A 52,766-nucleotide genomic window follows, 5' to 3' on the forward strand; every position below is an offset into this window, starting at 1 on the left:
TGAGATTCAAATGTCCAGGCTCCAGGACTCTCCCATGACTGTTAGACACTGCCTGCCCGTGACGTGATCACGGCAGCTGAACCAGCCCCGAGCGCCAGCCCCTCACCAGCGAACACCTGAGGGAAGGGGGCAGGGGCTGCCCCGCAGGAGAGCCGGTGGGCACTCCATCAGCACCTCTTCAAAATCCACCTGGGAGGAGACGTGACCCCATCTACAAGTTTTCAATCAATAAAACCCAGGAGCACATGGTGAAAAGTGAAGAAACTCAAGTGCCTGAACTCCTGAGAGGAAACCACTGTTCAGAAAGAAAATCTTGTCACAAAAGACAGGCAGGGGAAACCATTGGTCATGAGGCATTTTCACCCAAATTACCCCCTTTCAACTAGCCTTTCTTATATTATGATCCCCTCCCGCCCCCTCACTCTTAGAACTGCCTTTTAGTAGAGGCTGCTTCTCATTTATGCATTAAGATTGTTCCATAATAAAATACAGGTGTACGACCGCGCCAGGGTCAATAGACTGTGAATCCATCCATTTTTCCAAATGCAATGGCATTTCAAGACCTCCTAGAGACTGGCAAGAAGACAGATGTAAGGCCCACAGGAGAATCCAGTATTAGAGAGTGGGTCACTTTAGCAGAAGCTTGACTTTAAAATCAGCCCCTCATACACACATGCACACTCACGGCTTTCTTGTACTTTTACTGGAGTCATAAGTTACTGTCCTGAACTTTTCATTGGAACAGAAAAGTCTCATGATGATTTAAATGGCATCTCTCAATGGGAAGGCAAGCCTACAACTGAGTATTTTTGTGGGTACAGTGACAGTGAGGAAGAAAAACTGCAAGGGGTGCGGCTGAAAGGAACAAAACCCAGGACTTTAAACCCTGGAGATCTGACACCTGAGAGAAAAAATCGGGGGAGCTTCTTCGAAGAACAGCGGGTTTTATTCAGATGGATGGGTCAAGAAGGGCTTATTCCCAAGTCCCCCCACCTCTACTCTGACACCATCTGATACAGGGCAACACAATCCTGTGGCCAATCCCCTAGCGTCAGAGTCAAGCTCTGCAGGCTGAGGGGCACACTCCCAACAAGACTGTCTTCACTTCAGACACCAGCCACACTTCAGCGGTCCCCAGGCCACCCACACTTCTGACCGACTGGTGTCAAACCTGAAAGGTTCCCATGGTTTCTTAGTCTGGGCTGTTATAACAAAACCACCATAAGCGGGGTGGCTCAAACAACAAACATTTATTTCTCACAGCTGTGAAGGCTGGAAGTCCAAGATCCAGGTGCTGGCAGATTTGGTAACTGGTGAGGTCTTCTGGCTGTGCCCTCACATGGCAGAAGGGACAAGGGAGCTCTGTGGGGTCTTTTATAAGGGCACTAATCCCGAGGGCTCCACCCTCGTGACCTGATCCCCTCCAATACCATCACATTGAGGGTTAGGTTTCAACATGTGAATTTGGGGGCTGCACAAACATCCAGTCTACAGCACGTGACATCCTTCAAGCTTCAGTGATTCACTAGAACTCACAGAGCTCAGAAAAGTGCTACACTTACGATTACAGTTTTCTTGTAAAGGATACAAATCAAGACCAAATGAAGCCAAATGAAGAGACACGTAGAGTGAAGCCTCAGAGAGACCCAAAGGCAGAGGTCCCCCCCCCCGCCACCCATGGAATCAGGGTACATCACCCTCCTGGCACATCACTGTGTTCAGCAGAGCTTTAGTGAACAGAAGGGTTGGTTTGTTTGTTTCATTACAAAAGCATGACGGACTGAATCGCTCTCCAGCCCCTCTTGTATCCTGGAGGTCAGTCTGGCTCCAAGTCCCAATCTCTAAACACATGGTTGGTCTTTCTGAGGACAGGTCCCATCCTCGGTCATCTCAGCTCCTAGCATGAAGCCAGGTGTGATCCAAGGCGCTCATGAATAACAAAGGCGCTCCTCTTGCTGGGGCAATGCGAAGGATTTAGAATCTGCCCTCTGGAAACCAAAGGCCAGTAAAATTCTTTATTACAGCAGTCCCCCTTATCCATGGTTTTGGTGACCCGTGGTCAGTGGTCTGAAAATATTAAAAGACTCCAGAAATAGCCCATTGGTAAGCTTTAAATCATGGGCAGTTCTGAGCAGCATGATGAAATCTCACACTTTCCCACGCCGTCCCACCTGGGTAGGTACATCATCCACTTGTCCAACGTATCCACGCTGTATAGCTACCCACCCATTAGTCACCTAGTAGCCTTCACGAGTATCATCAGATTGGTTATTTTCCTTTTTCTTTTTAGGATTTTATTTACTTATTTTTAGAGAGTGGGAGAGGAAGGGAGAGAGGGAGAGAAACACTGATGTATGAGAGATACATTGATCAGTTGCCTCTCATGCACCCCCAAGCCGGGACCTGACCTGCAATGCAGGCATGTGCCCTGACTGGGAATCGAACCGGCAGCCCTTCGGTTCACAGGCCAGTGCTCAATCCACTGAGCCACACCAGCCAGTGCAGTTATCAGGTATTTTCAGAGAGCATGTTCACATAACTCTCATTACAGTATATTGTTATAACTGTTCTATTATTAGTTATTATTGCTCACTTCCTACTGTGCCTAATTTTATAAATTCAACTTTATCTTAAGTATGTATGTATGTATAGGAAGAAACATAGTATTCATAAAGTTTGGTACTATTCTTGGTTTCAAGCATCCACTGGGCGTGTTGGAACGTATTCCCCACAGACAAGGGGGGATGACCTGATAAAACAATCTCAAACCCACACCTCCGGCAGCCCCTACCCAATGTAAACAATGATGAAATCCACCGAATAAGGCTCATCTCTGGCCTGGGCTGTGTTTTGTTTCATTTTAAAACTTTTTACTATGGCACTTTTCAAAAAACAGTAGAAAGAATATTTCACTAAATTCTCATAACCCATCACTGTTTCACGGACTACTGCCTGCTTGTGGCTCACCTTTTCATTCATACCCCACCCCCCCTCCCTACACCCATCTTTGGAGTATCCGAAAGCAAAGCTCGGAGGGACAGCGATCAGTTCTTGATAAAGAATCCTCACCCATGGCCAGTCTCAAATGTGCTATAGGTCTGCCGAAATCTCAACCCCCGGGTGCAGCTGGGTGGGGCCTGGGTGCCCAGGGGCCCCTGGGCACCTCCTTCACTCACCCCAGCATGACAGGTTAAGTAACACTGGCTACATAACCTGAGATGCAAGAAAGAACACCAAAGGCTGTTTTACTACATTCCAAGCATCTAAGGCAAGTCAGGCAGCTTTGGTTCTTGTATTTCTCACAGGCTTCAAAAGGTCCATGTGTACAGCCCTGATTATCTCCTAAAGAATAACTCTAAAATAAGTCAGCTTAAGAAATAACAGCTCAAATACTTCCAATTTAATTAAAATCAGTGGGAGACAGAATAAGGGAAGAGATAACATATCAGTTATAGATCCCAGATCCATTTCAGAGTCAAACAGGAAAAACGAGCCAACCAGTCTTGAATAACAAAAAAAACTCAACCCTGACCTTTGCTTTACCACACGAGAGTAACTGAGACAGTCCTTGATACACAGGTCTGGGGTTGGCATTTTTGCGTTTGTGTTTCTAGGAATTTCTGACATTTCCCCAGGGTACCAGGGGGCATGCGGGAGGCATCTCCTCCATGATGGGTTGGCAAGAGTGGGGAGCAAGTCATCCATACCTCCCCATTTGACTTATTCTACAAAGCAAGAAGTCAGTCCAATGCAAAGGTTCCCCCAACCCTAGGACTCCAGGGTTAGGCAGCAACCCGAGGCAAGAGAATGTAAGGTTCGAGACAGCAAGACTGTGCGCCTCAGTTTACATCTCCAAAGCACCTTGTACAGGGCTTGGGTTATCTCCTTGCCTCTCTCATAAACAGAGGGACTCATGCTTCCCTATCCTGAGCTGTAGATCGCCAGGGAAGGGCCCTCTCTTGTTGCTTCATTTCTGCAGAAGAGAGAGCCACAGTAGGACCCCTGGTTTCATCTTTGTCATTCTCCTCTAAGCCCAGCTGTTTCCCAAGTAGGACTTGGCTTCAGACAAGGCTCTTGTTTCAGAAGGTCAATGAAGATGCTTTTGGCCATCTCCAAAAGCAGAGAAGAGTCACCAGAGAACTTCTCTTCCCACTACTGAGGGAAGATGTTTAAAAACCACACTTCAGCTACTGCAGAGATGTCCTCCTGACACACATGATCTCTCTCCCAAGGAAAATCCCCATCAGGAGATGACACAGATCAACACATCTGTCAGGAATACAAAGCGCTCTGGGCCACACTGTCCTGGAATTCCAGCACAAAGCCAGGGATGCTTTAAATAAGGTCTGGAGTCCCCACTTCCCGAACGGTGGCTGCTTTTTCATACCACAAGGAGCCTGGCCTGAGCTCTTCTTTTGGGCAAACCCAAGGCAGGACTCATTTCACTACAAGAGGTGGAATTTCTTCCACTTACATCCTGACCCCAGGATCCAGCAAGCTCGGGAAACTCCAGCTGGAGTTTCACTCCCACCCCTTAGTGGACCACGGTTATTTTCACTGCACAGAAACACTGCAGGAAAAATAGTCCCTTGTGCTAGAGTCTTAGAGCTTGCTCCCTCGCCAGTCCTTGAAGTCTTCCTGACCCCTCGTCTGGTCAATCCCCACGTCCAGAATTGGCTCAGACGAAGAAGGCAGACAAAAGTGCTAGGGCCAGCGCCAGGCCTCAGTCTCATACGGGAGCCAGCAGTGGGTCTGCAGCCTGTGGTCACACCGAACAGGAATGTTGCTGTCCCCATGGGATCTTCCAGGAGGTCCTTTTGGCTGTATGCAGTCACTCCAGCAGGTGACCTCGTATGGTCCCTGAGGCAGCCGCATACAACCTGTCTCATGATGCCAGGGTTCAGATACGGGACTGAGCTGTCTGCTCAGCTGTGCTGGTCACAGCGGCATCCACTCCAGCCAGTCCGGTCTCCCACAGTCCTGGGGAGAGGCAGCTATCACTCTAGGGAGTTACCAATAAGGCAAAACACTCTAACAGGAAAAAACCACCACACTTCTGGCACTCCAGGTCAGGATCCCTTGCCCAGCAGAGTTCCTTGCCTCAAAGCCTAGGCTATGGGAAGAAGCCTCCAGCAAGGTTCCGTGGCTGCGGCAAAAGCCCGTCTCCTGAGATGCCTTTCACGATACTTGGGAGTGAGAGAGGTTTCCGTTCACCTGGGACCTCTGTCACTTTAGCCTTGAATCAGAAATTCAGCACAGGCTGACTCAGACCATGATTTAAAGCCTGAGACAGAATAAGGGTCCTGTTGGATTGAATATTTTAAAATTCCCACTGGGGTGATGAGGACAGAAGGGAGGGGAGGCTATTTTCCAGGGAAGGAAGAGGACTGACCTCTTTGGGAAACTCTAGTCTAGATGGGAACCTGCCTTGCGTGGTTTCCCTCAAACACAGAAAATAACCAGGAATCTGAGCATTCACCCCAAATCCTCACATGTGGGTACTGGCACAGAGAGAGCGTGAATAATATTGAAATTCAACAGCCTCCAATTTTTAAAAAAAAATCTATAGCAGCAGCTCTGGCTTGGTAGCTCAGTTGGTTAGTGTCATCCAGACACATCAAGGTTGAGGGTTTGATCCCCAGCCAGGGCACATATAGGAATCAACAAATGAATGCATGAATAAATGGAACAACAAATCCATAGCAGTGGTTTTCAACCAGTGTGCTGCAGGATTTTAGTAATTAGCTTATATGTGCCATGAAATGAAAAAGGTTGAAAACTGCTGACCTATAGAGGTGACTAGCCCTGCAGAGAGTAATGAAAACACCAAGATCAGAAGAAAGCATAGGGGCATACAGCAAATGGCCCAAGAAAGGACCTGCAGTGACCAGAGACTGTCTCCAAGAGGAAAGGGACACTAATGGCTTTACACGCAAAGCCTTACCCAGCCACCCAGCAACCTAGGGACCTACCAGAACAAGGAGAGAGGACTCTCCTGCTTTGACGGACAACAGGAGGTAGGAACGCTTCCTTGCCCACAATACAATCACCCCCACCCCTTTCCCTAGAAAATGCCTCCCTTGTCCCATCTGCCCACCTTCTCACCCTCCACCAACTTCCCTCCCACCCTGCCAACCCCTGGGGACTGTCAGAGAGGAACTCCAAGACAGTCCCCTGCAGCATTTTCACTACAGTCCTGGGGACTCCACAGGCAGTCGGCCAGAGTGTCCGTGCCCTGCCTACTTGCCAGAGCAGACGGAGAGCGTGGCACCTGCGGAGAACACCCAGAAGGCTGGGTACAGAGCTTCAGTAAAGTCCTCCCTGTACTTATACATCACATGGACCTTGTCAGCAGCGACAGCAAAGAAAATGACGAAGCCGTGGTCGCAGTTGAGCAGCACACCAACACGTGTGGCCTTGGTGGTGGGCAGGGTTTTCTCCACATTGTTGTGCCAGGCAGAGATCTTGGTGTTGAACCACTCCACGCACCAGGAGGCACTGTTGCGGCCGAGCCGGCTCTCGGGACCCTGACGCGCCATGCTGCCATAGCAGATGCCCATCCCACAGAAGTTGTTCTTCTGCAGCTCCACCTCCCAGTAGTGGATCCCTTTCTTGTAGCAGTGCAGGCCCAGCACCTGAGAACAGTATGTGAACCTCTGGGGATGTGGCCGGTAGTTCTGGTGGGTGTCAGCCACTGAAGCTACAGTGTAATTCTCCGACAGAGCCACCTTGCTGTAGGCAGTGTTGTAGTCCAGGATGACTTTAACAGCATCTAAAAAAGCATTACACTGAGATGTCAATTCAAGGTGCCCAAGGTGCTCTTACTTTTAAACCTTTCCTCAACTGGTGTATTTTTTCATTTGTTTTATCCATCCCCCCAATCCGTGCATCTACCCATCTATCCATCTACTTATCTATGTATCCACACATGCATCCGCCCGTACATCTATCGATCCATCCGTCAGTCCATCCTTCCTCCATGCACCTATCCATCCATTCATGCATCCATCCATGTAGCCACCCATCCACCCACTCATCCACCCACCCACCCATAACTAAGGCCTAACTGAGAACACAAAATTTCAGAGGGAGCAAGAGGGGTAAGATCCAGAGCTCTAGCCAAGGAAATGACCTTGGAGAAACAAACAGGAAAGGAAGGAGAGAGCGGGTATAGATTCAAGTGAGATGACAATGAGAGGGTCAGAGTCCCCTTCTGAAGCATCTCTTCTCAGTGGTGCAGAAGATGTTGGGTGGGACAGGAAGAAGAGGAAAGCTATGGCATGTGGGAAGGTTCTGGAATGGCAGGGAGTCAACAGGAAAACCAGAGTGAGAGAGCTGGCAGCGAGACCAGTGGTGTTTCGGCAATAGCTACTGGCTGCAGGTGCTACTCACATTCCAGAAGCTCGGGTCTGGACTTGGCTAAGAAGTTCTCCAGCACCTTGGCCTTGAGAGACACCGAGTTTGGCTGCACAGCGGTGGGTTTGGCTGCAGCTGGGGGAGGAAACAGAGAGCCATTTTCAGAACACACTCGGGGTGGACACCCTGCCACCCCTGGCCCACAATTACTCACCCTCCAAGCCAGGTTGTTTTAAATCCACTAACTGTTCCGGGGCTCCAAAGGTGGGAAGCTTGCTGGATGGGATGCCAGTGGTGGCTGGAATGAGGAAGGAGGACATGTGTTAGGAATATGACATGGGGTGACCTACCTAAGGGCCTCTACTCACTCCCTTCCAAGCTGATTTTCAGAAGTCACTTCTATAGACACACACCTGGACAGCCAGCCAGGGCAACGCAGGTGAGTCCAGACAGGGCTACGCTCATCTCACTCATTATATTCATTTATACTCGCCCTCCCCTCCAACCTCAGGCCTGCCTGCTATGACAGAACACAATCCTAGAGCTGAGGCCGCAGCACAGAACCCTGATGAGCCAGGTCAGCTTTCACTGCCAGCATTTAGTAGCACTGCGCTCAGGCAGTCCCAAGAAACAAACAGGACAGAAATGCACAACTTACGAGTTTTCTTGGGTTTCTTTTCGTCTTCTGAAAAAAAAAAAAATTCCTGAATTAAGATATTGCAAATCACAACACAATGACACTTTCAAAAGACCATAATAACAATCATTTGCATGAATGTGACCCATACCAATAAAGCCAAGATGCCTTAACTTGGAAAAGATAAGGGGTCAACAGGCAAATAACTACAGGGACGAAACCCCCAGCAGTGCTTGGTGGGACGGGGGAGGGACTGACTAATAAGGAACATGATGGAATTCTCTGGAGCAATGCTTTATCTTTATGTGGGTAATGGTAACACATATGGGCGCATTTGTCAAAATTTATCTCACTGGCCCTGGCTGGTGTGGCTCAGTGGATTGAGCGCCAGCCTGTGAACTGAAAGATCACTGATTTGATTCCCAGTCAGGGCACATGCCTGGATTGCAGGCCTGGTCCCCAGCTGGGGAAGTGGGAGAGGCAACTGATCGATACATCTCTCACAAAGAACTGTTTCTCTCCCTCTCTTTTTCCCCTCCCTTCCCCTCTCTCTAATAATAATAAAATCTTTATTAAAAAATGTATCTAACTGGCCCTGACCAGTATGTCTTAGTTGGTTGTCCATCATTCTGCAAAGCAAAAGGTCACAGGTTCAATTCCTAGTCAAAGAACGTGCCTGGGTTGCAGGTTTGGTTCCTGGTCAGGGCATGTACCACAGGCAACCAATCGATGTTTCTCTCTCACACTGAGGTTTCTCTCCCATTCTTTCTCCCTCCCTTCCCCCTCTGTAAAAATGACTGTAGAAAAACCTTTCTTAAAAATTTATCTAACTGTACATTTAAGATCTGTGCATTTTACTGGAGGAAATTATATCTCCATAAGAGGGAAAATGAAAAAAAAAAATAGAAACAATGTGCTGACCAAGTATTACGATAGCCTTTAAGAGCTGTCTGGAGCATGTGCCTATGGAAACTGATTTAGCCAAAACAGTGGTTCTCAAAGTGTTGTCCCTAAACCAGCAGCATCATTTGGATTATTAGTGTCTTTGTAACTGGTTCCTTAAGAGAGCTCATTTATGACTAAAACGTTAACCATTTCCTATGCATTCCCAATGAAATATGTTTTTACTGTGCTGTTTTATTTTTTTGGTTGTAAAGAAGTTGTGTATTAAAATATAATCATGTTCTGTTAAAAAAAACAACAACCACAAACAAACAGCAACATCAGCATCGCCCCTAAGAAATGCAAATTCTCGGGCCCCTCCCCAGGTTTCCTTCGGCCCCACAGGCTCCCTCATCCCCCCCTTCAGATTCACACCCCTCAGGAGTTGTCTTCACTCCCCACCCCATTTCCTCACCTTCTGCTCCTCTGCGGCCCACTCCCCTTGGCCCATTGGCCCAGCATCTTGGGAGGACCCAAGGCTGCGATGCCAGCCTAGGTCCCAGGACCCCTCCCTGGTTACCACAATTCTTAGGAGCCCCATCTACACGGTGACTAGCCGACCCCTCCTTGCCTACTCCCCCCCCTCAGCCCGACAGCGGGCACCCACAGTTTGCCCGTGCCGAGAGCGGACTTTGTGATCTGGGGCACCGACGAGGAAACGTGAGGAGAACGACTAGAGGAGGATACAGGCTAACAGTACTTTTTCACCTCCTTTCACTTCCCTTTTCACACCAAGGGCCCTTCCACGTGTTCCAGCTTAGCTGAGGGCTCCCTCCCCACCCTGCACCAGGCATCGCAACCCCCCACTGCACTCCCTGCAGGGATGGACACCGAACAGTTGCCTGCCAAAGGCAACCTAAATGCTAAAAATGAACTAACAGCCGACAAACCAGAAGTTCTCTCGTCCCCCAACCGCCCAGTGGTGTGGGCATCACTCCACAGTTCATACTGGCTTTCCAGGGGAAGAGAAGAGCCAACAGTTCCGTGGCATATTTAAGGCCTTGAGAGAGCTATTCATGTGCCATGTGACCCTCACTCAGCCCAATAACCCTGTGACATCGGTGTCATTACAGTAACAATTTGACAGATGAGGGAACTAAACATCATTCTTTCCTCAGCATCTGTCTCCATAGCACGCGCCTTCTCAGCGAAAGTGATACTGCTCTTGATTTGGGGAGGGGAGGGATTGAAAAAAATCATACTCTTTCTATGTATAAAAGTACAGTATATAAACATATGTACCGTTTATGTGTGGTATTAAAATTTCACCTGTGAAGACGATTAGGAGAAATGTTTTTTAAACGGCCAGGGTAATGGGAGAGGAGGGCAATCACGTGGAAAAGGCTGGGCAGCCCTGTGAGAGCAGAGACACAGGACAGCTGAGCGAGGTTTAGCCTCTGCTCCTCTGGGGCCTCTGCCAGTCTCCTCCAGGGCGCTCCGCCCAAATGCAAGGGGGCTCCTCCCAAGCGCCAGAACTTGAGTATCAGTACATGTTTCCCAAGACAAACCAGCTTTGGTAACCCTGCTGTTCCAGGAAGCTCGAATATCTAATGATCCTGTTCCAGACAGCTCGACTATCTAACCCTGCTGTTCAGGAAGCTCGAATATCTAATGATCCTGTGCCAGGCAGCCCCACGATCTAACCCTGCTGTTCCAGGCAGCTCCACTATCTAATACTCAGGGCCAGATCTCACAGGCGCCCCAGAGTAGCTCCTGCCACAGCCCCCTCAGCTCTCACTCGGGCCCTGCAGTGGCGTGGGAGGGGCTGTGCCCATCTGGAGGGAGCAGCAACAGCTGCAAGTGTCGTGGCCAGAGCTCTGGGCAGTCCAGCCATGCTGCTGCCAAAGAGACGTGGGGTTACTTACTCAGGACCTTCTTCCCAGGGCGTGAGGGCTTTGCTGTGGGTGCCATGACATTCTCTGCAGCGTCCCCTGTGCCAGAGAACAAGGGGTTTGTTTATGTGGCTGCTCCGAATCATACCAGGAGCCAGCTCTGCCATACGCAGGTGGGTGGTAGGTTTACAAAGACAGCCACATGCACGTCCCATCCAGTCTCACCATCCCATCATCTATAAGAGCTAGAAACCAGATCACAGGAGGTCCAACATGGGGTGTTCCCTCTTTTCTTGGCTCAGATGTAGCTGAGGTCAAGTCTTTTTTCTACCAGCACCCAGATCCATGGCCTCTTAACCCTCTCTGAGCTCCAGTTTCTTCCAGCGCCCAGTAGGGATGAGGCCCTTGCTCACAGGGATGAGACAGAGGCCTGGGAGTTCCGTCCCTCTGGGTTTTCTTTCACCCCTCACTCCCCAGATCGGGGATCGCTGAGGTAGCAGCGTAGCTAATTCAACAGCTTTACCCTCCCACATGGGGCTGAGCCACACCTGAGTTGGAGGCCCTTCTGCAGAGCTTCCCGGCTTGCCAAGCTGAAATTCAAGCCCACCCCCTGGGTTACACGGCACAGATTCGCTCTGAGCCAGGCTCTGGGCCAGGCGCTGGGGAGAGAGTGGCGGATGAAAACCAGACCCAGCCCTGCCCTCACAGAGATCATAATCTGGTAAGAAGACCTTCGGGAATGGCACGAATAAGTAAAACAACAGGTGTGCAAAGGATCCCAAAGGACATTGAGGATCCCAGGGCCTAGTCTGAGGAGCGGGAACGGTGACAGGGAGGTCTCCTGAGAAACGTAACGTTTTGACTAATCTTCAAAGGGTGCGAGGAGTTAACTGGTGAAGATGGTGGATTCTGAGCCTTCCTGGCCGTGGACAGGGCATGTGCAAAGGCCCAGTGGCAGGAAGCTTAGCCTATTTGAAGAACTGAACACAGAGAGATGCGCCAAAGGAGGGGGCACTTCAGGGCTGGGGAGACAGGGCCTGAACAGGCGGGGGCTTGTAGGCCAGGGCCAAGAGTCTAGTCTGCGATCTAAAAGCAACGGTGATCCCCTGAAGGATAGGGAAAAGGTTCCAGGACATCGTATTTGCATCCTGAAAGCTCTTGTTGACTACAACAGGAATGGATGCAAACTGTCTACTTAAGAAGTCACCACCAGCTGGTGGCAACGGAAGTCAGGCAGGTGGTGGCTGGTAGTGAGGCAGGTTAGGAAACATTTGGATCCAGGGAGATAAAAAAGAGGGTGTCAAGGATGAATTCCAGGCTTCTCTAACCCCAAAACTAGCCATTCCTCCACCAATTACACTGACAACCCAGAGTCCTTTCAAAACCCATCTAAGTCAGCCTCGAGATCACATGAAGCCCCCAAAAATGTTTTAGGAAAAATGGCTACCATCTCAAGATACAAAGCAGAGACTCCCCAGTACCTCTTAATGGAGGGCCAATATGTCAGGACCCCTGAAACTAACCTCCAGTGCTCGGGATGCAGGCTCTCCCTTGCACTCCAAAATGCTAAGGGGACCCATCCAGATTCAGGGGTGCCAGTGGGGGACCGTGGGGGGTGGGCTGCTAATGGTTACCTGAGTCAGTGGGCTCCTTGTCCTGGGGCTGCCTGATGCACCGCTTCAGCTCGTTTTTGATTTCTGTGGTGGTGTTGCAGATGCTTTTGATTAGCTCGTGGTTCATCTCCACCTTCGGGACGTAGACTGACTTTGTTGAGATTGCTTGCAGTCTTGCCGCTTTCTAGAACAAGCCAGGGGGTTAGTGCAGGCTGCTCCAGGAAGCCAGCCTCACAAATCCCAGGAGGAGCTTCCTGGAGGTGGGAAGACCAATCAGCCTTCTCAGAGTACAGGCCAGAGGCCACGGGGGGTTATAGTGCCACTTTAAAACAGCAATCTGGAACTGGAAGGACCCTCAGAGATTGCTCCCCTGACAGATGGGGAAACTAAAGTCTAGAAATGACAAGTGATCTACCAGGAACTCTACCAATTAGTGGCAGGAACAAAGTTAGGACCGCCATGGGGAATGACCTTTCCGCTCCCCCAGCTGTGGCTGAAGAAGTACAGGAGACTCAGAACCAGCTCCATCCCTGGAGAACCAACTCTGAACACATGGTCCGGATATGGACAGGGAAGTCTTAAAGGTGCAGCAGACTCAGCTAGGGCCACATCCAATGAAAACGAAGGGTCTTAAGGAAAGTCCTGAACTTTGAGGCACAAATCAGGTCACACAGACATAGACTCAGAATCTTTCTCAGAGAGCACAAGGCAGCTACTCCAACAAACAGCAATGAGCATGTGAGAAGGAACTTAATGTCATCCAGCCTAAGATGGACCAGTCACTCCTGTACCCCTCGCCAGGACCTGAACAAGGAATATGGGCCTTCGAGGGACACAGTACGTCACCCAATCAGCGGGCTCACTGGAATACCCACTGCATGCCAGGCACTCTGCTAGACACTGGACATGCCAAGGTGGTTGGTAATAAGGGATGAGCCACACCCAAAGGGAACTGACAGCCCAAACAGACATGGAAACAAATACACTTGCCCTGGCTGGTGTGGCTCAGTGGATTGAGTGCCAGCCTGTGAACCGAGAGGTCACCAATTTGATTCCTGGTCAGGGCACATGCCGGGGTTGCAAGCCAGGTCCCCAGATGGGAGTGTGTGAGAGGCAACCAATCTATGTATCTCTTGCACATAGATGTTTCTCTCCCTCTCCTTCTCCCTCCCTTCCCCCCCCCCCAAAAAATAAATAAAATCTTTAAAAAAAAAACACAAAAACCCCACCTCCAGAAACTCAAACTCGTCCCCCTTCGTCAGGGCAAGTTCAATCTCCTCTTTCACGGACTGGATCTCAATCTTCTTCTTAAGGAGGATCTGGTAAATAGTGTCGAACTTGCTGCTGACCCTCTTCTCCTCTTCCTTTATCTTTCGTGTGGCGCTGGCCTCTGAGGCATCAATGAGAGCCTTCATTTCCAAGTATTCTTGTCTCAGCTGTTCCATCTTCCTTTGTGCAGCCTCCTAAGGAGCCAAGATAAAAGGGATTCCATCAGACGGGCCAGAAGCGAAGCCTGGGGGACCAAGCACTGGCAAGATGTGGAGCGCACAGGGCACGGCCACTTTGGAGACCAACTCGGCACTACCTAGCGAACCGGAAGGTGACCCAACAACTCAACTCGAGGAATACATTTCAGAAAATTCTCAGACACCTGCCCCAGAGATGCACGCAAGAGCGCTCACAAGCAGCATTGTCTGAATTAGCAAAACCCTGGAAACAGGAGAGCAAACACACAGACTGCATATTCATAGGATGGCATATTAAACAGGGATGAAAATTAATCAACTGGGGCGATGCATGGATAAATTCCATGAGGGAAAAAACAGCCTGTAGAAGAAGACACACAGTATTGACATTCTTTATATAAAGCTTAGAAAAAAAGGAATGGTAGTATTTAAGGGGTGCACGCATATGTAATAGAAGTATAAAGAAATCCATGGAAATAAATAAATTCAGGAAAGTAGCTCCTTTTGGAAGAAAAAAAAAAAAGGAGATATAAGAAGGGAGGGGAGTAGAGGAAGGGCTTTATCTGCATTGGTGATATTTTCTTTCTTAAGCTAGGAAGCAGTTCTTGGGTAATTTTTCTTAAAGAAAGGGTATGAAGCTGCTCTAGGACATTTCTAGACAGTATCATTCTCGGGAAATGCACTGTCCAATATGGGAAGGCACATACATAGCCACTTGCTATATGTAGCTACCGAGCACCTGAGGTGCGGCTGGTCCCAATTCAGATGAGCCGTAAGTGCCGCGTCACCCACCCGCACATCCTGCTGCCGGCCTCTCACATCCTCCAGCGCTCTCGACGCACCATTGATCTGACCGTATATGACTGTCAGTTTATGTTTCAGCTTGGCCTGCAGAGAAAAGAAACCAGGGTGAGAGAGACCTCCGCCCAGCCCCAACCAGCATCCAACACCTGGGAACACCCCCAAATCTATTCCACAGGTGTTTCCGCCACCTCAACTCTTGCCTGCTTATAGCTTTTTAAAGCACTCTCGTGTTCCCCGCCTCCCTTCATGCTTTTAAGAAGACAGTACCACATAGAAGTTACAAGTACAGGATTTGGAGCCAGACAGACCAGGGTTCCAGTCCCAATTCCCAGCTGTCCAGTGGTCGCTCACCTCCGTCTCGTTGGCCACCAAAGAGGGACAACTGTTCCCACCTCACAGAGCTGGTAGGATTAACCGAAACAAAAGAAGTCCTCAGCACAGAGCCTGGGTCTCAGTCAGCTTTTTATGAGCTTTTTTCATAGCACCCATTTTACAGGGGATAAAACCGAGGCAAGGGGGACTGCAAGGTGGCCAGGCTCACAGAGAGACAGAACAAGCTGGGACAGCTGTTCCAGTAATGGCAGGTGAGGTCACTCAAACCAACCTCTCACTGCAAACAACCAGGAAAGCAGAAAAAATATTGAGGGGGAGAGAAGGGGGAGAAAGGGGATTCTGCTGGAAGACAACAGAGAGCTAACAAAGCAGGGAAGGATCACAGAGCCAAAATCCAGGAGAAGGAAACCCAAAGAGACAGGCCTGGGTTCTGGAGTTGTTTTCCCAGTGCCATCTGCCAGTTCCAATGACAGCTGGGAGAGCCTCTGTCAGCGCAGGGAGGCAGCGGGGCAAAAATCAGAGTCCAAGGCTCACTTGGTAAACCCCACAGGCAGGGACCTCCAAGGGCCATACCCAAGGAATTAAGAATAAACCACCAGGCCCTGGCTGGTGTGGCTTAGTGGACTGAGCATCATCCCACAAACCAAAAGGTCCCTGGTTCGATTCCCGGTCCGGGCACATGCCTGGGTTGAGGGCTATATCCCCAGTTGGGGGTGCGTGAGATGCGGATAATTAATGTATTTCTTTTCCTCTCTTTCCCCCTCCCTTCCTCTTTCTCTAAAAATACATCTTTAAAAAAATAAAAATTAAAAAAAGAATGAACCAGCAATAGACCAGCCCACCAGTCCACCGTCAGCTCATTCCCTGAAACTGAATTAAAGTGATCCAGAATTGCTAGACCCCTAGCCACCTCCAGAAACAAAGGTAAATTACGCATGAAAGAAGACAGTATCATCCAAGGCCTCTCAGTAGTTCTATAAATTTTCATCATCAATTATCTGAGTCTCTTACCTCCCTGCTCAGGTAAAATGTTGGGGCACAGAAATAAGAAGGAAAATAACCACCACCACCCTAATAATGGCAACTAGTGTTTATTATATGCTAGATACAAGCCAGGCGTTGCTCTGGTGCTTTGCTTATATTAACTTATCTAAAGCTAAGAACAAAGCCATGAGGTCGGAGTTACCCACCCTCTATAGACAAGGACCTTGAAGCCCAGAGTAATTAAGTGATTTGACCTGGGTTATGCCACTACTAACTGATGTTACAAGATCCTGGTGTTACAATTACAGACTTGTGGCCAAACTGAGCACACTGGGAGTTTCTAGAAAGAAAGATTTTACTTCCCCTAACTAGCTGGCTCAACACAGGCTGGCCCTCCCTTCCTCTTTCCTGCCTCTCCCACTCCACAAGAGATATTTAGGGCTGAACCTGACCTTGAATCAACACAGTGACAGTCACGTGTAAGAGCAGAGGCAGAGTCCGAGGCCACACTAACTTGACCCCGAGAGCCCAAGTCACTGACAGTGTTTCAGATTCGAACTCTGTGCCAATGCCCTTTGACCTGGTCTCTAAGAGTGGCCAACACAAAGTGGGCCAAAGGCTGAAGGCCAGGCCCACGCAGCAGGTCTCAGAGCTAGAAGAAACCTCCAAACACTGGGTGGGAGGGTTACCAATTGTCTTGCCTCTGAGAGCCACACTTAGTAGTGAACTCCCAAACTCTATATTTTAAAAGATTTCTATCCACCATTAATCAAACACAATGACAGTCCCCTGAGGGTGGAAGAGGGCCCACACAACTCCAGACAAAAGGGGAGTGGTCCAAAGATTTTAACAGCCACAACAATTCCCTAATCAAGGGTAGAAAACTTTTTGAAGTTCTGAGGATCCCTTCACAGACTGGGGACTTGCATCCTCCACGTGAGAGGTACCAGAATCCTGGGTCCGCCCCACACCAGTGATGGAGACAAGTCAGCCGCCCAAGGGGACTGTCCAGCTGGGGCTGGCTCTGCCACCAGCGTGAGCAGCAGCAGGGCTAGAAAAGGAGACTGGTTAAAGGACTCAGCCAGGACAATGGAGAAAGGGGGAAGATGGTGGAGGAAGGCCTGTTACAAGAATTAAGAAGTGAAACGTGTATGGCACACAAATAAACCGAGTGCAGACTCTAGCGCTGGGCCCTGGAGGCTGAGAGGGCTGTGGCTCTGTGACAGGCTAAGAAGGGCCCTCCTGCCCCTACTTGCCTTCCGCCTCCATGGATACAAACTTCTGGAAGGGCCTTTCGGCAGGAGCCAGGCTGCCTGTCTTCAGGGGCAGGCCCAGACACTCTCCCGAGACAAAGATCTGGGCAGCCTGACACCCCCTGCCCAGCTCGCTCTCCCCTTCGCTGGGTTGGGTAGCAGAAATATAAAACACTGTTTATAGGTGGCCTCATTTAATCCTCCCGATAACCTTTTGAGGTAAGTACTATCATTATCCCCTTTTAGGATTTCCCAGCTAGGAAGCTGAGCCAGAATTCAAAAGCAGCTCTCTACACCCAGCTCTGGCTGGAGCCCCTGTCGACCAGCCAGTATGTCCACCCTAGGGGCCTGTCTGCCTACCAAGCACTTCGCGCACAGCAACACTCTCCCCCACCGTTGCAGGCGGGGAAGGAATGCTACTAATCCCACTGTACAGATGAGGCTCAGACAACTGCAGTGACTTGCCCTATAAACCACGGGTGATACTGGGCAGAGCAGGGCTCGTAGCTCCAAAACCTAGGCAGGTTCTTTCCTATGACAGGTGAAGAAGACCCAGGTGGCTGGGCCTCAGACTGTTGCCCTCAGACGTCAGCTTTCAGGCTGTGCCTGGAGGTCTGGCTTCTGAGGCTCAGGCAAGAAGTCCAGAGGATCGGAGCTCAGCTTGGGAGAAGCAGGCCATCTGGGGGAGGGGCAGCGGCCAGAAAAAAACAAGGCCTGAACCCAGGTCCTGGCGCCACTAACAACCCTCTCCCCCCAGGCCCCAGGTCTGCTTTGACAACACGAGGACAGTCCAGTCCTGTTCTCCGTGATAGTACTGCGATAATTAAAGGGCATCAGAGCACACTTTGGAGCTTAGGCTGAAAAAACAAAAGGTAGTTTGATTACATCTTTTCCTCCTCTGCCTTAAGTCCACAGATGGAAGGTTACGATTCTGCAAACCACTAAAATCATCACAGTCCTGGAGGGCCCCCCTGGACTCAGCCTGGCCCCACCTCCTCACTTTACTGATGAGGACTCAGACCAAAGGGCTAAATGCCCTGCTCACAGACACGAGGGTGGGTACTATAGTGCAAGTGTGCTGGCTCTCCCTGCAGGTCATTTCCAAGAATCCCTAGGACTCAGCCAGCCCTCTCTCTCTCGCAGGGATCCTCCCTAGTCACTGGAACTCTCCAGCTCTCCAATGGCTCTTGCTCACATGACTTCAGACCTCCAGGAGCATCCCATGCTCTGGACTGTGTAGACTCCGTTATGAGGCTGGTTCCTGGGGAGAAGCGGCAAATTGTGGAGTCAAATCCGTGGGCCCCAATGCCTGCCTGGCCACTTACTGTGTTACTCAGGCTAAATCACCTTCTCTGGAGCTGCATCTCCTCAACTGAAAAATGGAATTAATTATACGCACCTCCGGGTGCTGCCAGGATTTAATGAGGGAAGAGAGGTAACCTCCAGGGTTCATATTTGACGTTCAAAACCCTCTATTAACACCATCAGACGAGAACTAGGCTTCAGGCAAGCAACATCACCTGTATCTTCTGCCCCTGATCTCAGGTCCAGCAAGGCCCATCTCCCCCTCCCCAGGTGATCCAGAGTCAGCCCAGATGCCCACGGTGGCGCCCTGTGCACAACCCAGCAGGCCCAGGCTGCCCCTCTGCGCTTTCCGCAGCCACCCCTTACCTCCAGGTCTGCGCTGGCCTGACTCAAGGGCACAGGCGAGCAGGTCTTGTGCTCCACCAGGCAGACATGGCAAATGCACTCGCTGTGTTCAGGGCAGAAGAAGTCGCGAAGCCGGTTGTGCTGGGGACACTTGCGATGCAACAAGTCGTGGACTGGAGACTGCAGCGGGTGGTCCTTGAAGGCGGGGCTGTCGAGGTGTGGCCGTAGGTGCTCCTGGCAGAAAGAGGCCATGCACACGAGGCACGTCTTGACGGCCGCCGCTTTCAGGCAGTGGTCGCAGGCCACCTGGCTGGGAGACTTGGGGGCCTCGGCGCGGTCGGGCGGCGTCCAGCCGTCGGGCACTGTTGCGCGGGCCAGTTCGGCCTGCAAGAACTGCTCCACCACGGCGCACAACACCGTGTTCTTGTGGAGCTGCGGCCGCACCTGGAACGCTCTGCGGCATTGCGGACACTGGTACGGCGGGCCCTGGACGGCCCACGTCTCGTCTAGGCACGATCCACAGAAGTTGTGGCCGCACGGAGTGGTGACCGGCACCTTGAAGGGCTCCAGGCAGATGGAGCACGTCAGCTCTTCGGCCAAGGACAGCTCCGCCATGGCGCTCCTCGGGGCACCTAACTGGTGGCGCTCGGACCTGTAGCGCTGCACGATCTCCCCGAGGCCGCCAAGGAAACGAAACTGAACAGCAGCGGGGCAGTCCCCGCGGCCTTTCAGGAAGTCACGTGGGGCGCGGGGGCGGGGCCGGGGCGCGGGGTGCCGCAGGGGAGCCCGGGTCGCTGCGGTCAGACTCAGGGATTAGCGCGGCACGCGACTTCAGTTTATTCCCACGGCCACCGCGGGGTTCTTACCGCCGCTCCGCGGATGAAGAAGCGGACACGTCGCGGGGAGAGCCCCAGATCCCGGGAGCTAGAGCCGAGAGCTAGTTGGGCTTCTGCACAAACGCGCCTGCTGCGCGTTCTGTTCCTCGGGAACTGCTCTGGACCCGCGCTGTCTTCAGCGCTCGGCGAGCGAGGGGCCATTATCAAGACAGGGCTTTAAAAAATAACTGTAGGAACAATTACACGACTGCCCCATTTCCTTTTGTTGTTGTTGTTTTCTATTTTTAATTCTTACTTCCTCTTCCCTAGTCCTGCGCTTTGCATTTCTGCACTCTTCCCTCACGTATGCTTAAACTGCGGGATTTCTCTCCATACCACCGATATAACACTTTTTTTTTTATTTTTTTTTTATTTTCCGGTTCTACTTCACTGGAGTTTGAAGACATCCCAGTTTAACAAAGGTTTCCCTCTCATACATATACTCAGACAAAAATAGTGTTTCAACTTAAACATTTTTCTCAAAATTGTTTATTCAGATTTACCTCCATCCTTCTAGCTCTGTTCGGGTGGGTGTTACAGGAGGAGAGAGAGGATGGGCAGCAAAGAGAAAGACAGTTTTTAGAGAGGGTTTAGCTGGAGTTTGCCCAGGGGACAAGGTGAGCTGCAAAAATGAAAAAAAGATAAAGGTCGTAGACTACTGCTAAAAGTAACAGCTACCACTTGTAGGGCACCTTCTGTGCGCTAGATAAGTCACATCTTATCTCTTACCATTCTTACAACCTCTTCTAGTCTAGTGTAGGGTATACACCCTACAACAGTGGTCCCCAACCTTTTTGGCACAGGGGACCAGTTTTGTGGGAAACAATTTTTCCATGGTTCGTAGCAGGCCACGGACCAGTACCGGGTCCATTGTTTGCCTAGGGAGGGGAAAGAAAGAAGATGAGGTGAGTAGGACTTAAGATTTATACATAGTATCTCATTTAATTCTCATAACAAACGTTTGAGGCAGGTATAATTATGTAGTCACAGCTGAGAAAACTGAGGCTTGGAGACACTAAAGAACTTGCCTAAGACAATGGATATTGGCATCCGGGGAATAAACACTGCAAAATCCCTTATGACCAAGCTTTTGTGGGGTGAGGTGGGCTGGGGATTCATGCCAGAATGTTTGTGGAATTGTTTTTCCAGGATAAGTTTGGAAGGGCTGGTTAGACAGTAAAAATGACTAGGAGGGGCATCCTTCATGTTTTTCACATTCCATGAAGTAGATGTTTACTAAGACCTAGTAGGCTGAATTCATTCCTTTGTGGTTAAAGCATATGCTTTTATTATTTCAACCTTTTAAAATCTATGGAGGCGTGTTTTATTACCTGAGTGTGGTCTCTTGTTGATTACTGCTTGCATGACATCTTTTTCATCCTTTTACTTTCAACCTGTTTGTGGCCTTGAATCTAAAGTGTGGCTCTTACAGACAGCATGTATAGACAGTCAGATCATGTTTTTTATAAATTCTACAAATCTCTGCCTTTTGATGGGAGCATTTGATTACATTAAAATACTGATAAGGTAGGATTTACATCAGCTATTGGCTATATATTTTTGTCTTACACCTTTTCTGTTCTTCTCTGTCTCTATTGCTGCCTTCTTACTACTTTTATTCCCGTGTTATTTCTTTACATACTTTCTCCTGCCCACCCTCTCTCGCCTCTCCTTCAGGATCTCCCATTATGTGTATGTGGACATGCTCATTTGTGTCCCACAGGTCTCTGAGGCTCTGTTCATTTTTCTTTATTCTTTTCCTTTTCCGTTTCACAGACTGGATCATCTCAGTTGATCTCTAGCCAGATTCACCAACTCTTTCTCCTGCCTACTCAAATCTGCTGTTGAGCCCCTCTAGTGAATTTTTTTGTTTTAGTTATTGTATGCTTCAACTGCAGAATCTACATTGGTTCTTTATTTTAAAAAATGTCTATCTCCTTACTGATATTCTCTATTTAGAGAGACATCATTCTCATATTTTCCTTTATTTCTTCAGAGATGATTTCCTAAGGTTCTTTGACCATTTTTAAGATAGCTAAGTTAAAGTTTTTGTCTATACGTCCAATACCTGTACTTCCTCAAGGATAATTTCTGTTGATTTTTTTTCCTCATATGGGCCATTCCTTCTTGTTTCTTTGTATATATAATTTTTTGTTCAAAACCTGATATTTAAAATAACATAATGTGGCATTGTGGATGCCCAATCCCCACTCCCCAGGGTTTGTTGTGGCTGTTTGTCATTCTTATTTGCTTAGTGACTTTTCTGACTTAATTCCATGAAGTCTGTATTCTTTGTCATATGTGGCTACTAGAGGTTCTGCTCCATTAGCCTTGTGATCAGTTAGCCAATGACTGGGCAGAGATTTCCTTAAATGAGTTTACCAGTGTTTCCAAAGATCAGAGTTGTTTGCAGATTATTGGTTTTCAAGACTGCCGTGGAGCTGGGGTTGCAGCGATGGAAACAGAGCAAGTGAAAACACCGCAGAGTTTGCTCAGCCACTGTTTTCGAATAAGCATTCCCTGAATTGTTGCCAGCTCTTTGCTAATTTCCACGGTTCTGAAAAAGTCTGCTCTGACCATTTTTTGTTAGTTTCTTTCATGGAGGCAAAATGTTCAGAGGTCCTTGCTCTACCATTTTTGCTCTTTTTTTCCAAGATGAACTTTTATAATACCATGTTATTAAATCTGTAAAATTAACAACCAAAAAAGACATTAATAAATTTCCTGGTGAAAACTGAAAACTTCATCAACCCGAGGTATTCCTTTTGTTTCCTGTAATCATTTTTTAAAATTTAGTTTTAAATTATAGTTGACATACATGTTATATTAGTTCCAGGTGTACGGCACAGTGTTTAGATATTTATATAACTTATGAAGCAATCAGCACAGTAAGTCTAGAATACGTCTGTCACCAGCCATAGTTATTATAATACTATTGACTGTATTCCCTTCTGTGCATTACCCCCCTATGACTAATTTTATAACTGGCAATTTGTGTTTCTTTATCTTCTTCACCTTTCTCCCCATCCCACTAACCCTTCCCATCTGGCAACCATCAGTTTGTTTGCTGTATCTATGAATCTGTTTCTGTTTTGTTCTGTTTGTTTGTTTTATTGTTTTTGAGATTCCAACGCGTTACTCTTTTACTGTCAGTAGAATCTGTAATAATAAGGCTTTTTCATCCTTGATGAAAGTAATTTGCATTTTCTTTCTCTTTCTCCTGGTTAATCCACCTAATAGGTTATTAATTTTATTAATTTTTTTCAAAGAGCCAGCTTTTGGCTTTAATCTTCTCTGTCATTTGTCTGCTTTTTTCATTGATTTCTTCTATTATTTGTTACTTCCTTCTATTTACTTTTGGTTTAATTTGCTCTTTTTCAAACTTATGAAGTTGGAATAATAGATTATTATTAAACTTCCTTCTTTTCTGGTATAGGTATTTAAAACTATAAATTTAAGCACTGCTTTACTTATATTCCACAAGTTTTGATTTGTGTGTTTTCATTATCATTTCAGTTATTTTCTAATTTCCTTTGTAATTTCTTCTTTAATACATTAGATGCTTGTAAGGATATAGCTTAATTTCCACATATCTGGAGGTTTCCCGGATATCTTACCGTTATTGATGTCTAGTTTAATTCCATTTTAGTTTACTCTCTAAGATGCTTGTTTTTTGAAATATGTTGAGGCTTATTTTATGACTCAGTATTCAGTCTTAGTGACCACTCCTAGTGCATTTGAAAAAAATGGTCTGTGTTGAAATTGTTGAATATATGTCAAAGGGTACATTAAGGTTTGGAATTTCTTTATCCTTGTCAATTTGTTGTCTAGTTGTTCTACCAGCTTCTGACAGAAGATACTAATTTCTTCAATATGATAATTAACTTTGTATGTGTCCCTTTCTTTCTTCTTTGTTATTATGTAGTTTTATGGGTTGAATTGTTGTACTCCCCACCCCCCAAGATATATGATTAAGTCCTAACCCCCAGTATCTGAATGTAACCTATTCAGAAATACAGTCTTAGCAGATGCAATCAATTAAGAAGAGGTATTAGGGTAGTCCCTAATTCAGTATCACTTAGGAAAATGCCATGTGAAGACAAACACACATGCAGAGAGGACATCATGTGACAATGAAGGCAGAGATTAAAATGCTGTAACTGCAGGCCATACCAAAGATGGCTAGCCAATCTTATATAGCTCGGAGGGGACAAGAAGGGGGTCCGTCATATGGAGTCCAGAGGGAACATGGCACTTCCAGCACCTTGGTTTCAGACTTCTACCCACCAGAACTGTGAGAGAATACATTTTTGGTGTGTTTGGTTTTTGGGGTTTTTTTTTACCCCTGGTTTGTGGTATTTTGTCGCAGCAATCCTAGGAAACTAATACAGGTACATACACCTTAAGGGTTTTATATAGTTTTAAATATTTAATCCCTTTATAATTCTGAAAAGCCCCGCTTTATATCTCATAATAATTTTTCTCTTGAAATCTACTTAAAGCAATATAGTCACACTAGGTTTCCTGTCTTACTCTTGTGTAGTATCCTTCTATGCTGTTGCTTTCCACTTCTCTGTGTCTTTCTGTATAAAGTCTGTCTCTTATAGACTGCATGTAGTTGGGTCTTGCTTTGTTATCCCATCTGACAATCTCAGCCTTTTAATTAGAGTGGTTAGTTCTTTTGTATTTAATGTATTTACTGATTTTACGTCAACCAAATTGCTATTTGTTTTTCAGTTGTCTCTTTGATTTTTGTTCCTACGTTCCTCTTTTCCCATCTTCTTTTGTTTAACCAAATATACTACGCACTTTATTTTTATTTCTTCTTATTGGCCTTTTATCTATACTTCTTTTTATTATGCAGTATTTCTAGGGGTTCTAGGGATTACAGTATGCATTCCAAACTTATCAGTCCACTTAGAATTAATATTGCATTAATAATTCATATAATATGTGAGAATTTTATTACATTACAATTTTATTTACCACCTCATTTGCTATTGTTGTCATATATTTTACATACGCATACATCATAAACCCCATACTATTATGAAAGCCATTAAACAAGGAGGTTAGTAGACAGAGGCGGCTCCTACGTTGGCAGCCAATATAAGTAGTCAAGATCTAAGCCAGAGTCAGTTCCTATAAATAACTGGAGGGTTGGAAAGGAAAACCTGACAACAACACTCATAAAGAGCAAACTGGGCTTTCCTCAGCAAGGAAGCCGCTTAAGCTACAGCCAATTAAATAACGAAAGACTTCCCCCAGCTCCTGCTGGTAGAGCGCCCCCCAACTACTTCTGATTTGGCACGGGCTGATTGGGATCAATGTTTTTGCTTACATAAACTCTTCAAAAATGTAATGTGCCTCGGTTTACCTTTTAACAGTGTTACTCTATATAATTACATTTGCTTTAAAGTTACCTCTCAAAGAAAATGAAACAAGAAAATATAGTTGTGTATACAAAGAGATATATTCTCCACATATTTGCCGTTCCCAGGACTCTTCATTCCCTCCTATGGATACAAGTTTACTTCAGCATATTCGACGATGCAGGCCTTCTGGCAATGAATTCTTTCATCTTTTATCTGAAAATGTCTTTGTCTTCTTTTAATGGATAATTTTGCAGAATATATAATTCTAGACGGAATTTCTTTCAATATTTTAAAGGTGTTATTCTACAGGGTCCAGCAGAAGTAGGGCTTGCTTCAGTGTGGTTGGTAGGGTATGTGAATGTCTTGCATGAGATGGACAGCAATTTGAACATTTCTCCTAAAATGTCATAATGGTATGCTTGAGTGTGAGATTGTTATGTTACAGAATTACATGCTTATGATTTTGTAATAAGATCTTGTAATAAAAACGGGGTGTTAATTGTGCCAGGCCCTGTATGTCATCTGGCCTCCATTGTTTCTGATGAGAAGTCGGCTGTCATTTGTCATGCTTTCCAAAGTTTCAGCTACCTGCAGTCAACTGAGGTCCAAAACTATACATGAAAAGTTTCAGAGATAAACAATAGATAAGTTTTAAATTGTGCGCCATTCTTAGTAGCGTGATGAAATCATGCTTCATGCCACCCGGGACAGGAACCATCCCTTTGTCCAGGATACCCACAGTGCTTATGCCACCTGCTCATTAGTCACTTAGTCGCCACCTTGGTTATTGGGCCGACTATCAGATATTTGGAGAGAGAGAGAGAGAGAGAGAGAGAGAGAGATACCCTATTCGCATAACTACTAATAGAGCATATCATTCACATAACTTCTATTAGAATAGATTGTTATAATTGTCCTATTTTATTATTGTTAATCTCCCACTTGGTTAATGTGTTAATTAAACTTTATCATAAGTATGTACTTATAGGAAGAAAACATAGTATATATAAGGCTTGGTACTATTTGTAATTTCAGACATCCATGGAGGTCTTGGAACATATTTCAAAGGATCAGGAGGAGTTCCTGTATTTCATTCCTCTGATGGGCTTTGAGATTATCTCTTTATGATTTTCAGCATTTAACTATGACATGCCTTAGGTGTCTTTTTTTTTTGTTACCCTGCCTGAGGTTTGCTAGGCTTCTTGGATTTGTAACTTGATGTTTTTCTCCAAATTTGGGCGATCCTTTGGACTTTGTTTCTTTTTTTTTTTTGTCCCATTCTCTCTTTTAATGAAATATATGTTAGCTTGCTTGATATTGTCCCATACATTACTAAGGCTTCGTTCATCTTTTTAAATGTTTTTTCTTTCTCTTCCTCGGAAAGGATCATTTCTATTTATCTAATTTCAGGTTTATTCATCCTTCCTTCTGAACTCTCCAATTTACTGTTAACTCCCTACACTTAAATTTCAACTTCAGGTATTTTACACTTCCATTCTAAGATTTCCACTCTTTTTATTTTTTATGATTTCCATTGCTTTGTTTAGATTTTCAATTCATTCACTCAGTATGACTATATTTTCCTTTAAGTCCTTAAAAATATTTACTACAACTACTTTACATTCTTGTCTGTCAGTTCCAATATTTGGGTTTTCTTAGAGCCTGTTCTATAATCCAGGGTCAAATCTCCCTCATCAAGGGTCAAATCTCCCTGCTTTTCCACATTACTTTCTTTCTTGTATGATGGACATTGTGAATAATATGTTTTAAGAAGTCTAGATGATATTGTCCTCCTTTAAAGGGTAGCGATTTTGTTCTGGTAGGTAGTTGAGCTACAGACATCTTGTTTTGGCCCAATAAGCTTTGGTTTTATTCTTTATTACAGTGAGTATATTTTAGTTTTTTACTTTAATTTTAGGATGTGTTCCTTTAACTATGACATATTCCTGATGCCTAACTCATGTATTTCCTGGAGTATCACCTGAAAGTCCAAAGTGCCCATGGGGGTTCCTCCACTCTGGCTGTGTCAGAAAACCAGCACGTCCCAGAACTACATACTGCCTCTAGTATCGCCACTCAGCTCACAACTCCAGGACAGATCAGCTCTCCTAGGCCTCACAGTGCCTCATGCTGCACCCGTGCAGCCTAGCCCTCAACCAAGGGCCCATGGTGAATCCCCATGTGGACTTCTGTGGCCCTCCTCGTTGCACACAGCTTCTGCTTTTTCGTTTATCTGTACCCTCCTCCCAATTTGTAGCTGCTTCAGTAGCCCACTAACCCAGTCTTTGCCCACCTCAGCTCAGCAAGACACCTTTGCACCTCCCAGCACCACACCCGAAATCCAGGGTGATTGCGAGGCTTGCTGCGCGTGCTTCCCTTCTCTCCAGAATCATAGTCCTACACTACTTTCTGCCTGAAAAAAATGTTTTATATACTTTGTTCAGTTTTGTAATTATTCAGTGGGAGGGCAGTGTTGTACCAATTACACTATTATAGCCAAAGGTAGATGTTATTATGTCTTTTGTGACATCAGATTCTTTCAAGACTTTCCGTCTCATGTTTTTGATGTTCCTTCCTGCTGGTGCCCTGAGCTCAGGCCCAGTCCACCGTGTGGATAATTCAGCACCACCCTGTCTCCTATTCCATTTTTTGTTTTCTTTTTTTTTTTTCTGCTCTGTCTCTTCTCCCTAAAAAAATAAATAAACAAATAAATAAATTGGGATCAAGAGGATAAGAGGACAAGCTAGAAAATGAGAGAAAATATGTGCAAAAGACATATCCAAGAAGACTTATTCAAAATATACAGAGCACTCTTAAAACTCAGTAAGACAACAAACAACCTGCATTAAAAAGTGGACAGAAGATCTGAACAGACACCTCACCAAAGATATACAGATAGCGAATAAGTCTATGAAAAGATGCTCCACGTCCTATGTCATCTGGGAAATGCAAATTAAAACAAAAATGAGAATCACTACCTGCCAATGAGAATGGCCCAATACAGACAACATCAAAAGCAGACAAGGATGTGGGGCAACAGGAACTCTCATTCATTGTTGGTGGGAATGCAAAATAGGGCAGCCCCTTTGAAAGATGGTTTGGCAGTTTTTTACAAAACTAAGCATACGCTTCCCATATAATTCGGCAATCATGCTCCTTCCTATTTTACCTAAATGAGTTGAAAATGTGTATGTCCACACAAAGACTTTCACACAGGTATCTATAGCAGTTTTATTCACAATTGCCAAAACTTGGAAGCAACTACGATGTCCTTCAGTAGATGAATGGGTGAATAAACCATGGTACATTCTGAAATGGCATGTTACTCAGTGCTAAAAAAAGAATGAACTATCAAGCCATGAAAAGACATACAGGAAACTTAAGTTCATATTATTAAGTGAAAGAAGCACAGCTGAAAGGGTAACATGTTGTGTGATTCCAACTGTATGACATTTTGCAAAAGGCAAAATATATGGAGACAGTAAAAAGGTCGGCAGTTGCCAGGGGCTGGGGACAGAGATTAATGCATAGGCAGAGCACAGGATTTTTAGGGCAGTGAAACTATTCTGTATAACGCTATCATGACGGATACACATCATTATACATTTAGCAAAACCAATAGAACGTACAACACCAAGAATGAACCCTACTGTAAACTAGGACTCTGGGTGGTAATGATGTGTCGATCAATATAGGCTCATCAGTTGTAACAACTGTACCTCTCTTTTGTAGATTGTTGATATTGGTGGAGGTTGTGTGGGAGATGCAGAGTCAAGGATATATGGGAACTCTCTGTATTTCTTGCTCCATTTTGCTGTGAAAGCTGCTCTGGAAATAAAGTCTATTTTTTAAAATGGATTAGGAGACAACAAACTTGGCTGTTTTCAGAAATTAAGTCTATTCTTAAAGGGTGAGAACTCAATATGGCCAATTAGCTACATTTTTATTACTATTGCTACTATGCTCATTTGACAAGGGTTCTCAAGATTGTCTCCCAAAAGGCCTAAAGAAGGTAGCTACACTGGTAACATTGATGGAATAAATGTTTGGAATTCCAAGGATTATGTGAGACTGCATTTCTTTTTTAAAAATGGGAGGGGGGAGGATGTTGTGTATGTAGTTGTTAAAAATCTTAATATGACCTCGCAAAAACAACATATTGTATTTTGCTGTGTATAATGCACACCCATGTTTTTGGCCCAAACTTTCAGGAAAAAAAATTTTGTTTTAATTTTTTAATTCAATTTTTTATTATATTTACATACTTGGTTTTTGTATTATAAAGGAATTTTAGCATTTATTTTTTAACATATTATGGTACAAGAAATTTTATGTAACAAATAATTACAAAACACAAGAACAGATACAAGGTACTACCCATGTATAATGTGCATCCTTATTTTTTCCTCAAATATGTGGGCAAAAAGGTGTGCATTATACACAGCAAAATACAGTACATTTGAATTGATACTGAAGGGGAAAAATTTTTTTTAATTATCATAAAAATGTTTTAAAAATTCACCAAAGCCCTTATTCATGTTGCACAAGACAGAGCAGCAGTTCTTAATTATCTGCCCAGGAGCCAAAAGCATATTCCTGTACTCAGTTGTGTTTAGCTTTTTTTCATGTAATGATTTTACAAGGACATATTCTTAAGGGATTCAGCTCCAAACCTCTTGCTCAATTTCTAATGGTGGAATTTTGGGTTTGTTCCCCTCGCTCTGTTACTAACCCGAGACAAGGAGGCCAGAACCTGGGGCAGACGAGGAAGTCTCAGATGGCAGATTGGGCTCCGCCAGGTCCGGAGTCTATGGAGGCCCCATGACTGAGGTGGCTGCCAGCCGAGGAGGGTAGCTCCGTGAGGCTCCGTCCCCTTTGCAGCTCTACAGAAGAGAAGTGCTTTGGGAGTACAAGCAGACCTCTTCTTCCTTCCCCTCCGTGTCTTTGGAGAACTGCGAGGCCTCAGGAAGGAGGGAAGGCCGATGACAGCCGAGGCCCGCAGTGCACTCCCTGCTGGCTGCAGTCCCATCAGGGCCTCAGACCACCGGCTGCTTCTGCATCCTTTACTCACCCCCAACTCCAGCCCTGCAGCCTCTCCATTTCCTATTGTCTAATGGTTCGACCTCCTGATGTCTTTTTAAGTAACACTCCTACTGGTACCGTATCCCTTTTAAAACATCCTACAAGTTATGAAAGTATACCTTGCAGCTCTTCAGTCCCAGGCGCTTCAGGAGCCACGGGCTTCGGTGCAGATACGGCCAAGTCCAGGAACCAAACCCCTGCATGGCTAGGGGTTTCCAAAGGAGCCCAGGCCCTCACAAAGGCTCCATAATAGAGGCCTCTGTCTGTCGATGAAGACAGAAGGACAGGTGTGACCCGGGCTTCTGTCTGCATGGAACCTGGGTGTCCCTCTGTGCTATTGGTACAAATAAACATGAGGCAGAATCTGCCCCAAAAAAGAAAAAAAATCCAGTATACAATGCATGTGGCAAGGCATTTACAGAGAAGAAGGACGTAAAAACAAAACGCAACCCTGAGTCATTCTCTCAATATAACCTCTCTGAAAGGGGGGTCATGGTTAGGGGCCTGGGGTAAAAGCTGTACCGCCTGAATGTTAGGGTAAGACAAGATTCTGGAGATAACGGATGGATGTGGTCAGGAGCAGAAATCGCCAAGCCTTCTAGAATAAAGGCATTGCTGATAAGAGTTAGGAGGTTGACTTCCTCCTACGAAGGCGTAATGAAAGGAAGTCTCAACACGGCAGCGCTAATACATGGCGCAACTCATTTCCAACAGAGGAAAATAAATTAAGGGGACTCAAGTTCTGACAAAAATTTGGAGCAGGACATTGGGCAAATCACATAACAGGAACAGAAATCAATGATAACTAACGTCTGATCAAGAAGCACTATGTGCCAGGTCTGGTGCTGAATGCTTCCCATGCATTACTGTCTCATTCAGTCCTCACCATACTCCTATTGGTGGGTGCTATGGTGAGGAAAGTGGCTTTTGGGGAGGTTAGATAACTTGAGGGTGAAGTGAGTAAGAAGACAAAGGCAGAATTTGCACCCAGCTCATCAGACTCTAGAGCCCTGTTCTAACCACAGGCTGTGTGACTTCACTTCCTCTGGATCTGTCATCTCCAAGTGAAAACAGAGACTGGGCTTTCTTATTCTGAACGTAGCTTCCGGCTTTAAGGTCATATAACCCTACAGTGACCGACGACTGGGCACTTAGGTTCCAGTGCAGACTCATGGCTTAAACCAAAACTTCTTTTTCCCCTTGAGTCCATCCCATCAGGACACAGGAGGGATGCTCTCCCAGCCGTCCCGTTCCCATGGCTACACCTGGGTTGTTTAGATCTAGGTGCTACCTGTAGCTCCACTCTTATTTAGACAGCAAAACTTTAGAATGAACATTTTAGGCAGGGTACAAAATTCCTTTGTTTTAAATCGATATAATTTTTGCAAAGTGAAATCAATCCACTGTGAAGACTATCCCATGCTAGTTGAGTTGGGACTTTTCTTCCTGAATGTTCATGAGTTGGAGTTTATGAATACGCCCCTTTTGAGTTTGCTTAGAGGCTTAGAGTAAACCAACATTTTCTGAACAACCTTAAGATGGACCTCTGATGCGTGGGGTAGAGGTAGTCCAAATGTTCCTGTCCCCACAGGTGAAGGTTCCGCGGGGGAGATGGGCGGCAGGCCCCCTGCTGCTGCTTACCCTCAGCCCAGCACAGAGCCACGTCAGGGACAGCCACCAGAACGCCCTGGGGACAGGAATACATGCTCTGACATTATACTAGACTCTCCCTCTTCTAGTTGGGTGGTCTTTGGCAAGTTACTCAGTACGAAGTTGAGAGGAGTTAGATGAGTTATAACTTTATACCCACAGAATAGTAATAACTGCAGCTGGCATCGGAGCACTTGCTATTCTCCCCCTCTGGAACACTGTTCCTGGACCACCAGTCCCAAGCAGTGAGGCAAAGATTTTGTCCCGGGTTTGTGCCGAGCAGCTTTGTTTTCATCTCCCCTCTTTTTCTGTCCCTCCTGGAATAAATGGTATAGTTTAGGGTTTCCACATCTGACACTTACATCTCTGACTTCAAGCAGTAAATGTAAATATTTACATTTTATATGGTGATCCAGTACACACACAGGGATATATAAATTGTTTCATAAAGCAAACCTGGATTTACTAGAGGTGGTACAGTATTTGTTTACCATTCTTTTGTATTTCATCTTTCAAAAGGCAGGTCATGACCTCCTAAAATGACCCTTGTAGTAGAGTGCTATTCATTGTTTAAAAAAACACCACTAAAGAGGGAAAAGGTGACTCATAAACTAATTTGAAGAAAACACACCTTGAAGTCAACACTTCCCTGTAGTTGAGTTGACATTTACTAGTTAACCTTTTTCCTTTTAGGTATAATTGACACACATAACAATATATTACCTTCAGGTACTCAACATAATTGATATTTGGATACATTATAAAACGATCACCACAGTAAGTCTAGTTAACATCTGTCACCATACTTAGTTACGACATTTTCTTATGATGAAAGCTTTTAAGATCTACTCCCTTAGCAACTCTCAACTATGAAATACAGTACTATTTCCTATAGTCACCATGCTGTAATTACACCCCTATGACATTTATTTTATAACTGGAAGTTTGCGCTTTTGACCCCCTTCAACCGTCTTGCCCAGCCCAGCACCCCATGCCTCTGGCAACCATCAGTCTAGTCCCTGTGAGTTCAGCTTTATTTGGGGCTTTTTTTTAAGATTCCACATAAGTCAGATCATATGGTATTTGTCATTCTCTGTCTTGACTTGTTTCACTTAGCATAGTGCCCTCAAGCTCCACCCATAATGTCACAAAAGGCAAGATATCATTGTTTTTTAATGGCTGAATAATAACTACATATATCTTATATGTATAATATATATATATCACCATTTTTTAATCCATTTCACCCACTGATGGACACTTAATGTTGTTTCTGTATCTTGGCTAGTATAAGTAATTCTGCAATAAACATGGGAGTGCATGTATATTTTCAAGTTAGTGTTTTCATTTTCTTCAAATAAATACCCAAAAGTGGAATTGCTGGATCATATAGTTTTAATATTTTGCAGAACCTCCACACTGTTTTCCATGGTAGCTGTAACCAAGTTACATTCCCACCAACAGTGCACAAGGGTTCCTTTTCTCCACATCCTGTTTGCTATTTTTTGACTTTTTGATAAAAGCCATTCAAACAGGTGTGAGCTAATACCTCACTGAGGTTTTGACTGGCATTTCTGTCAGCTGGCGACATTGAGCATTTTTTCACATACCTGTTGGCATTTACTAGTTGTCTTGTTTTCCAAACCCTGGAAAGTGTGCCACACAAGAGCCCCAGTGCCAAGATCCCATCATTCTGGACTAATACTTCTCATTACAAATCAGTAAATCCACATTTTGATTCACATAATGCCATGCAAATTAAAATTGGACAGCATCTTCACTGGTCGAACAGCTCCCAGATCTAACAAACTCTGTTTGACTAAACTATGCAATACCTTCTTGTTCCAGAAAATTTTACTCTCTCACATTATTGTAAAGAAACAACAACAACAACAGTGATTTGCCATACTCAACTAAATGTAATGACCCAGCATGAAAGTTTAGTTCAATATAATTTTATTTAAAAATCTGCAGAGCTGGAGGGATCCGATCTTTCGTTAAAAGAAAGCAATTTTCACAGTCGTCATTTTAGCTTCGTGTTGAGTAGTAACAGGAAGGGAAGTTTCTGTTCAAGATCCTCACTCCAGCACACTCGGCCAGGGGCTTGAGATCTTCTAGCAAAGGTAATACATTCCTGGCCTGAACTCACAGTAAACCCCCTCGCCGAGTGAAACAGGCGTCCTCCCCAGGCACACACAGCAGGCCTTATGTTGGCTGCTCTGCGCGGCACCCTAACAACCCTTTACTTCGCAGTTGAGAATAACGTGAAAGGGTTTCTTACTCACTGTCTGCAACATACCCAACTACTGGTTAGTTCTTGACAATTACAATTATAAAATATTTGAAATGTATAAGATGTTCCACATTTAATAGAACAACTCAAATGTAAAAAATTAGGTCAAGTAACATGCTTTCATGTTGTACAATGTTACTTAATAAATCTTACTGAGACAAGATATGCAGCACTTTCTTGTACTTGATATTTATAAACTGCTTCTGACAACGGCTACCTGATGGTCAAAAAATAAAAAAGACAAGAAACCATACATACTGATATATAACAATGCCTACAGGGAATGTCATGTTTTAAATTCTTGTCACTAAAATTTAAACCTGAAAAAAAGGTCTAGAAAAGCAATACACCCATGTATTTTAAATGATGAGGTAGATATTTTGTCCTATGCAGTACAGTGAAGATAACTAAAAAAATGCATACAACTTTCAGATCTTTTTTTTTTAAAGTTCAGGTTATAGTCACTTTCACAAACAAGGCATTTATAAACTATGTGGTGGAGACGTCATACTCAGGCAAGCTCTGTACTTGATGTGCTATTCAAAGACTCAACAATCAGCCTTGGATCAATCAACTCTCTCCAAAAAACAGTGATCTGAAGAAAAAATACAAAATGTTCAATTTAGGGATTTCATTTTAAGGTCATATAGGTTTTAGTCCATTGAAAACTACAGTCAAGTAAATTTCCATTTGTGCAGAATGGTTGAAGACCTGGAATAATTTGAGTCCCAATAAACTAAGTTTAATTACAGTACAGAAACTTCTTTACCTTAAATGCAGCTAAATTTTATATTAAGCATATGTCATCCTTCTTTGATTTAGAGCAGGAGTGAAGGGCGATGGGGTGGAATGAGGGGTAGCAGGTTACAAAGGTTCAGGAGGATTTGCCTAACAAGCTTCTGTGGATGGGTAGCCTGCAGACCTCAGGGGAGGTCTGGCCCAAAGGCGTTATTACCAAACTGTTGATGCCCTTTTGTGCAGCTCTGTAGTTCTTATGCTATGCTGCTTAAAATAGGAGGTAGTTCACATTTTACTAAGAGAAAGCAAACTCTAGCATTTGGCCATGTGAATGAATGATGAGAGCCACCTAGTGTCTGAAAGAGGTAATTACAAGCTCTGCTTCAGGCCTCTACTTTCAAAGGCGCAGAGAGGGAAGCCTCCACTGTGTAATTTTCCAAGTTTCCAAGAATACATTTCAAAAACAACAACAAAAGAGGCTAAATATATTGCAAATAAAGAGGTTGATAAAACTGGGCCAAATCTGCTGATCCTACCACAGACCCTAAAAATGTGTTTTTGGAGTAAATCTCTAAGAGGATCATCTATCTTAGAGACAAATCAAAGCAAAAGGTCAGGTTAGGGTTTCTACATTTCAGATAAAATGTGAATCTGCAGTACTGAAACTTATAGGATAATATCCATAACATTTCAAATATAAACACCTTAATAGGAAGCCTTTTCTTACATATAAAGTCTATTTTCTTCAATGGTAGCACAGCCTAATGAGCTGCCCATTACCAGCAACTAGTGTGGCTGCCTACAAAGCTCTGAAACATCAACTTTGTAAAACAGCAATTCAAGAATTTAAACAGTCAAAAGACAGAATCATCATTTTATGCCATTCTTCAAATTATCCATGCTATTTTAAGTCAGAATCATGGTAACATCGGAGGGTCAGCAGTGACTACAAGGAGACGAGAGATTTCCAGAAGAGGATGTTAATGTTCTTGATCTGGGTCCTGATTACATGAGTATGTTCATTTGTGAAAATCGTTCAAGCTATACTTACGTGTACTCTTCTGAATCTGTATGTCAATAAAAAGCTTTTCAAATATGTTTGACTTTTCTGCTGAAACCCTTACATAATCTTACATACCATGATTTTATGCAACTCTAGACTCTAAGAGTGTATTATCTGTGCATCTTGTCATGTAGGCTCTTTAAGCCTACAAGGTGGTGCCCTAACTTGACACTTGGCACTGATATGCCACCCTGCAGGCAGGACAGACACCCCCTTCATGATTTTAACGCAGGCAGCTCAGGAAGCTGCAATGTCACCGTCCAGGCAGACCACCAGGATCCAGTCGCACAGAACAAATGACTCAGCAACGCCCAGAAGAGAAGCGCACCTACCCTCTTCTCCTGCGTCACAGCATACTCCACCACCTCAGTTCCATTTTCATTGTGATAAACCAAATCAAATTTCCCAGGTTCCTTCATGGCTGAAATCAGGCAGTAGGGAAGAAAGGCAGTAAGTCATTTCCCGGTAATGAAAACGTTCCTCTGTGGGGAATTTGGGTCATTGGAAAAACCACCACAAACAAACAGTGCATTGACAGGGAGGCTGGGTACACACGCGCAAGCACGGAGTGCTCCGTGACAGGAGACCCTGAAAAACCCCGCACCAGCAGACGCGAGCTCCTCAGCCATTTATCAGAGACGATCTTTCCTTCATCAAAAAGAAATGAGCTTCATACACTATCCCTATCCCAGAAAAGAATGTATAACCACAACACAATCCTAAAAGACAATTGATATGTTTCAACAAGGGAAGGTAATCTGAATTCTGCAAAATTCTCACATCTTGTTTTGTCCTCAGAAACTACACATGCGTACTGCTTGGTAATACAGCAGTTTTTACTTTGCACAGTAGTGTGGACCATAAAAATGACCACCATGTAAGCTGAAGTCACGCAAAACAATCTTAATAATCAATGGGAAAAATTATGATTGTTTCACGATCATTCAAAACTTTTTAACAAAACATTAAAACCTTTACTGTATAAGAAATGAGAAGAAGTAAAACTAGTACTTATGAAGCACACCACAATTTAAAACATTAGAAACACCGAGAACTGAAGTGTCCTATTTCTTTGTAAAAATCTTATCAGGGGCAGTTTGAACAGCACTTGCCTTGTCAGGTAAAAACAGTGCAAAGAGAGAATCTTTTCTATGCCTGGCAGAACTGTCATACTCATTTCTAAGTTTGGATCAGCTTTCAATATTTTATCCTTGGGGCTTTTGATGTCATGAAATAGCTCTGAGAGCCTGTTTCTTTTTCATAACCCTGGGAATTTTTGCTGCTATCACTTCTGGGACACCCTCATCCCTTTCATCACAGCTATCCTTATTTATGTCAAGAAGTCCGTATAAACTCGGTATTAACATGCCCATAGTTAGCTCTGTCTTCTATGATGTCACTTAAACTTGATTTGTATGTCCCTATTTTGCTTCTTTGTTGTCTTTTCATTTTTCTTGACCAATTCCCTATTTCACTTTGTAAATGTCATGCGGCTGTATCACTGAGGGACACAGACGTACAAAACTACATACTTTGCTATGTGGATGGGAACTAAACTGAGTAATAGAAGCACAGTGACCAATCACCAAGACTCTGAAAGAAGTGGTGTGGTATGGGCATCTGTTATTACGCAGTGATGAGTGGACTACAGAGCTGGCTGTACTTGATGCAGTTACTCTCAGTTAACATCCCCAATATCACTGGGGAACTGGTGTTATCTAGCTAAACCATGGTAACTTACATACATGGACATCAGAACCATGCAAAGCAAGGACTACCTGTATTTCTATTGGAAAACAGAAAAAGCCATTCCTTGATGCACCAAAGAAGAAAAGTTCTAGTTAGATGTCATCACTGTCAATCATGTGACAAGGGATAGTGATCAGGCCATGTCCATGGAATGTGACTATGGACAAATTTCTCTGTCCACCATTCCTAAAGAGGATCTCTCCAAACAAGACTTAATCAGAATAAAGCTGGAAAACCAGTGTAGGTTACATCTAATCATTTACTTAATATCGTAAACTTTTGAAAAATCCTTTTGACTAACTTCTGAGTACTGTGGTTTTGATTATTTTACTCACTACCTTATTTAAACACAAACAAAAACTAACTGCCTTAGGGTCTGCTAAAGAAATGGAGCCCTCCCCTGGTCTCTGGCCAGGGACCCATACAACACAGCCCAAGTGAAGCCATGTTCAGTAAAAGCCCTCTCATCCCAGGACTTCGGAACCGGCAATCGGTGGGGTGCGTCAGGGATAAGGCAGAATAATGTGTGAAGAGTATGCATACACAAATACTTTAGATAGTTTATTTTGACTTACCCATCAAAAATATGTTCATTTGTTAATCTTTTGAAATAGAGCTGAATAGATCTTATGGATCCACCGAAAAGAGCTCTTTTTTATAAATTATATCATTAATGCATGTCTGCAATTTGCACAATTTCCAGTTTTTGAGGTTTTTTTAAACTGATACAAAAATGCAAACACTAGTAAGGCAATTTAAGTACAAAATCTTCCCCGATTTCTACCAAATTCCTCCCAATCTCTTAGATAGCTCATCTACCCACACAAAACTGAATGGTATGGCAAGGTTTTTAGCAACCCACTCTTGAGTCAGCATTCAACTTAGGTTTCATACAAATAATTCTTTTTGAAGTCAATTTTCATCAGTTGATATAATTTGTATGAACTTACATAATTACAGTAATAAGAACAAGTTGCCTAACAGCTTTGGGAACAAACCCAGTAACTGTGAGCAGACACACTACTCCACCAGTGGAGCCCCGGCCGCTCCAGGCTGAGAGGGAGTCAGCGTGCCAGTGAACTGCGGAGGCCGATGAAGACAGCGGCTCCTGTGTGCACAGCTATTTAGAAACCAACGCAGATATGAAAAGACTACATTCTGAAACTCTTTTCTAGAAGACTCACCGGGTAAGGATGAAAGAATTTCTATATCTACTTGCTGGGTCTCTGGATTGTGGCTTAGTATTTTTCCTTCCTTTCAAAAATAAAAGTCGAAGTCAAAAACCAACACACGGAACATTATGCATATACTAAAACCACTGAGTTAAACACTTCACATTCATTAAAATGGTGAATTTTATGTTACGTAAATTTTATCTCAATAAAAAGTTTTTTAAAAAATAAATCAGCATAGAGGGGAAATGAAAGTCCCAAACACCAAGCCAATATGTGCCCTGATCTTAATCACCCCAGGGTCAGATCCCACACGGCTATGAGCGGCCCCGCAGACCAAAGCCTGCTCATTCTTGACACCAGCCAGTCCTAACCGTCTCCTGCACCCTACCTTGCCCACCCCCAGGGGACCCCAACGAAGGCTCGGGCCCGGGCTTGCCCCTCACTCCTGCGTGGCCTCCCAACCACCCCCGGGGCTCTCCTCGGATGCACTGCCCCTCCTCTCGGGACATGTAAGTAGTAAATTCCTGTCAGTAGCATTGGCTTCTTTGTGTCGTCACTCAGTCACCTCCATAAATTAAAATCCCACGTGTACAAATGTGACAGCGTCAGCTGGGCCGAGACTATACCCTCTGAAGAGAGACTGGACTTTTGAAGGCAGGCTTAGGGAATGAAGCCAGCGATCCGGCAGGGCGACGGCATTTGTGGCCAAAGCAGAAAAGGGGGACCAATGTTCTGTCCCAAAATGGTTTTGAAAGCAATTTGAAAAAAGTTCTAAAACTACTGGGAAATAAGTAAGCAAATAGCTTTTCAAGGTAATAGATATGATGACCATCATCACCTTAATGTAAATTTTAAAAAATTAATATCACCTAGAATCAGAGTTTACAGAGGTTGTGGGATGTATAAATTCTATATTTATTTCTATTTCCTCATATATCACAGAACTAAATTAGTTCTTTATATAAGATGACAAAACATCCTCATTTGTCCCAAATAAGTCCATTTACATTTAATTTTAGTATAATTAGCAATATAATATTAATCCTTTCCAATCGCAAGTATTGTGATTTAGACGATAAATTATACAGTGATCTATATTAAGGGGCTAAGAGGATGAAAAATATAATAGAACACCAAATACTCAGAGCCAACCCACCTAATCCCTTCGTGAACTGACTTTTCTTCTAGCCTGCTCTTGGAGAAAGTCTTCCAAGGTATGAACTCAGATTAAATAAAATAGCCTTGTACTTTATCTTTAATACTGTATTAAAATCACCAAGTATTACCTTTAAAAAATGAACTTACATTCTGTATATTCTTTTACACCAAAATGAATATACATTCATTTACATTTTGTATGAAATGTACAAAATGTATGTAAAAATATGAATTTTAACCAGGTTGTCAATAAAATGCTCAATGAGTTAAAAAGATAAGGAAACACATAATTCTGTAATTCCACAGATTAAGTAATTTTTACTGAGCTGTGCTAAAGCTCATATGCCAATAGGAAGTTCCATACAAATATTAAGTGATTAAATTTCAAGGATAATATTTGTGAATTATGTGGTTAACTGATAATGGAAAAGAAACCATATTAGACTCTACTAACCTGTAATAATTCACAAATATATAAAATATATTCTTATGATGAAAGCAATCAAATTTTCTGGCTGAGAGCTTTTTATTACTTTCTTTCAAAGTTTAGGATTATGAGGGAAAGGTACGCAAATAAGTCTGTGTGTCTAACTGATTAGGAAAAAAATGAGTTAAAAAAATTAAATTCATCATTCTGATTCTAAATTCTTCCAAAATGTAAGGAAAATAATACTGGGAGACTTCACATTAATGCTATTAAAAAGTTTAAGTTTGCTAATGTTTTCATTTCCTACTTTATGACATTAATTACTCAAAAAACCTGAATTATCCATAATAGCAATATTAAACCATAAGAACAGCATTAAATGACTCTAGCTTCTTTAATGTACTGTCAGTTATATTTTTATTTTTTTTAAAGACTATTTTTAAAGAGAGTGGAAAGGAGGGAGAAAGAGGAGAGAAACCTGGATCAGTTGCCTCCACGCAAAACCCCATTAGGGGCCTGCGGGCAACCCTGGCACGTGCCCTGAGCAGGAATCGAGCTGGCGGCCTTTCGGTTCGCAGGTTGACACTCAATCCACTGAGCCACACCAGCGACAGCCTCACAATTATTTTTAAATAAAAAGTCTTACCTTGTAGTCAGAGACATCAGGAGAATAATCAGATGTTAGTTCCAAAAGCTAAAAGAAAGAAAAGAAAAAGTCCACGAATATACAAGTCCTGTGGCTCCTGTCCTCTCTGTCTCTAAGGAACCATGCAGGGCCTGACCATGAACCTGCAGCTCAAATGGGGTTCCGGGCCAGGGTTGCCCCTCATTTCGCACTAGGAAAGGAATTCTGGTCCTTCACTAATTGGAAACAGTTAAGTCTAGTATGTGCAGCCCAGTGATGGAGAGCTGAGTGTCCCCAATGTCAAGTACATAGTGGGTGCTCAAAAATGTCTGCTAAAAACACATATCATAACTTCAATACATTTACATCTAGCTATATATTCCATCAAGGTTTTTTTTAGTGATCAGGGAAAGATGCAAACAATCATATTTTAAAATGAGGTTGCAGGAGTGGGGAGTGAAATGCATAGCTTTCTTTTATTGAGCACTTGCTATGTTCCAGACACCAGGCTACGCCTTTTTTATTAATTTAGAAAACAATTACTAGGCACCTACTATATGGTAGGTATAAGAACATGAAAGATATGATCTGGGCAGGAAGGGGGGGTGTGCATACATGTGTACACACATATATACACACAGATATGTCTATATACATACACACATATGTGTGTATATACTGCTAATGAGTAAGTTTATTTGGAGGGGTGATAATCTTTATGTTGCAATTGTTGTTGTTTTAAAATATACCTTAAATGCAATCTTTTCTCCAACTTGGGGGGCAGCTGCTAACAATGGTAACAGACTATAGTCCTTCTTATGTGTCTCTACTGGATTCTGAAAAACAATATATATTAGTCATGTGACTTTTTACTGGTAAGAAAACATGACATCGACTCCAGCCACACTACGTGGGGAAAGGGGAAGTGGTAAACTCACGATAAAGACTACTTGCCTGGATAATAGTAGATGCGTTTGTTAGCACGTCATTTAAATGCTGCTGCTTCGGACATTCAGCATTTCTATTTAAAACAGAGGGAAGAGCAAGCCCTCGTCCCCGACCTCTCCCCCGCATGCCCCGACCCCTCACTCCCTTATGAGAAAGAAGGTCCTCTCCTCTACCCCACCCTCTTCCCAAACTGGCAGGGAGAGTCACATTGGGAGGAGGACCAGGAGCCTGTCTGCTGCTGTTTGAGTCACTGTGCTTCCATCCCGTAGCATCTGGAGTCTGTAACGACGGCCCCGGACCTGGACAACCTCTTCCTGCAAACAGGCCTACTGCCTTTAAGAGGCTCGCAGCCTTGTTCAGCGGGCTCTTTGGCATCACGCATTCGTCATCTGACTCTGAGCTAGAGTCTGAACTAGAAGATGATGTTCTGGCTGTCTTGTCCTCGATGGGGATAGAGTTAAAGCTAGTTTTTGTGGCTGCTTTGTTTGCAGTCGTGTTTTTTATAGAGGACCCTTCCTTTGATAATGCAGTTGATATTTTCTCTGAGGACTTTCTGACCTCCAAGATGACATTGCTGAGACCATCGCTGGTTGATTCATGACCAGACTCAGACTCTGAGGAGGAACTGGGACTATCTTTTGCATGAACGTCCACGCCGCCTTTCCTTTTGGCGTTAACTAGGCTGTTTCTAGCAGGAGAGCCCTTTGGAGGACTATGCTTCTGGACAGTCCACTCTTTCACTGTCTGTGCTTTAGAAAACTTGGGATTCTTTGTCTGTTTTCTATATACACATTTCTCCTTTTTCTTTGGTGATTTTTTTTTGGTCTCTTCACCATCATCAGCATCATCATCATCTACTGCATCACATGTGACTTTGTTTTTCCTCTTGTTTCTTTTCTTCACACTCTGATCTGTGACAGCTTTTGGTTCTAAATCCAAGGTGTTCTCGTTGTTGTTGTTCTCTTGCCTCTTCCAATGCTTCTTTGAATTTCTATAATCAGTTTCTTCATCCTCTTCCAACTTAAATGACCGCTTCTTTGCTTTTCTAGGTAAGAAATGAGTACCATCACCGTTACTGACTATTACAGGATTCTCAGCGACTTCTCTCTCTTCTAATTTTACTCTATCAAAAGAACAAGAGAGAAAACTAGTGAGTAACTACATCTCCAGGACATCGTCATATATACTGAGATGACCGCAAACTGTCACTGCTGTCTGCCAATGAAAAAATATCAAATCATTTAAGGACCCAAAGACTCGCTTGGACAAAATGGCTTATATGGCAACCCTTACGGTCAACTTTCAAGTGACTGATTTTATTTATTGAGTATCTACTATGACCCAAATATTTTCTTTACATTTCCTCTAAACACCACCATGAAATGGGTATCTTTCATTTTAAAACAAATCACAAAATTACAGTGCAGACAAGTAAGCTGCCCAAGATCCATATCTAATAAGTAGCAGAACTGGGATTCAAACCTCAGTTTGTCTAACTTCACAATCGTTCCACTCTATTATGTTGCCAATCCCAAACAGTGATAATGCCAAGTATCCATTCTGTTTTTAAATGTGGACTGCTTTTTTAAAATCAGACTTTTCTTTTATTGTTTAAATATGGGAACACACTGAACAATTTATCTTCTCTGGGCTAGTGAGTGTTATTGTAAAATTCCATGACATTTTATGATTATTAATTGTATGTCAACTGGGCCACGGGATGCCCAGACATTTGGTTCAACACTGTCCTGGGTGTATCCGTGAGGGAGTTTCTGTGTGAGACTAACGTTTGAATCAGTAAACTGAGCACAGCACAATGCCATTCCCAAAGTGAGTGGGCCTCACGCAATCCACTGAAGGCCTGAATAGAATAAAAGGCTGACCAAGGGAGAATTCGCTCTCTCTGCCCAAGCATCTTTGAGCTATAACACAGGACTTCTCCTGCCTTAGGACTCAAACTACATTGTCAACTCTTCTGGTTCTCAGGCCTTTGAACTTGGACAGGAACTACATCATTCGCTTTCCTAGGTCTCCAGCTTGCTAACTTCACATCTTGGGACCTCTCGGCCTCTGTAAATTGAGCCAATTCCTTATAATAAATCTCGTATCTATATTTATGTATCTAAGTCTATATCATCTCCTATTGGCTTCTGTTTCTCTGGAGAACCCTAATGTACCCATCAAAAATCATTTCACTCTAGGAAAGGAATTCTGGTCCTTCACTAATTGGAAAACAGTTAAGTCTAGTATGTGCAGCCCAGTGATGGAGAGCTGAGTGTCCCCAATGTTAAGTTCATAGTAGGTGCTCAAAAATGTCTGCTAAAAACACATATCATAACGTCAATACATTTACATCTAGCTATATATTCCATCAAGGTTTTTTTTAGTGATCAGGGAAAGATGCAAACAATCATATTTTAAAATAAAGTACACTTGATGAATAATAAGACATATTATAAACATTCTATACTTTTTTTTTAAGATATAGTAATCCTGTGGATTTATCTCAATGTAGTTGAAAAAAATCCTCAATTATCCTCAAGCTAATTGATACATACAACTCAAGGTACAAGCTACTGATATCATGTGATATCATGAATAGGATAAACAGAGAAATAGGACTCCGAAAAACCAGGGATTTAAATTACCTAAGTATTTTATCCCCTGTTCCCAGCTGTAAAAGTCAGCAGCAAGCAGCAAGGAAGCATTCCTTAAACTGGCAAAAGCTCGCTTGGCATCCTGTGATTCTAAGAACTACTGGGGAACCTTCCGCACATCTGATTGGTCCTTGTTATTCTTGATCAGTTTGTTTTGATTCAAGTTTCAATTCTGAGACAACCAAGAACCAAACTTTCCATCAACTTTGAAAACGGCTGCGAGACTTTCCGTCACTGTGGTTTATTAAAATCACTGGAGCACAGCACATGCCACGTCTAGTATACGCAGGACCCCTGCCTTTTCGAGGAGCTGGCAACCCCTTTGTGCTTTCAAAACAGCTCTTGGCATCATGTTGCTCACTCTGAAGACAATGGATCTGTGCACACTTGGCATGAAAGTACAACTTGTGATCACTGCAGCCTCACACCTGCTATTCCTGAAGAGAAGAATTTCGGTAAGGAGCATGCTGAGACTGAGAGACAAAATGCCATCTGGAGAATAAGAAATGGTTCACCTGGGTCTGCTTAGTTACCATTCCTTTCAGGGTTGACACTTTCTCTGGAAGTGTTCGTTTCTCCACCTGGATCAGGTAACAGATATAACTGTCCTTTTATAATGAGAAATGAATTACTTTGTATTAGTGATGGAAGAGATTTGATTCCAAGGAATTTTTAGAACAGAACGTCCACTGTTCATTCAAACTCTTTGCAGGGCAAACTGGGTAGTAGTATCAAAATGCAAGGTATTCCCACCCTACTGGTATGGTTCAGCGGATTGGGCATCATCACCGGTTCGGTTCGATGGGTTGCAAGGCAAGTGCCCGGTTGGGGGTGTGAAAGAGGCAACCAATCAATGTTTCTCTCCCTCACTTTCTACCTTTCTCCCTTCTTTCTAAAACTAAACAAATAAAACCTTAAAAAAAAAAAGAAAAGGAAAAGAAAAATGCAAGGCATTCCCTTTAAATCTGCAATTTCACTTCTAGGATTCTACCATAAAAAAGCAAAGATGTGCCCATCTGCGCTGCCTGACACCCTCCACTCACTGCCTGCCAAGGCCAAAGTGATTGTCTGGATTCAAATCCTTCTGCCACTATCATTGCCCCAAACTTTCTTATCTGTAAAAATGGGGCTCATGATCCTAATTATAGTATTCAATGAGATAATCAATGAGCTCACTGCCAGAAGCCTGGGAGGAGAGGAAGTCAGGTTCGGGGGGCTTAAAAGAGTGGGCTGTGCAGAAAGGGCCGTGGCCTACTGTAAGCCCTGTGTCCAGCTGTAGCCTGCGCAGCGTGCGGCCCAGGATGGCTGTGAATGCGGCCCAACATAAACTCGTAAATTTGCTTAAAACATGATGCGATTTTTTTGTGTGTGTGATTACGCGTCGCAATGTATTTAATGTGAGGCCCAGAGACGCCAAAAGGTTGGACGCACCTGGTTACAGCTAGAAAATGCCTCTGGAGCCTCTAGGGCTGTGTCTCAGGATTCCCGCAGCCTGGCTCCACCCTTCATTAGGCTGCTCCCAGCGCTCCCAGCGCTCCCAGCAGAATCCTACTGCCGGTCAGACTCCTGTCTTTACCAAGTCAGGCTAGTTTTTGTCTCAACTGTACGGGGCCATCCAACATTTCCTACCCATCCTTCAAGATACTTTTAAATTCCCTGACCATTGTATTCCCCAAAGATCTCTCCTTCCTGAACCACCCTTCACACTGAGCAGCACAGCGTAATATAATTATCCAGCCCTACTGCCTGCATCACACACAAGGCTAATATACAGAACCATGAAACCAGTTGTTTTAGTCCCCTCCAACAATATTAAGTACCTTTGAAAAAAGAGGCTATGTTTCCTTCTGTAGCTCTGAAGAAAAGTGAGTCGGGGGAAGACAGAGAATGAGTGCAGACGTGAAACTACAGAAATGTAACAGAACTTATCCAAATTCATTTTTTTCCCCTAAGGTCTGCCCCATTTACAAATGAAGCCAGCTGCAGAGGTGTTTACTGTATGAGTTTGTGCATTTGAAGCATTTAGGGCGAATTCTGCCTGCCGTTGTACTGTATTTATTTCTTATCACACCTTTTGTGGCTTGCTTTTGACACTTAAAAAAAAAAAAAAGCATAATTCCCAGAGGCCTCATTAATTGAAATAAAACTGTGGTCAGTTAGGAGCAAGTTATTTATTCATTAGGCAGGGGATAGTTACCAAAGTAAACTTAATAAAAGAGGATTCAGTTCTTACAACTCTAATACTATTTAAATTGTCTCTGAATTGCAAAGAAAAATCTATTTCACAGCGAATAGAAAGGAAAAAGAATTTGGACTATTTCAAATTGTCGTTAGAAATGACAAAACATTAATAAATTTTAGTGTTCCTGATTTTGAGACATACACAACACACACTCCAACATAGAGTAATTGTCCCAAGTTAAATTCCCTGATGTTTTAGAGAAATCTTATGACTCTGACATGCTCTGGGGAAAAGAATATTCAACAAAGGACAAGCAAGAAGAAGTAGCCTGGTTCACAATTCTAGAGTTATTTCAATGCAGCTAAAGCTTTAAAAAGAAGCCCTGAGCCCTGGCCGGGTGGCTCACTTGGTTGAGGCGTCCTCGGGTGCATTAAAAGGTTTGGGGTTGAATTCCCGGTCTGGCACATACCTAGGTTGTGCGTTCGACATCCTCCATCAGGGCGCACAAAGGAGAACACTGATTTATGCTTCTCTCTCACATCGACACCCTTCTAACTTTCTGTCTCTCTCTCCCTTCCTGTCCCTCTAAAATCAATAAATATATCCTCGGGTGACGATTTTAAAAAGCCCTGAATAAATCAGTACAAGATACGAATCCTTTTTACTGAGACAAATCAATCACACATGGGCAATTTATACCAAAATTGCTCCTCGATACTCATTGCAGTTATCTTTTTTTAAAAATTTCCAAAGGCATATTTAAAACTGTTGTTTCCCAATTCACAATCCTAAGGTCTCAAACATCTATTTGTAAGGGAACCACAAAACGCCCAGGTGAGACGCAGAATGACACCCATCAGAAGTCTCAGGGGATATCGCCAGGGCACTGAGGCTGGACGAGCTGCAACGTCACGAGAACAGGACTGTTCCTCCGTTTGCTTCGACCTCTCGCACCCGACCCTGCGTGCGGCCAGGGGATCGCCAGGTCTCAGGCACGTCTGCATCGTGCACACGGAACACAGTGCCAGGCTAAATGAGCTCTCGCTAGATCAAAGATGAATGAAACTTGGGCCCTGCCCACACACGAAAATCAGGGTTTTCCAAGTTTGCTCCGCTCACCACCTACATCAAGAGCACCCGGGGAAGGATGGCCGTTACAATACAGATTCCTGAACCTCACAGCTGACTAATTAGAATCTCCTCGGGTAAGGAGCATGCAGTTTGAGAGCCCCACCCACTCGCGGTCTCCGGGGGCCTGAGGCACACCCCGGGTGTACGCAGGCGCATCCCCGGCCCACCGCCACCCCGCCACCCCTCACGCCCCACGCCCCACGCCCGCTCCCCACGTACGTGAGGCAATCGTTGTCTCGAACCAGACGCGCGCTCTCGCCGTGGGGCAAAAGCCCCCCCTCCAAGTAAAGGCCGAGGGGAGCCCCGGAACTGAAGCCGAAGCGCTGGCGGATGAGACTAATGAGATCCGTAACTACTCGACATCTGTTCAAGTCGACCAGAAGCCAAAAGTCCGTGCAGTGCGGGGTGGCTGGCGGCGGATAATCAAATTGAAGCCGTAGCCTAACAGCCTCGGAGGCTGCCATCTTGCTCGATGCTCTACGGAAGCCGAGAGACATCACAGCGCTTCTGAGAGGCGTGGTCAGACGGCCCACCCACTGGAGCCTTTTAATGAGTGCCACCTATTGGTGACAAGTGGCTACTACAGGCTTCGTGAATGGCGAGGCGGAGACGGGTTGATTAATTGTGTTCACGACAGAGCTAGGGAAAAGGACGTATAAATAAAATCCCTTTACTTCTTTCCCACTGAGCACTATGTAGGGTGCGAATTTAGGCAACTCTCTGGGTAAACTCTGTGACAGCAATTCTCAGCAGTTGACTTCTAAGATATTAGCTTGTATACGCAAAAGAACTTTTGAAAAACTCCCGATGTATTTAGTTGACAGAATTTCTCCTCATAAAGAGCTGTAAAAGATGTCATCCCTACTGAATTATAAATATTAACGTTAAAAAAATTAGTCACTCTCTTAAATGTATCCAGCAGAATATAAATACCTTAGCAGTTTAAACCTGCCATTGTCTACATTAAAATATAAAAATAAGCCCTCTTATTAACCTCTAAATCACAAAATTTACATCATTCGAATTTCCACTCCATTCTCTCACACATTAACTCCTTTCGTTTTCATGACAAAGATAGGAACTATGAACCATTCTTATTCCCATTCTGAAGATTAAAAAGAAAAAAATTCAGAAGGGTGAAGTAACTTCCCCAAGGTCACTGCACCAGTAAGTGGCTGATACCTTGCAGTCAGGTCTGCAGTGTGCGGAAGGCTTCCCTGGGAAGGGGCACGTGAACTGACAGGTTCACCAGGAAACAGTCTGCTGCAAGTGGGGGAAAGGTGTGAGAATGTCCTGTGAAGGTGAAAAAGCACATGCGAGTGCACAAAGAAAGGCACACACAGAGGGAGAGCAATGTGAAGACACACACAGAGAAGACAGCTATGTGACGCCAATCACCTGCACCCAGAATTCACTGGAAGGGCCTTTAACAAGCCCCCAACCAACCTCCATCAGTTTTTCAAATCCTTCCCCTCCACAAAAAGAAAACCCATAAAATTTAAAAAAATAATAATTTTTACAAGTACAGTTTTGAGAGGAGTTCCCGATACCTTTCTTCCAATTCTATTGCCTTCCCTAAAGCCGTTATATTTTTGACCTGCCCCTAAGAGGACAGGTTTACATCACAGAAACACAAGCTGGTTCAAATTAAACCACAAGCATCACCTTTTAATATCCTATAGCCACTCCCTCATCAGGGAAATTTCCACTGGCTCTTCAGCTTTGGCTCTCTTTAGCCAGCCTTTCTCCCTACACAGTGCTTGCCCCTTCTTTTCATCTATCTACATTCTTTCCTTTCCCAGGAACAAAACAAATTCTCTCATAGTCCTGTGTAGTTCAGTTTAACAATTTTGCCACCTTAGCCAATGCTCTATACGCTCAGCTTCCGTCTCCTAATCGCAAGGAATCAATAAGGTATTTTTCTTAAACAAAGATCATTCCAATCTTTAAGAGGAACTTTGCTCTTAGAATAATCAGCTTTTACCTGTTTTCCAGGTGTGGGCATGTGTGTGTGTGTGTGTGTGTGTGTGTTTGGTTTAGGTCCCATGGTTATAAGTTGTAATGAAAAAGGGAAATTTAGTCTTTGCCCTAATGAAAGACTATCTAGTGTTGAAGGCTAAATTATAACGCAGATTACAGGGCATTTACAGATTGTCACACACCATACTTATCAACACCTATATATATATGTTCATTGTTTATGATTCTAGTATTACAAGAACGTTTGGGAGGTTCCTTAACTTAGCCTTTGCTTATGTGGTCAAACACTTCCACCCTGGAAATCATATTGGCTTAGAAAATAGATGGAGTAGTATACACTTTATGCACTTTACGGTATTTTATGCATTGTGGACCACCCAAGTTAAGCTGGTTACCTATTTCTTTCTCTAAGCCAAATCTCAGCGCCCGCTCCTTCACTTGCAGGACTCTGCCATTTCACAAGGCTTCAGATAAAAACATCTGTCCATTTATGAGGGGCTGGAGTCGGGGGGAGGGTTACGGAGGGGAGCAGAAAAGGTAGAGGCCTTGTCGCATGTATTTTGTTTTTCTGTTTCGTGGTTTTCATCATGAATTCTTTCTTTTATTATTGATTTTAAAGACAGAAGAAGTGGGGGAGAGAGAGGAAAGGGAGGGAGAGAGAGAGAAACATTGATGTGAGAGAGAAACATTGTTAGGTTGCCTCCCCTACATGCCCTATCAGGGATCAAATCTAGAACCTTTTGGTGTATGGGACAATGCTCCAACCAACTGAGCCACCTGGCCAGGGATCATCATGCACTTTTGAAATAGTATTCAATATTTAGAACTATGAAGGGGAACGAAAAAGTACCTGGAATTACCTTCTGGAGGCTGGGCCCTTTATATTATTATGGGCTTCCCCTGCTAGGTGAGTGTTCTAGGAACCCATATATATCAGTGTATCTGCTGGCATTGTTGTGAGAAGCTACATTCAGCTTCAGTGAATTTTTTTTTTTTTTTGAAGACTCTTTCAACTCACTTGCCCATTTCATGATGGATGATTTACGAGTGCACCTACCTACACCGTGCTGAGTGTTCAGCAGTTTTTAACCAAAAAACGGCCTGACCCCTATGCCCCACCTTCCCTATTGACCTGACCTCACCTTAAGTTACATTTCTTTTGTTTTCCCAAATGAAAAAAAGTCTTCAAAAGGAAATGTTTTGCCAATGTGGAAGAGGTGAAACAAAAAACACTAGAAGCACTAAAAGTCATCAAAATAGACAAAGTTTAAAAACTGTTTTGAGCAGTGTAAAAACACCTCTATAGGTGTGTTGTATCAAATGGAGAGAGTACTTTGGCGGTGACAGAAGTTTAAACATGTAAGACTAAATACACAATTTTTTATAAGTAAATTCCAGTTTTTTTGTCGGGGGGGTCGACCCTTGTATAACCTGTCTATCATATATAGCCCCTGCATATTCCTATTTCCTAGCTCTGTGAGACGAGTTATTCAGTACACCCTAAGATAAACCTGACCTTTAGACACACACACAAAACACCTCTGTCATCCTTTTTCTCTCCTCCCCTTCCAAAACCCCCAATACCCTCTTTAAAATGACTCATGTGAAGGAGAGAGCAGAACACAAGGGGAGCAGTAGCAGCGGGGGTCGGCCAGGCTCCTGCAGCAGATGCTCAGCCTGAAGCTCAGGCTCCGTGGGCAATGGAACGTTTCGCCCCAACTCCACTTCTTTCTGCTCCTTCCCAGAGACATGCTGTGGAGTGTTCTGGTAGGCGCTGGTGTCTTCTCTCTTATTTTATGTCCCAGCTGGATTACTGACCCTCTTCACCCTCAGGCGTCACAAGTGTGGTACGTTCATGTCTGTAAGCATCCTGTTGATGGGCATCCTGGGACCAATTACTGCAGGAATCTTGCCAAGGGCAGCAATTGCTGCAGTGTTCCAAGCAGCAGGAAAGGAAATGATGCCATTTGAAACCCTCACCTTGGGCACTGTTTAGACATTTTGTGTGGTGGTGGTCTCCTTTTTAAGGGTTTTAATTCTCTGTAACATATACCCTTATGCTATTATGTCAAACCTAAGTTTTATAGAATTCTCAAAAAGGATACAATATGGAATGTAGTGTTTTCTTAGTTCTCCAAAGGGAAGCAACTTGGATGAAACAGTTTGTGAAGAATAGCATCTCAGCCCTTTCTTCAATCTGAGATGTTAGGAATCTAACATCTTTTTGGAGTCCCATTGTTCTCAACCAAAATGGATCATTTTGTTTTGATATTTAATTCAAGCAGTTTAACAGGTGCTCTTTGCCCAAAGCCAGGTCAACAGTGCCTCTGGGTTAGCGGCCTTTGCACTGAAATTTACAGTATTATGTAAGAAAATGTAATGTTGCATATTTCAGAGAAACAATGGAAAACATTTGTTAATTTTTTGAGCAGAATATACTGCACTAAAATCTTATTTGATCTCAAAAAATATGATAAATAAAATAACTGTTGTGAAGATAATGTTAACAACATAGAATAATGTTGATGACAAATTAGCAAGGGGATAGAAACAGAAACTTGTATTATTGTATTCAAAAAGATGAAGTAAAAGACTAGAGAGAAAAAAATCCCAAATGTAAACAATGGTTATTCAGGATCTAACATTTTTCTCAAATTTCCTAAATGCCCATAATATACGAAACTTTATAAGAAAAATGATTTTTAAAATCTCTGAAAGTGGAATCTCACAGTTTTCAAGGACCAGCTAGCTGGTCCAGGCTTCACCTAATTTGGGGCAGACACAGCAG

General features: G+C 44.0%; 2 protein-coding genes across 2 annotated transcripts; both read right to left on the minus strand.

Annotated features, from left to right (window-relative positions):
- Nucleotides 1–3,035: 3,035 nt before the first annotated feature.
- TRIM25 (tripartite motif containing 25) lies at nt 3,036–19,566 on the minus strand. The gene is made up of 9 exons (XM_054585444.1): nt 18,892–19,566; nt 14,639–14,734; nt 13,610–13,843; nt 12,402–12,564; nt 10,801–10,866; nt 8,015–8,041; nt 7,571–7,654; nt 7,393–7,491; nt 3,036–6,772 (listed from the first exon to the last, which is right to left on the minus strand). The coding sequence occupies exons 1-9, from the start codon at nt 19,483–19,485 to the stop codon at nt 6,240–6,242; spliced, it is 1,896 nt and encodes a 631-aa protein (XP_054441419.1). The 5' UTR covers nt 19,486–19,566; the 3' UTR covers nt 3,036–6,239.
- A 14,263-nt stretch (nt 19,567–33,829) lies between these two features.
- COIL (coilin) lies at nt 33,830–48,479 on the minus strand. The gene is made up of 7 exons (XM_054585445.1): nt 48,218–48,479; nt 42,035–43,151; nt 41,830–41,916; nt 41,102–41,149; nt 38,880–38,949; nt 36,279–36,367; nt 33,830–34,740 (listed from the first exon to the last, which is right to left on the minus strand). Exons 1-7 carry the CDS (start codon nt 48,460–48,462, stop codon nt 34,657–34,659), a joined length of 1,740 nt encoding a protein of 579 aa, XP_054441420.1. The 5' UTR covers nt 48,463–48,479; the 3' UTR covers nt 33,830–34,656.
- Nucleotides 48,480–52,766: the final 4,287 nt, after the last annotated feature.

The sequence above is a fragment of the Pteronotus mesoamericanus genome, unplaced genomic scaffold (assembly GCF_021234165.1).
Source record: "Pteronotus mesoamericanus isolate MK-2021 breed Mesoamerican mustached bat unplaced genomic scaffold, CSHL_Meso_final contig_84, whole genome shotgun sequence".
NCBI lineage: Eukaryota > Metazoa > Chordata > Mammalia > Chiroptera > Mormoopidae > Pteronotus > Pteronotus mesoamericanus.

Bases quoted from the DNA above. Each gene is read 5' to 3' on its own strand.
- TRIM25 (XM_054585444.1), bottom strand. From the start codon at position 19,485: ATGGCGGAGCTGTCCTTGGCCGAAGAGCTGACGTGCTCCATCTGCCTG. The intron at 7,655-8,014 runs GTAAGTTGTGCA...TCCTCATTCCAG, and splicing joins AAAGAAACCCAAGAAAACTC to CCACCACTGGCATCCCATCC. The intron at 7,492-7,570 runs GTGAGTAATTGT...TTCCTCCCCCAG, and splicing joins AAAACAACCTGGCTTGGAGG to CTGCAGCCAAACCCACCGCT.
- COIL (XM_054585445.1), bottom strand. From the start codon at position 48,462: ATGGCAGCCTCCGAGGCTGTTAGGCTACGGCTTCAATTTGATTATCCG. The intron at 41,917-42,034 runs GCAAGTAGTCTT...ATTGTTTTTCAG, and splicing joins ACGCATCTACTATTATCCAG to AATCCAGTAGAGACACATAA. The intron at 34,741-36,278 runs GTAGGTGCGCTT...TTTTTTCTTCAG, and splicing joins CTGTGACGCAGGAGAAGAGG to ATCACTGTTTTTTGGAGAGA.